This window comes from Pseudorasbora parva, chromosome 20 (genome assembly GCF_024679245.1).
Source record: "Pseudorasbora parva isolate DD20220531a chromosome 20, ASM2467924v1, whole genome shotgun sequence".
Classification (NCBI taxonomy): domain Eukaryota; kingdom Metazoa; phylum Chordata; class Actinopteri; order Cypriniformes; family Gobionidae; genus Pseudorasbora; species Pseudorasbora parva.
Genome location: NC_090191.1, coordinates 7,478,387 through 7,538,448, shown reverse-complemented (window position 1 = coordinate 7,538,448; position 60,062 = coordinate 7,478,387). Strand labels below are relative to the sequence as shown.

General features: G+C 39.8%; 1 protein-coding gene across 1 annotated transcript; it reads right to left on the bottom strand.

The window, feature by feature from the left end:
* Nucleotides 1-40,795: 40,795 nt before the first annotated feature.
* On the bottom strand, nt 40,796-51,908 carry LOC137049268 (zinc finger protein 569-like). Its single transcript, XM_067427766.1, has 3 exons — nt 51,849-51,908; nt 51,192-51,335; nt 40,796-42,446 (listed from the first exon to the last, which is right to left on the bottom strand). Exons 2-3 carry the CDS (start codon nt 51,274-51,276, stop codon nt 41,107-41,109), a joined length of 1,425 nt encoding a protein of 474 aa, XP_067283867.1. The 5' UTR covers nt 51,277-51,335; nt 51,849-51,908; the 3' UTR covers nt 40,796-41,106.
* Nucleotides 51,909-60,062: the final 8,154 nt, after the last annotated feature.

The following is a 60,062-nucleotide window of genomic DNA, read 5'->3' as shown; positions in this document are numbered from 1 at the left end:
CCAAAACTTTTCCTACACAACTTATTCTGTTCCCAACAATTCTTTAAAACCATTTTTGTAGGATGATCCTCTTTATGTCCTTTAAGGTTAGCCCAGTAATTGATAATTAATTGTTTCCTTCTCATTTCCAAAGGAATCTCTCCTGTCAGTACTTTTAAAGAAGGAATGGGTCGTTTTTTACCGCTCCACAACATAGTCTCATAGCTTGGGACTGTATTTTATCCAGATTTTCCAACAGGGATTTTGAAGCCGAACAATATACCATACTGCCATAATCAAACACAGATCTAATCATTGCTACATAAATAGTTTTTAATGATGAAAAACTTGCTCCCCATGACACTCCACTTACACATGTCATGATGTTTAATACCTCTTCTGACATTTTTCAATAACTTTGTTTATATGATCCACCCATGTAACTTTTGTATCAAAATATATACCTAAAAATGTAAAAACACTAACTCTCTCTAAGGACCTCCCGTACATCTTCAAGTTTATTTCTGGTATAATTCTTTTCCTAGAGAAATTTATAATCTTTTCTACTGAAAATTTAAATCCCCAATATGCCCATTCTTCTACCATTCTAATTTCATCTTGAATCATCCATTAATATAAAAAATGTTTCTTCCCCTTTTCCATTGAGCTCCATCATCAGCAAAAAGAGATTGACCTACACTTGCTGAACCTTATTAAAAACATCATTAATCATTATGGAAAAAAATCAATGGACTTATGACACTCCCTTGTGGAATTCCATTTTCTATCTCATATCTGTTTGAAAATTCATTGCCAATTCTCACCTGTATACTTCGGTGCACCAAAAAAATCTTTAATCCATCTGTATATTCTTCCACCTATATTCATCAGTCTCAGTTTTATCAAAAGTCCCTCCCTCCACATCATATCATATGCTTTCTCAACATCGAAAAATACTGCAATTGCTGATTCCTTATTTGCCTGAGCTTTTCTAATTTCATTTTCCAAACACACAACTGGGTCCATTGTTCCTCTTCCTTTTCTAAAACCACTTTGATATTTAGTTAATATTCCTCTTTTTTCCAATAAATATGTCAATCGGTCTTTTACCATCCTTTCCATTAATTTACATACATTGAAAGTAAGAGCTATAGGCCTGTAATTATCTGGTTTAGAAGGATCTTTGCCATGCTTTCTTATTGGAATTATTATAGCCTCTTTCCAAGCATTTGGTAACCTTCCTTCCAAAGTATTTTTTTTTTAATTACTAATGGCTCTTTTCAGTTCATCTAAAGTAAAATGAAGGTTAACTGACTGCATTTCTATTTCCCCATTTCTTTCTATTTCTTCTAGATGTTGTCTCTTTTTAATTTCCCTCCTCCTCCCTTCCTCACTTAAGTTTCCTGACCCATGTATCTTTACAAATGATTATTTAGAGAGAGAGAGAGAGAGAGAGAGAGAGAGAGAGAGAGAGAGAGAGAGAGAGAGAGAGAGGAGAATGTCCCCACATTTCACAAAAACAAACGTGTGTCTTTGTCATAATTCACATTTTGACAGTTGGAGAGGCTCCATTAGCTGCCATTCTATGAACTATTTCTAAACGACGGAAAATCACTCATCTTCCATTCTATCGAATATCTCTAATCAATCTGTCAATCAATCACTCTGAGTGAGTTTGGGTTTGAGTGTGTGTGCTTGTTTTTGGGAAATATCAGGACACAAATGAGAGGGTGAAATATGAGGGGGACAAAATGTCCCCAGTTTTCACAAAAACAAATGTGAACACATTTTTTGTTGCATTTACACTGTTCTGACCAGCAGGGGTCTCTGTGGAGACAGGTGTTGAATATTTTTCACTTTTTCAAAGCTTCGACACAATGCGGCACATTTGCTTCAACTCTTTCAGTATACTCTTTCACAAAGCTTCTGTCGAAGTCCGTTAGTGCCTCAATGACAACTTCACTCACAGAAGTCGATCTCAGCTGTCAATCATGGCGTCACACACCCCGTTTTTATCATCAAATAACTAAAACTAAACTCATTTTAAAAACGAACACTTGAAATGAAATCATCGTGATGATAACTGCCTTCAGTGACATAAACTAACTTTGGGGCGAAAATATTTGAAGTGTAATTTTATTGTTTAGTTTGCCTCGCGTCCATTAGAAAACACAGAGGGGCAACTATACTGGAACCGGTCACCGGGGGGCGATCAAGGCGTGAAAGCTTCAGTTTCTGAGAGGCATACTGCAGGCTTGGCCCATCACTGGTAGTCAAGAGCATAGATATCCATAATAAAGGCTAGATGTCTTACGGCGGAGTCACCATCGTCATCACCGGCGGCCATCTTGTCACAGGCAAGCTTTCTGGCGGGCTCTGTGGTACCTTATGCAAGGTGAGTGATCTGCACGAACAAAAATACACTTATCACACTGAAATCTTGATGGATTTACAAATGGTTTGGTTTCTCACAAACATTATTAACGTGGCTACAATTCTGGATGCTTGAACACGTTGAAACGGGAGCTTTTCTTTTCGAAAAACTACTTAATCGTGCAGCATAGTTGTGTATCACGGCTACGTGCACAAGTTATCAAGGCTGAGACCACAATCGAGCTGTTCAATTATAGGTTTTATTGACACCAATAACGATTTTATGACAACTAAACAAACTGTAGCTAGGGTACCGACAGTACCGATTCACATTAAACCGATCACATTACCGATCCACTGGTACTACATTGACACGTTTATGTCGATGGTTCCTGTGCTGCTTGAAGGACAGCGATATGTCCTGACCTACAGATTCAGCCAGGACCACTTAGAGCTTCTCTTCAACTCCATCAGAGCATCCGGTAGGGTTCATCATAATAATAATAATAATAACTTTAATTTATTTAGCGCCTTTCACAAAACCCAAGGACGCTTAACAAACAGCAAGGGAAGGGAAGGGGGGGAGGGAGAGAAAACCGAGCAGTTATGGACCATAGGCCTCAGTGAAGAGATGTGTTTTAAGTTGTTTTTTAAAGGTTGCTAGAGATGATGCAGAGCGGATGGAACGAGGAAGCTTGTTCCAGAGTGAAGGAGCACCAACACAGAAGGCTCTATCACCAAACGTCCGTAGCCTGGACTTTGGGACAGCAAGCAGGTCCTTGTCTGCGGACCGCAGGGACCGGGCTTGGTTGTAAGGATGGAGTAGATCAGTCAGATACTGTGGTGCAAGTCCATTTAGAGATTTGTACGTCAGGAGGACAAATTTATATTTGATCCTTGATTTAACTGGCAGCCAATGAAGTTTTTTGAGGATTGGAGTAATATGAGATCCAAGTTTTGTGTGAGTAAGCATCCTAGCCGCAGAGTTCTGTACATACTGGAGTCTGTCAGTAGCTTTGCTAGGCAGACCAAACAGGACACCATTACAGTAATCAAGTCGGGACGTGATGAAGGAGTGGATTAGGGTCTCGGCTACAGAGTCAGAGAGGCAGTGCCGGAGTCTAGAGATGTTCTTGAGATGGTAAAATGCTGTTTTAGTAGTGTGCTTAATGTGTTGCTGGAAAGACAAAGTGGAATCATGATGCACGATGATGACGCCTAGGTTGCGTACTTGAGGAGATGCTGATATTGAACAGCCATCCACATCAAGTCTGAAGTCATCAACTTTCTTAAGAAGTGACTGTGCAGCAAACACTAAGAGTTCTATTTTGTCTTTATTGAGTTTAAGAAGGTTACTGTCCAGCCAGAGTTTTATGTCCCTCAGGCAGTTGATGAGTGTCAGTGGAGGAAGAGGAGTGGAAGGCTTAGTACTGATGTAGAGCTGGGTATCATCAGCATAGCAATGGAAATGTAAACCATGTTTACGGATGATCATCCCAAGAGGCAACAAATAGATATTAAACAGTAGAGGGCCAAGTACCGATCCTTGAGGCACACCATGTAAGACTGGTGCCAATCCAGAGCAAATATCCTTAAGGGTGATGTATTGTTGCCTGTTGGTAAGATAGGATTTAAACCAGGAGTACACAGTGCCAGTGAGGCCAATGAGATTTGAGAGGCGATTGAGAAGAATGATGTGTGAAACCGTATCAAAGGCAGCAGAGAGGTCAGGAAGTATTAAGATGCTGACATGCCCAGAATCAGCTGCCATGAGAAGATCATTTATTCATTACATCATTTATTTATATTTACCTGCCACTACACTATGTGACACAAAGCGTCAGCAAATGCTTGTATTGTTTTCAGTTTGTCGGTCCATATGTTTTTATATTTAGTAAAACATGTTAAACAGTAAACAGTACCTGGAAGTGTCACAAACCATTTTGATTATTTAGAAAAATGCCTGTGTTTGACTATCTATTTGCATAATTTATCACCACTGATACAGTCTGAATTGTATGAGAATGTCATTCAATTTAATTGAATTTGTGGAAAGATCATTCAGGGGTGGCTAGTTATAATTTGTCTCTCATTTATTTTTATTTATTTTATTTAAGCGTAAAACGTTTTAAGGCTTGTATTGAATATCTGTGTACTATACTCGTATATCTTGTTTTTTTGTTTTTTTTTAAGGTGGCTGGAATAACAACCCTAATGCCAGTCAGTTCAAGTACATCTTTAGGAAGCTGATGGCCCGGTGTGGGGTTGTTAAACCATTCAGAGGCAATGTGAAGGCACAGGATGACACAGAGTCCCTACCAGCTGTCATCGACACGTAGATATGTCCTCTGTAGCAGGAGGAGAAGATCTTCCATCCCCGTTTGCTGACATTCCTGCCCTAGTACATGACCACAGCTACCTTCCCGTCTGCTTTGATGGTCTTGTGGACAATGCTCTCGTGTACATTGCAGGTAATGGCTGACTGAAATCGATTTAGCCCATAACCGATAGTGCCAATAGTCAAATTCTGGGGGGAAACAATTTCACAGTCCAAAAAAATAAATGTTCCCTTCATTTTCCCCATGCTTATTAAAGATCGTTATTATGTTATGTTATTATACTAACTAAACTTTCAGGATTTGTTGTGCGACGGGCTCTGAAGAAGCTGTCCTGTGATGTTTGCCGTGCCAGTCTGGTGACAGATGCTGCATCTGCCATCAAGGACCAGAGCTACCACCTGCTGACTTTAAAAAATAATGGAGGTCTAGTGATCCCATCATGAGGCACAGTGAGGGTCGTCAAGGCAGCAGAGTGGGTCATTCGTCGGGTACCAGCAAGTACCAGAAGATCACAGCCCATCAAACTTCCAGAGGTTGTGTACATTGTAAGGAAGAGGATAGGGTCAGAAGATGTGTTTGTGCTCGGGGAGCACATCGGTGAAACACAGTATGGCATAGACAGCCACCACCATACTCTGTTAGCATTAGTGGTGTCCCTGTTTTTTAAGCTAAGGCTGCACCACATTGCTAAAATGACCAACCTTAGCTTACAGAGCAACAACATGCGATATCTCTCTCCTTCACAGTGCAGTTCTCTACAACATGCAACATGGATTTCAACATGCAGTATATCTCTAGTATATTTCTAAAGGGGAATCTTTTACCTATTTTTTTTATTCCAAGTAAATGTCACTTTTATAATATTTAAAAATAGACTTTTGTGTACTTGTTCCATATTTTGTGTAGTCACTCTTTAACAGAACCCCTGACATACAATCCAAATAGTCTACAAGAAACTTCAAATTGTTACATTTCATTTGAAACCATGATTATGCTTCTACATCAAGAGGTTGCCACACAGCCTTTTATTGTCAGTATGCATTTTGGGTAAACAAAAGTCCTATGGGGACTTTACGGGGAGGGGGTAGGGTGTCAGGCAACCCTGAAGAAGTTGAAATAAACTTTGTTTTTTGTTTATTCTTATTATAAAAGTATGTGTGTGTATATATTATATAGTGTGTATGTGTACATTATTTATTATATATGTGTGTGTGTGTGTGTGTATTGCCATTCGGCCAATTTTACTTTCATATGGAAATCCATGGCTATAATTATTCATAAGTATGTAGTGTCATAACTACATCTCTGACGTTTATAACAAACCAAAATGTTTGAAAATCGGTTGAAAACTGAGCACGTTATAGTTATTTAAAAAGTACATGCACCATTAAAACACTGTTACAAGTGAGCGAGCTGCCTGTGACAAGATGGCCGCCAGTTGCGGATGGCGACCTCCATTGGCCAACAGCGCGCACGAGACATCTAGCCTTTATTATGTATATCTATGGTCAAGAGTACAGGCATCTACTTTCTAAGGTGAGAAGCTTTTTACTTATGAATTTTGAGGTTAAGGTTATTTCGAATAATTTTCATGATTTTTATAATCCGGTGATGATGTGATGATGTTATAAACTATTTTCTGATAAGATTTGGTCTCAGAGAATGACAAGAAAAAATATTGACAAGAATATTTGCCGGTGATGATGTGATAGTGTTATTTTCTGACAGAATTTGGTCTCAGAGAATGGGTTCTGACAGGAAAAAATATTTTCTGGTGTACTTTTTCAAGTTATTTCGGATAATTTTCATGATTTTTATAAGCCGGTTACGATGTGATAGTGTTATAAACTATTTTCTGACAGGATTTGGTCTCAGAGAATGGGTTCTGACAGGAAAAAATATTTTCTGATGTACTTTTTCAAGTTATTTAGGATAATTTTCATGATTTTATAAGCCAGTGAGGATGTGATAGTGTTATAAACTATTTTCTGACAGGATTTGGTTTCAGAGAATGGGTTCTGACAAGAACAAATATTTTCTGATGTACTTTTTCAAGTTATTTTTAAATAATTTTCATGATTTTTATGAGCCGGTGACGATGTGATAGTGTTATAAACTATTTTCTAACAGAATTTGTGACCCCGTCTGTGAAACCCCGGCTAAAGTCGCAAAATTTAATTATGAGATTTTGATCGTCAAAGTGCCATAGCCATAAAAATGACGAAAATAGGTAATTTGTGTTTATTGCTGTAAATGATAAATTATACCAAAGGGTTTGAGATACAATACTCAATTTTTAATTCATAACATTTTAAATACTGAAATTAGTGATTTTATTGACACTACACGTTATACTTTTGCACACAAAAAATATTGGATGCAGGCTCCCTAAACATCGATTTTAATCGAATTTAATAGTTTTTTACCATTAGGAAGAGAAAGACATTAATATCAATCGGCACGAGCGACAATCAGGTCATTGCGACTTAAGCCGGGTTCAGATATGTCTCTGGAGATATTTTCGTGTCATCGCCAATATTTTAATATTTTCTTCTTTGTTTTGTAGCTCAACATTGTGCCAGTAATAACCATCTTAATTTAAAGTCATATTAGGCCTGCTATGTGTCTATTTAAAACATGTTGTGGATGGTGGTGCGTCAGATTAATGCAGTTTCCCATCCGGGGAGCGCGGGGTGCCGCGTAAAAGGTTTCAGCACGGACTTTGCACCGCGGTTCATCTCACATCTGATGACGCATCTTTAATATAGGTTGTAACTTGAAAATAATACTTTATGTATGTTTCTGTCGATGGATACACGTGCTGGCTCCTCAGTTATACATTACAACAACAGCAATAATAAAAGAGAAACGTGGGCAAACGGTGTCTCTTAGTAAACTTTGTTCAATGCAAGTGAGTGCTGCCATATCTCCGAATATGAATACGGGTGTAGAGCCAGAAGACGCGATTGAGAACTCACGTGCGATGTGAGAAGATTTGTCTCTGTGCGGTCATCCGAAAGCGCGCACATGCATGTCTCATAGAGCATATCTATTGAGTTTTCTTTCAAGTATTGCGCGTGAACGGACAAACTCACACAAGAAGTACCCTTTGTCAACATGTCCATCTTGATGAGTATCCAAGCAGACATAGTCTGAATATGCCTTAAGTGAACATACAGTCGAGAAAGCGATACCCCTGGGTCTTAAAGGGGCAGTAGTCTTTACTGCTGTCTGTTTAATGTCAAAGAAGATGAGGAATCACTCACTGCTCTTGATTGAATAGCTTTTGTAAGTTTAATAAGGATTAATATTTAATTTAAACTGTTAAATATGCAGTAATTTGACTTTATTTAATTTATTTACCTAAAACCAATGTTAGACCTACCTGAAAAGAAAAAAAAGCATTATTTTATTATCTTTGCTCAATAGTAATTATTTGTGCTGCTGCTTGTATTTAAGTTATTTGTTATTTTCTTTATTTTTATTTGACAGTAGTCCTTTTTTCCATGAACATAGCAAATACCGAACCATACAGAAACCGTGAACCTGAAACTGTGAACCTAAAACCTTGATACAAACCGAATCGTGAGTAATCTGTACCGTTACACCCCTAGTGTATCCTATGCGAGGGGGTTCCACAAAATTTAGAACATTTTTAAAGGGCGCCATGACTGAAAAAAAAGGTTGGGAAACACTGGATTCATGAATTAAGTTATCTAGGCTATTTGACATGGCAGCACTTAAACGCGAGCAGGAACAGAAAATAGCTGATTGCTTGAACAGCTTTTCCAATATTAATCTCGGTGGAATTACCCCGAATAATGATATAACCGGGTTTATTGAAGAAAGTGCAGGTTTGGAACAACATGAGGGTAAATAAATGATGACAGAATTTTCATTTTTGGGTGAAATATGTAGTAGACACTGAAATATGTAGTAGAAAACCCATGAAAGATCTACGTTATTTAAAAAAATCGATTTTATATTTGGACCATGGGCGGCGCCATCTTGTTCCCTTTCGAGAGAGGTTCCTCGTATTACGTATGGGAAAAACTCCTTTTCTCGAGAATATGAAGCAAAACTTTAATAAAGGTATCCATGTAAAGCGCAGTGCCGCTGAACGGCCATAGCTCAGTGCGAGGAGCGCTCTGATTGGCCGGGCCACGGCAACTGCAGGAACCTATGGTGAGGCGGCTGAGAGGAACGAGCCAATGGGGGGCGTTCCAGAAGCCCACCGAAAAAAGGTGCTTATATTTGCATACAGGAGGCTATATAAAGCCCTAATTTCGCCATAGGTGTCAGATTTGATCTCCTTCAGCGATACCTTCGCTGACCTCCGGAAGAAGCAACCGCCGTCGAAAAGGCACCAGCGGAACCTGCAGCTGAGGACGACGGACTCCCTCTCCGCCTTCTATGCCGTTCCAGCTACGCCATCCGGCGATCGTATCCTTTTTACTCTCTTCTCCTAAAAGAGCGCGGGGCGTTGTTTCAAATGCCTCGCATTTCCTGCGGCTCTTGCAGAGCTCCTCTCCTTGGCGGCGACCGTCACGTCATCTGTGTGGCATGCCTTGGACGGGACCACGCGCAGCTCGCACTCTCTCAGGGCGGCTGCCCCGAGTGCGATGAGATGGCGCTGCAGACCCTTCGGGCTCGCCTCGCCACCTTTGACCAGGTCCCTCCTCCTGCCGCTGGGCCGCGCCGCACGAAACGGCGCGACCAGAGACTGCCGGAACGGTCTGGCGACTGCACGCCGGATGACTCCCCGCGTGCCTCGCCATCGCCGGTCACCTTCACTCAGGAGGAACAGCGTCCCTCTCATGCAGCGGCCTGTTCGGTTTCCTTCGGTGGCCCGTCGCCAGAGGATGATGAGGACAGCCTCTCCACAGCCGCTTCTGGTAGCGAGTGGTCAGCTTCTGTCTCGGAGCCCCCCGCTTCGACGCAGACCGCCACGAGCGCCAAATCTAACGTCGACGCGGAACTCATCCGCGTGCTCTCCAGGGCCGTGGAAGACCTCGGGCTCGAGTGGTCCCAGCCCGATGAGCCGACGCGCAGCAGATTGGACGAGTGGTTCCTGGAAAGCCGCCGCCTCTCTTCTCCTCAGAAGCCCGCGCCTTTCTTCCCTGAGGTACACGACGAGCTTACGAAGTCGTGGAAGTCGCCCTACTCTGCTCGCGCTAGATCCGCCTTTTCCCCAGCGCTCTCCGTTGTCGACGGCGCTAAGGAAAAAGGCTATGAGTCTCTTCCTCCCCTCGAGGAGGCTGTCGCCGCGCACCTCTGCCCGCCCTCCTCCTCCAGAGGATGGCAGTCCAGGGCTCAGCACCCGTCCAAGCCCTGCCGCACCACTTCTGCTCTCGCAGGCCGGGCATATGCCTCCGCTGGCCAGGCTTCCGCGGCCCTTCACACCATGGCTGTCCTTCAGGTGTTCCAGGCCAGACTTCTCCGCTCCTTGGATGAGTCTGTCCCCGACTCCGAGGTTTTGAAGGACCTCCGCAGCGCGACGGACTTGGCCCTTCGCGCCACTAAAGCCACTGCACAAGCCATCGGGAAAAATATGGCTAACCTGACGGTCTTAGAGAGGCACCTTTGGCTGAATTTGACCGAGATGAAGGACGCGGATAAAGCCTTCTTCTTGGACGCCCCCATCTCCACTACCGGTCTCTTCGGCCCGTCAGTCGTGGGTTTCGCGGAGCGTTTCACTGAAGCGCAAAAGGCTTCGCAGGCTATGAGGCATTTCCTGCCTAAGCGCTCCAGCTCGTCTTCAGGCCAGGGACGCTCTCGAGGTAGACCCCCGCCTTCTCAACCCGCTAAGCCGGCAGAGCCACCTTCCCAGCCTCGCTCCTCTTCTGGACCGCGCCAACGTTCCCGCTCCGCGAACTGCAGCAGTCGGCCTGAACGCCGGGGACCTCGACCCAGGCGTGTGTTGAACCCCGAGCCTCCGAAGCCGTCCTAGCCGCAGGGATAAAAAGGAGATGGTCAGGTCTCGCCTCGGCCGGACCCCCATCTCTCCCTCCCGGTCTCCCAGTTCCCTGCACCCAGGTGACTGCCGACCTCAGTTTAGCAGCCAACGAGCCCGATGTCAAACGCACTCGCCTGCACACAAACGCCGTTATCACGGCGACCCAAATAAATCTCAAAAAGAGCTTTTTCTCTGTAGTAAATGTGCCCACACATCAGTCTGCACTCCTACACTCATTCACCCCTCCCACCCATGCTATAAATGTCCCGGCGCCCACTCCACAGTGCACGCCGCCACACATAAGCACTACCCCCTCTATGTCTCAAGCACAAAATGGCAGCGCTACCGAGTTCCCTCTAGTAGGCGACCCTTATCCGCGCCGGCTCCAGCCGCTATCGTGTCGGGCTCAGGCCTGGCAAGCCATGCCCGGGGTATCAAATTGGGTTATGAACATAGTAAAAAGGGGCTACTCGCTACAGTTCGTTCGCAGGCCCCCGCGCTTTCGCGCCGTGGTCGAGACCTCGGTGAGAAGCAGCGTCAGTCACGTGCTTCGCACCGAGATTTTGAAACTGGTAGAGAAGGGAGCGGTGGAGCCCATCCCCCCTTCCAAAAGCGAGTCGGGCTTCTACAGCCGATACTTTCTCGTTCCGAAGAAGGACGGAGAGCTCAGGCCCATCCTAGATCTAAGGCATTTGAACAAAGCTCTAATGACTCGCTCTTTCAAAATGCTAACGGTGAAACAGATCCTCGCGCACATTTGCCCTGGGGACTGGTTTTTCACGATAGATCTGAAAGATGCGTACTTTCACGTGCAGGTAGCCCCCCACCACAGGCCATTCTTGAGATTCGCCTTCGAGGGGCAGGCTTATCAGTACACGGTCCTGCCATTCGGCTTATCCCTGGCACCCCGCACGTTTACGAAATGTATGGACGCGGCATTAGCCCCGCTCAGGCTGAAAGGGATGCGGGTGCTCAACTACCTCGACGACTGGCTAGTGATAGCCCAGTCTCGAGCAGAACTACTAACACACAGATCCTGGCTCCTCAACCATTTAGACTGTTTGGGTCTCAGGATCAATATTGCCAAGAGCTCGATGTCACCCACTCAAAAGATATCTTTTCTGGGCATTGTTCTAGACTCGAGACTCATGAACGCGCGGCTAACGACACAGCGCGCGCTATCCGTCCAGAACATGGCGACTTCATTCAAAGCCGGAACTCGCGTTCCCCTGAAACACTTTCAGAGAATGCTCGGCCTTATGGCCTCGGCATCGTCAGTGCTCAGGCTGGGACTGCTACACATGCGCCCCCTCCAGCGTTGGCTACGCGCCTGTGTCCCTCCTTATGCATGGAAATGGGGCCGTTTTCCCGTCGAGCCACAGCGTTGTCAAAACTTTGGCTCCTTGGACGAGGACAGAGTGGTATCGGAGGGGCGTGCTTATGGGCACGGTTACGAAGTTTAAAGTGGTCTCGACAGATGCCTCCACTCGGGGGTGGGGAGCCCTGCACGAGGGCAAGCCGATCTCTGGCCTGTGGGCAGAAACAGAAAAGCGGCTGCACATAAACTGTCTAGAGATGAAAGCGGTCGCCTTATCGCTGAGAGCTTTCCTTCCACATATAAAGAACCACCACGTCTTGGTTCGTTCAGACAACATGTCGGTGGTAGCGTACATAAATCGCCAGGGCGGCCTGAGATCATATTCCCTTCACCGCATGGCGAAGCATCTCCTTTTATGGGCAGAGCACAACCTGAGCTCCCTGAGGGCGGCTCACGTGCCAGGTATTCTGAATGTGGGTCCGGATATGTTATCCAGGGGACCCATTCCCCCAGGGGAATGGTCTCTTCACCCGCAAACGGTTCTCTTAATTTGGAACACCTTCGGCAGAGCGAAAGTGGATCTCTTCGCCTCAGAAGACAACACTCACTGCCCAATATTTTTCTCCAAACGCAGGGATGCCCTGGCCCATGTCTGGCCCAGCCTCCCGCTGTATGCTTTCCCCCCGATCGCGATGCTACCACAAACCATCAAGAAAATCAGGAAGACAGCATCCACGGTGCTTTTAATAGCCCCGCTCTGGAGGAACCGAACGTGGTTCTCCGATCTGATCCAGCTGTCAGACACAGCCCCATGGCCCATTCCTCTGAGGAAAGACCTCCTCACGCAGGCGAAGGGGGGGATCTGGCATCCCAGTCCCGAACTATGGGCCCTCCACGTATGGCCCATCAACTGGTATCGGGAAACCTCTCTGACAGAGTTATGAACACTATAGCGGAAGCTAGAGCCCCCTCGACGAGGCGGCTCTATACTCTGAAGTGGTCAGTGTTTTCTAACTGGTGTGCCGTCCGAAATATCGACGCACGCTCATGCGAAACAACAGAAGTGCTCGCTTTTCTCCAAGAGCTACTGGACGCGGGTCGTTCCCCCTCCACGCTCAAAGTTTATGTCGCCGCCATAGCAGCTAACCACGCTCAGGTCGCAGGACATTCACTAGGGAAAAGTGAGCTCATTGTACGTTTTCTTAAAGGGGCCAGGAGATTGAACCCCCCTCGCCCCCCATCGGTCCCTATTTGGGACCTCGCGGTGGTTCTAGACGCTATGAAGGGTCCCCCCTTCGAGCCTCTCCAGACCGCGACCATAAAGCTTTTATCACTCAAAACTGCGTTTCTGCTGGCTCTGGCCTCGGTTAAACGTGTGAGTGACTTACACGCACTCTCACTGAGTCCGTCCTGTCTCGAGTTCGGGCCCAACAACTCCAAAGTTGTTCTTAAACCGAGACATGGTTTTATACCCAAAGTGCTTTCTACCTCTTTTAGAGCACAGGTTATTACTCTGCTTCCTTTACCCGCATCTCAGGGTGAACAGGACGCGAATCTACTCTGCCCAGTCAGAGCTTTGAGACTGTATCTGGAGCGCTCCTCCCCCTTCAGGCAGTCGGACCAGCTGTTTGTCTGCTTCGGCGGCCGCACTAAAGGTTGTGCTGTCACGAAGCAAAGACTCTCACACTGGATAGTGGACGCGATCTCGCTGGCATATGAGTCTAAAAACCTGACTTGCCCTATAGGCGTTAAAGCCCACTCCACTAGAGGCATGGCCTCATCTTGGGCTTGGTCGTGTGGCATTTCTTTGGAAGATATCTGTGCGGCGGCAGGCTGGGCCTCTCCGTCCACTTTTATCAGATTCTATAAATTGGAGGTTCCAGCTCTACAAGCAGGGCTTCTCTCCATCTAGGCTCTATCTTGACCCTGGTAAACAGATTGCCTTTAATTTTGGCCTGTACACATCAGTCCTTAAGCACTTTTCATTTATCATAAGATCCGACTATGTCCGATCAGCCGTTCAAACGAACCGACTCTTCCGGTTCTTCATCCCCCTTATAGCCGCCTCTTCGGTGTCTCGGGGGTTATTTACATGTGCTTTGGGCATACTGGGTCAGTCAGCACTCACACGGCGCTTTACATTGTGTTCCCATACGTAATACGAGGAACCTCTCTCGAAAGGGAACGTACTCGGTTACTTTCGTAACCTCGGTTCCCTGAGAGAGAGGAACGAGTATTACGTTCCGTGCCGTGTTTATGCTTCTCAGGTATCGCTTCAGTCGATCTAAAAACCTGACACCTATGGCGAAATTAGGGCTTTATATAGCCTCCTGTATGCAAATATAAGCACCTTTTTTCGGCGGGCTTCTGGAACGCACCCCATTGGCTCGTTCCTCTCAGCCGCCTCACCATAGGTTCCTGCAGTTGCCGTGGCCCGGCCAATCAGAGCGCTCCTCGCGCTGAGCTATGGCCGTTCAGCGGCACTGCGCTTTACATGGATACCTTTATTAAAGTTTTGCTTCATATTCTCGAGAAAAGGAGTTTTTCCCATACGTAATACTCGTTCCTCTCTCTCAGGGAACCGAGGTTACGAAAGTAACCGAGTACGTTTGCGTTCTAGGTTGATGACGTAGAATGGTTGCACTCCTCAATCAGCTGGCGTTACCCGTAGCTATTTTAACAACAACGCAACTTGAAAATTGTTTCAGAGTTAAACAAAACCAGTTAATTGCTTTGTAATTGTACTTAAAACACACTCAAACATACATGTGCACACAAACTCACCTACACAAGTCAAACAGATCGGCGGGCACACACACACACCTGACAGACTGCTCTGTCTCAATCGAGATGTTGGGCTGCTCAGTCTCCACGACAGGGGCTGAATCTGAAATCGACCCCTATACCCTGAAATAGGGCATTATTTGAAGGGACGGCCATTTGTAGTGTTTTCCGACACCATAGTGGACATGTTCGAGTGCAGTCATTCAGTCTCACGTTGCACCGCAATAACGAGTGTACAGCCGATTTACAAACAGCTGTCCGACTTCACGTGTCATCATCAGTATTAAAACAATAAAAGACCTGAAATATTTCAGTTGGTATGCAATGAATCTAAAATATATGAAAGTTTAATTCTTATCATTACATTATGGAAAATAATGAACTTTATCACAATATGCACATTTTTTGAGAAGGACCTGTATATCACTGAAAATGGGAGAATCTCAGCTTTAATGTGGTATATGGCTCATATTCAGGATAATTATGCATCAAATGTGTTGTAGTTTTAAAAATAAGCTAGTGTTTACATTGGAATTTCTCAAAAACATGATTTTCTGAGCCCGAAATTCAGCAAATCTTTAACATAGCCATACTCAGTTAATATTAGAGATATCAAGGTTAAATTTTAACAGAATGTTCTTTACATTAATGTTGGATGATTTTATGTAGAAAACAGTGAATCACAGAAAAATGACTTTAGGAGGGTTTTCACAGACAGGGTCACATTTGGTCTCAGAGAACGGGTTCTGACAGGAAAAAAATATTTTCTGATATACTTTTTCCAAGTTATTTAGGATAATTTTCATGGTTTTATAAGCCAGTGAGGATGTGATAGTGTTATAAACTATTTTCTGACAGGATTTGGTCTCAGAAAATGGGTTCTGACAAGAAAAAATATTTTCTGATGTACCTTTTCAAGTTATTTCGAATAATTTACATGATTTTTATAAGACGGTGATGATGTGAGTGTTATAAACTATATTCTGACAGGATTTGGTCTCAGAGAATGGGTTCTGACAGGAAAAAATAACATTTATGTAAAATATGGGTCATGGGTCCTTTACCTTTTGACTAAGCAATCATTACCTTTTACAATGAAAATAAAACATTTAGGGAAAAAGATGAAATGTTTGAAGTAATTTAATTAAAAATAAATAATCATAACATCATTAATCAAAATAAACAAAATGTAAATTTATAACATTCAATGTTTGACTCATATTTAATATTTTTTTGTCTTTTCTTTCCTTTGTCAACAGCAGCTTACAACCCCAAAACTGACATAGCAAGTGAGTATATTTTTGATTCACCTTTAGACATCACCACATTACTATTTATTATTCATTATTATAATAATAGTATTTATTATTACTAAGATTTTTTCTTCTTTTCCTCAGAATGGCACATCCATACACAAGGCCTGACAAACTTGTGCTGAAATGTGTGCAAACACAGATGCAAAGAAAGGCTGCTATATTTATCAGGCGTGACAGAAATATTGAAATTGGTACATTTAATAAGTACTCTGTATGCACCCTCACAGATGGGAGTATTTCCATTTCACTCCTGAATTGGAGGAGGGGGCATCGTACATTGTAAAAAATTAAACCATGTCCAATAGGCCTGGGCAGGTTTATATCTTGCTCGGGCAAACATCACTTAAATTCCGAACAGCTCCTCTGGTTGTGTCAAAGGAGGCAGAGAGATCCGCCCTAGATGCCCTCTGCCCACCATCACATCCTGCCACTGGCGAGGAGGAGGACCTGTTTGTTAGGAGTGGCTATCTCTGTATTAAAGGCAAGGTGGAAAAAGTGAGATCTATCTATCTATATCTATCTATCTATCTATCTATCTATCTATCTATCTATGACAAGTAAGAAATGAATTGGGATGCACATTGTTATGCATTATATATTTTGTTGCTTTTAAATTTACTTAAACTGGGTGTGTAAAATGTTACAATACATTACAATTAGAAATGGCAAACTCAAATTAAGATTATACTATACTTAAGAAATACTATACTATACCTGGTATTGTACTGAGCCACTGCGCTTTACTTTTGAAGTTGCAGAAACCAAGGATGACCCGGACAGAGGTTCCAATCTTGGACATCAAGATGAGGTTTGGGGAAAATCTCCTTGAGGTCTCTCTATGAAGGGACCAAGCGTTGATTGACCTGCACGAAGGTGACATCCTACATCTGGCCACCTTCGTGCAACAGCAAACTGCAGTCATCAAACTATACAACAGTCAAGGTACTCTATCTATCTATCTATCTATCTATCTATCTATCTATCTATCTATCTATCTATCTATCTAGTTAATTTCAAAATCCGCACAAGCGCACAATAACGTCTGTAATTTGTTAATTTAGCTCCCAAACACACACACACACACACACACACACACACACACACACACACACACACACACACACACACACACACACAATAATGTAATAATTATTGTTACTTTTGTTTAATCCAGACTGAGGAGGTTGAACCTGTAGAGTTGGAAATCGAAGTCATTGGGGTCACAGAAATTGAAGACGCCTGTCACATGTTAAGCAGCTGTGACACAATATTTAAGGTCCCACCACACTTTTACTTTTACTTTTGATCAAATAATCAAGGAGCTGCCCATGAAAATGGTCATAAAACATATCAATAAAAGAGTGGTAAATGTCATCACACTGGTTACACACACTGATTAGTAATAATAAATAAATGTATATAGTTATGTTTGTTTGTTTTTGTGCTGAATGTCTTCATCTAGTTTTAAATGTACAGCTCCATTGGTAAATATGTTTATTTTTAGAGGCAAATCTTACCCTTTATATTGTAATTTACTCATTAACTAAATATGTATCATCATATATTCTGCATAATTGGACGTTTTTAATATAAAGACACACGCAAACATATATAAACATTGATATAAGTGATCACCCGGTTTTAGATCTGCATCTCAACATCTATATGGATCACTAGATCTTTGGTAAGGTAAGTGGTGTAAATATATTTAAACTTATCATTATAATATTTCAATCCTATCCAGATCGTTTAAAAGTTATTTCAAACTGAATCATGCATTTTGCATACGCAATCATGATATTTCCCGAGACTCAGGGCATTTGGTAATGGTGTAAATATGACATGATTGTTTCGGGAAAATATTCGCAGCATCAGGAGTGTCGAAAATTTATAGCAGCCATGATCCAAAATCTGCAGTTTTCTGATAATATAATTTGAAAAGTGTGTAGCAATAAATTCAGAGTGATAATAATTATAAAAGTAAATGGTGGTGGATAAGACATTTGAATCAATCAGCTGAATCTCAATGACTCGCTCAACAAAACTGACTTGTTGTTTGTTACCACCTAGTGGCGGTTTTCATTTCACTTTTCAATTTCAATTTCAGATCCCCCTATTTTAGATGCTATAAATGCTGGTTTTGTATTTCCTAGAGAAATCTAAAGCAGCATCTAAAATAGCATTGTTTAGGGGGGGGGGGGGGTGAAACACTCAGTTTCAGTCAATCTCATGTCAATCTTGAGTACCTATAGAGTAGTGATTTCAAGATGAATTAGATCTCCATTATATTTTTTTTAAACATTTTTAAAAACCTTATTTGTCAATGACACCTATGTGAATGTTAAAATCCCCAGCAATAGCAAAACAGTCTAACTCTGAGGAAATTGTTGATAACAGTTCTGTAAAGTCCTCAATAAAGGCTGGAGTATTCCGGAGGCCTTTAAATAATGATATGCAGAATGTGTGAAGCACCTTTTAACACAATACCCAGATATTTGAGAGACAAATACTCACCAAATGGTACTTGCTTACATTAATAGACATCTTTAAAAAGAGCAGCAACACCTCCACCTCTCCTAACCGCTCTGCAGATGCTCATAAAAGAAAAGTTAGGAGGGGCTTTCATTGAGGACTGTTGCACTGCAGTTTTATTCAAGCCACGTTTTATTTAGAAGCAAAAAATCTAGGTTGTTTGTGGTTAGGTCGTTGACTAGAAATGATGAACAGATGCTTAAAAGTGCTAACTTAACAGTATTATTTTTTCCCCCAAATGAATCTTAGTTTGACAAATAACAGGCAGCAGATTAGATGGGTTTGCTATATGGCCTAACAATGCCTTAGACCAGGGTTCTCAACCTTTTGCCTACTGCGAGCCACTTTTTTCTGTATGCTAGTCATATGACCCACTAAGGCTGTAAATAAATAATTAAATTTTATACCTAGGCTAGTTTATAAAAATACAGCTGTTCATGGTTAGTTCACAGTGCATTAACTAATATTAACAAGATTTTAATAATGTATTATTAAATTTTTAAAGTGCAGTTCATTATTAGTTTATGTTAACTAATGAACCATATTGTACCGTTTTACCATTAATTTCACAAAAACACACTTTTTTTAATAATTAGGCAGACTATGATTAGGTAAACTGATTTATTTATTAATTAGGTAAACTGACTTATTTATTTTTACTTACATTAATGTGACATTTGAGACTGCCACTCTGAAACAATGGTATTCAGACGCGGTGGAACTGGGGAAAGGGCCACTCGTAGTGTTGCACTCAAACTAGCTATTGTCAGTCTATTCCTGCTTTTTATTTTCGTTTCAGTCACTTTTGAAAATCCTGACTCCAAAAGATAGGTGGTGCTGAATGGCAAGAGAAACTTAGTTTCACGATCTGCGAGTTCTGGATATTCGTCTCTGGTTTGGATCCAGAAGGAATTCAGATCTGTTTTGCGTAAAGTAGTGCTGCAACGACGCGTCGACGTCATCGATGACGTCGACTACGGAAATACGTCGACGTTCGTGAAATGCGTCGACGCGTCGTGTCAGACGTTCATCTCGCGTAATGTTGGCTTCTGCTCCTGGTTCTATCACTAAAACCTAGACCGCGAATATCAAAAGTATGGGAATACTTTAAACAGAGGCCAAACAGTGTTTCCCACACATAGACTAATTTGTGGCGGACTGCCACATAATCAATAACGGCCACCACATTCGTCATTCATTCATTTTTACGCTATTTAAAAGACGCACGCATATTCGTTTAGCTGCATTTCCTTAAGTTCTCTCTCCGCCCTTTTGCGCGTCTCTTACTCACACACGCGTTGCATTCGACCGTAAAACAAGCTTTATTGCATTTTGGCGCATTTAGTATGACATCGCTTTTAAAACCAGAGCAGTTGAATAGAGTTGCGACGCCTTCATCACGCGGCAGCGCGCGGTCACGGCGCTCATATAATTCTAAACAAACCAGCGCGGTGTCAATCAATACAGACCAGTGTTTCCCAACCGGGATCCCGAGCAAAAGATGCCGGGACGCACTTACACTTCGGTTCATCTCGCATCTGATGACGCATCTTTAATATGGGTTGTAACTTGAAAATAATGCTGTAAGTATGTTTCTGTCGATGAATACACATGGTGACTCCTCAGGTATGCACTACAACAACAGCGATAATAAAAGAAAAACGTGGGCAAAACGGTCTCTCTTTGTAAACTTTATAAAACGCATGCGAGTGCTGCCGTACATCCGAATATGAGCAGTCATTTTCACAGTCATCACCACCGTGTAGCCAGGAGACTCGAATGAGAAGATCTGTCTTTGTGCACTCGTCCCAAAGCGCGCAAATATTGAGTTCTTTCAAATCCTGTGCTTAAACGGACAAACTCACAAAAAGTATGTCAAAATGTCATAGCCTACTCAATGCCTTAAGTGAACTTTATACAGAAAATACGACGACTATCCGTGGGTCTTAAAGCGGCAGTAGCCTTCACTGCTGTCTGTTTAATGTCAAACAAAAGATAAAGACATCACTCACTGCTCCTGACTGAATAGCTTTTGTAAGTTTAATAAGGATTATTTTTTTAAAAATTTAAACAGTTAAATGTGTGGTTATTTTACTTTTGATTACTTCAGTCCATTTCTCTACCTAAAAACTAATGTTGGACCTACCTGAAAAGCATTGTTTATTTTATTCTCTTCTTTGCTCAATAGTATTTATTTGTGCTGCTGCTTCTATTTAAGTTATCTGTTCGTATTTTCTTTATTTTCATTTGACAGTAGTCCTTTTTTTCCCCCTGAACATAGTAAATACCGAACTGTACTGAAACGTGAACCTAAAACCGTGATACAAAGCGAACTGTGAGCAGTCTGTACTGTTACCCCTCTAGCGTAACTTATGCAAGGGGTGCCACAGAATTGTGAAAAATTTCAAAGGGTAAAAAAATAAATTGTTAGATTAGTCGACTAATCGAAAAAATAATCGTTAGATTAGTCGACAGAAAAAATAATCGTTAGTTGCAGCTCTAGCGTAAAGCAAGCTGCAGGCTGCCGTCAGATGCAAGATCCACTAACTGTGTTTGCAAATGAATGGGGAGTACAACATCCACATCACTTGGGTCGCGAATCCACGCATTCCCAACTCTTTGGGAAAGTGTGGCGAGGTAAACAAACGAGAGACATGGGAGGAGCGATTGAGACCGGGGACGTGATTGCGAAAGTGCGTCAACTGCAAGTCACACTGGTCTCGAGTCCTCTTGTGAGGGAGCTCGGAGGCATTTAAGTATGAGCGACACCAGTCAAGGACGAGAGAGGACCAGGTCTGGACTTTACGTTGAGTTTTGTGTGTGTGGCCAGTCGTCCGTGAGGGGCTGCCCGCGGTTTACTTTCGTTTTGTTTATTTAATAAAAGTTGTTGAATGTTCACCGGTTCTCCTCCTTCCTTCCCATTTCTATGAACGTTATCACAGAAAGTAATCTGAGAATTTTTGTGTTAATCTGGTCAGGTGGTCTCAGACAATTCTCTGTATGTCGGTGCTGATGTGAGGGAATTCCTGCAGAACATCAGTAAGGATAGGAAACGTCAAAAATGTTCTCCTGCACTCTCTTCTCCCACAATACCAACTTCCGTTTGAATACTTTAATTCTGTCAGCCATCAAGAAAACACTTTTGTTCCTCCCCTGAAAGGATAGGTTTAGCTGGTCAAAGATATCTGACATGTATGCCAGTTTCATAAGAAATTCAGCATCCGTGTAATGCTTTGCCAGGGGAGACTGTTTCTCCGCCAGAAATGTGTGCACTTGCTTGCGCATTTCAAAAAGACAATTAAGAACTTTCCCCTGTGACAGCCACCTAATTTTACTATGATATAACAACTGGCGCTGGTCTGATTCCAGCTGGTCGCACAAAATTGAAAACAAGCGGGAACTGAGAGCACTGTTTAATTGATTGATTAACTGTTTTGACAGCAATGTCCACCACCTTATTTAAGGGCACTGACATTTCTTTGGCTGCAAGACTTTCACGGTGCAAAAAGCAGTGAACCCACGTCGCCTCAGGTGTTCTGTCCAAAATTTTCCTGACAACCCCACAGAGTTTGCCTGTCATTGCGGCTGGGCCATCTTTGCAAATGCCTACGCAATTCTTCCAGCCCATTCTGTGCGAAATTGCCATCGAGGCAACGGAAACATTCATCCGCTGTCGTCCGTGTTGGGAGCTCATTGCACATCAGCAGATCCTCGTGTGTTGCACCTTCCCAGTTGTATCGTACAAATGCAAGCAATAATGCCATCTTTGAAACATCAGTTGATTCGTCTATTTGAATGGCAAACAAAGGGCTCGCTCGCACTCGATCCAAAAGTTGCTTTTCAATATCATCAAACATGTCTATAATCCGCCTGGATACAGTGTCGTTGGAGAACGGGATTTCTTTCATTTTGTTTGCAGCACTTTCCCCTAGTACCTCACGGCACATGTCGACTGCACATGGGATAACTAGCTCTTCACCAATATTATACGATTTCTTAGCGCGAGCAATGTGGCCAGCTGCCAGATAACTTGCCTTCAGGGTGCTTGAAGCTGTCGTGAGAGACACAATACTACTTTGCTGTGAAGTAGATCTTGCTTTCGAACAAAGTAATCCACAGGTTTACCCACAGATGTTGGATGTTTAGTATGTAGGTGACGTTCAAGTTTTGATGGCTTCATAGACTCCTTTGCCAAGACCTCACCACACTCAACGCACTGTGGTTTTTCGTCCGAGGCAGTAAATCCATATTTAATATAGTCTGGGTTGTACTTGCATTGTTTGCATTTAGTTGTTTTTGAAGTGGAAAGACTTTGCAACTCTTCAGCTTGTTTTCTTTTAAAAAACGGATGCATTTTCTCAAGCTAACAGGCCGTGGCTGCGTACAGTATAAAAGGTCTAGCATCGCGAGCGTGCTGTTGTTACCAAGCAACGGGGTAAACCGCTTACGTAAAGAGTAGGACCTTGTCCTACTTTAGTAATTTCTCTCTAGTAATTTGGCACATAGTCTGAGAGCTAAACCTTGACTCACTGGGGCCCAGGTCAGGAAGAAGACAAACTGGCTAAACCAACCGTCTGCTAGCTGTCTCATGTCACCAGAGTCAGCTAAATCCCAGCACATAGAGACTCTTTCACCTAGGAATCATCACATAGACTGTGTCTGATCCCCGAATTAGTAAATACAAAAGGCCATCAAAACCATTCAACAGTAAAAATGTAATTGATGTCCAACAAATAAACAACAGATATAATACAGATGAATTGAAACAATTGATAAAGCTCGGGTTGCTGAATATTCGATCCCTTTCAGCAAAAGCACTTATTGTAAATTATATGACTATAGATCATAACCTAGAAGTGCTGTTTGACAGAAACCTGGCTAAAACCTGATGACATTACTTTAAATGAGTGCACCCCCCGAGATTATTGTTATAAACATAAGCCACCTCTGAAAGGTAAAGGGGGAGGTGTTGCTGTAATTTATAATAATATTTTTAGTATTACTCAGAAGTCTAGTTTCAAATATGATTCCTTTGAAGTTTTGGTGCTTTATGTAATGTTGTGTAGTGTAAATGATAAATCGCGTTAGACATTTGTGTTGACTACTGTATACAGGCCACAATACAGACTTTATCAAAGAATTTGCTGGTTTTCTATCAGAGTTAGTATTAGCTGTAGATAAAGTACTAATTGTTGGGGATTTTAATATCCATTTAGACAATGAAAATGTCACATTGGGATTGGCATTTAGTGACATTCTAAACTCTATTGGAGTTACACAACACGTATCAGGACCCACTCATCGCCATAATCATACTTTAGATCTAATAATGTCACGTGGAATAAATGTTGATACCGTTGAAATTCTGCAGCAGAGCGATGATATCTCAGATCATTACCTAGTATTATACTTAATTTAGCTAAGGCAGCTAAGCCACCCCCTCGAATAACTATTTAACCCGATTCTCTGTTTGTGAGTTTAAGCATTAAACTCTGGGAAAGTGTTCAGTGATCCAGTAATCTAATTCATCCAAACAGTGCTAATGTAAGGCCAGCCTGATACACTAGAGAGAATAGAGACTCAAAGGGCGGTTTAGTGTTTGTTCATTACAGTGTTTGCTTTGCTTTAAAACACAAGCTCTGTCGTATTCTGCGATTGTTTCTGAAGAGCGCAATTATGGTGTCGTACTGTAATCGCGTGAGAATCTGTTGATGCACAGAGAATGTGTGCGCGCAATCTCACGCAGCATTCAATCAGTATATTCGCGTTGTTTTCCACACACACTCAGCAAGGATGTTTGATTTGTCATGTGTGAACATTAGTGATGACCAGTTCGTGAATGAATTGTTCGTTTAAACCGGTTCTTTTTAGTGAATCAGTTCACCAAATCAGACTGGAACGTTCCAAACAGTTTGTGACTCTAGTAAGCACTTATCCACACATTTCTTAAGTTTTTCACCTTTTGACGTGTCTCTCTCTCTCTCACTCTCTCTGTGACTCGAAATAAACCAATATCCCAAAGTTATTCAGTTAACAGTACACTGACTTAACCTACTGTTAAAAGACAACTGATGATGATAATCAGAGATACTGAGCATGCGTGCAGCGGAGGGAGCCACGTTGTTGTGTTTAGTAATGGTAGTTTTTGCAGTTAAAGCGGTTGATTTAAAGAGTTTTTTGGCGTCTCCGTGTGGTTCTGCTCAGTATCGCATCTTGAAAGGTCTACATTTAAATGTCCATTTTACATGACAAGTTTAAAATGAAAACAATCTCAGTGTTGTTGCTCTCTACACATACTATACACTATGATGAATTCTGTAAAGTAATGTTAGTAATGTTTTTTTTCATGGGTGCTTAGGTGCGTACAAATTTGAATTTATTATATTATAGAATTATATGGACTCCTTATATTTGGTTATTTGGTTTCCTTTTGGAGTCTCCAATTATCCTTGAAGCTTGCAGAAAATACAGTTTTGTGTAATGGTTACTTTAGTTATAGCAAATTATGACAAAATTAATGTGTTTAAAAAGATAAATGGCGATTTCTTAATTTCATAATTAGCATGTGATTAATCGCACAAAACAGGTGCTATTAATCGCGAATAAAAAAATGTAATCTATTGACAGCCCTACTTTGTACATAATCTTCCTCATCAGTTCCATCTCCTTAGCATTACAGATAGCCTAGAGGAAATTGATGTTGAAACAGAAACTATTGACTCTCTCCTTACTAGTCCTTTAGACATAGCTTAAAGAAGATTAAAGAAAATTATCCAATGCCGTGGTACAACGAGCACACTCGGGCCCTTAAAACAGCAGCCAGAAAAATGGAGCGCAGCTGGAAGAAAACAAAACAATTTGTGGAAAGAGAGCATGATTGCATAAAGAAAGGCCATAAAAATTGCTAGATCTGCTTATTTCTCAACTCTTTTAGAAGAAAACAAAGACAATCCTAGGTCTTTATTCGATACAGTGGCTAAATTAACAAAAAATAAAGCTTCCACCTCTGACAGTAATGTCAGTTACTGTAATAGCAGTAATGATTTTATGAACTTCTTTACTAGTAAGATTGATAATATTAGGAATAAAATTATAACCATGCAGCCGTCTACCACAGTATCACTTCAGACAGAGCATTGTAGTGTCACTAAGGAAAAAGTACACTCATTCACTGCTATAGGAGGAGAAGAATTGGCTAAACTGGTTAAATCATCCAAATTAACCACATGTATGCTTGACCGTATACTGACTAGGCTATTAAAAGAGATTCTTCCAGAGGTCATAGATCCTCTTCTTAATATTATTAATTCTTCCTGACATTAGTATTTGTACCGAAAACTTTTAAGTTGGCTATAATTAAACCACTTATTAAAAAAACGCAACTTGATCCTAAAGAATTAGTCAATGACAGGCCAATCTCAAACCTACCGTTTCTATCAAAAATACTAGAAAAGACTGTGTCTTCAAAATTATGTTCCTTTTTAGAAAGAAATTGTAAGGATTTAGACCGTATCATAGTACTGAGACTGCTCTCATCAGAGTTATAAATGATTTACTCTTATCATCTGATTGTGGCTGTATCTCTCTATTAGTCTTACTCGATCTTAGCGCTTCATTTGATACACAATATTCTTTTGAATAGACTCGAAAATGATGTTGGTATTACTGGAATTGCATTGGCATGGTTTAAATCGTACTTATCTGACCATTATCAGTTTGTAGCAGTAAATGAAGAGATGTCACACTGATCACAAGTTGAGTATGGAGTGCCTCAAGGCTCAGTGTTAGGACCGTTGCTTTTCACCTTGTGTATGCTGCCACTGGGAGATTACATTAGGAAGCATGTCGTTAGTTTTCATTGTTATGCTGACGATACTCAGCTCTATATTTCTTCATGCCCTGACGAAACTTACTAATTCACAAGATTAAAGGAATGCATAGCTGATATAAAAAATTGGATGAATAGTAATTTCCTGCGACTTAATTCAGATAAAACTGAATTTTTAATTATTGGACAGAAAAGCTCCACAAGTATTAACCAAGAATACTGTCCAAAACTTGATGACTGCTCTGTCAAGCCCTCGTCGTCAGTGAGGAACCTGGGTGTGCTCTTTGATACCAATCTTTCATTTAAAAGCCACGTATCTAGCATCTGTAAAACCGCGTTCTATCATCTTAAAAATATATCTAAATTACGGCACATGCTTTCAATGCAAAATGCTGAACAGTTAGTAAATGCGTTCATGAGCTCAAGGCTAAATTATTGTAATGCTCTAATGTCTGGTTGCCCTGCTCGCTTAAAAAACAAACTCCAAATAGTCCAAAACGCAGCAGCTTGAGTTCTTTCTAGAACCAGGAAGTATGGCCATCTTAGCCCAGTTCTGTCAAAACTGCACTGGCTCCCTATTAAACATCGCATACATTTTAAAATCCTGCTTATTACTTATGTAGTGGGGAAGCCTTCCCAAATAATTAGATATGGGTCGTAAGCCAATTATCTGTCACTATGGTGATATAAAAGGCGTTAGATATGTGCCTTAGAATTACGTCACTGTCAACGTCACTAAGGCGTTGCGAACGCTGTGTTGCTGCTGCTTCCGGCATCAGATGTGGACACTACACTAGAGAAAGGTAGGCGCTTCTGGAGAGGGTTATAGATAATTCGTTCTAAATGTAGTAACTAAATGCCGCTGGTTGCATCTTTCTGCTTAATAGTGAGCTCCGACTGCTTGACTGCCCTTCCTCGCTGGTTGCATCTTTCTGCTTAATAGTGAGCCCCGACTGCTTGACTGCCCTTCCTCGCTGGTTGCATCTTTCTGCTTAATAGTGAGCTCCGACTGCTTCATTGCCCTTCCTGCATGACTTGAGTTTTCCAGTCACTCGTGGGTCGCATACTACTCTTGTGGCTGCCGTTGTTGTGTGTATGCCCTCGATTATGTGCGCATCATTTCATCATTGGTATGTCTAAATGGGTATTCATGAAGTTTAGGCAGAGGGCTAATGTATAGCATTCACATATAATTGTAACACTCTTTGTGTTTCAGGTGTTCTCCCCCAAAACACCGGGAGTATTGACCGCTAGTTTGGGCGTGTCTCACGTCCTGTCCACGGATAGCATTGCTGTTTTGTTTGTGCGGATTTTCCCCTTTTATATTCTTTTTTTGTTTAATTTAATTATTAGGTTGTTTCTTTTGCTTTGCTGAACTTATTTCATTTATATTTGGCTTGGAGTGGTATTTTGTTTTGTTTGAATTTGTATTTTCAACTATTCAGTTGATTTCTATTTTGTTTTGTTTACATTTGGCCAGGTGTACTATCCCTGGTTTCTTTTTTTGGTTTTCTATTTTATATAACTTTTTGTATTTTGTTTTGTTGATTTCAATTTGTCAACCTTTTTGTGTTGGATTTGTTTCTGTTTTTGCCATTTGTTTTCATTTTGATTTAGTTGCTATTGAAAGATTATAGTGGTAATATTGTTTTTCTTACATCATTCTTTTCTCTCTATTTTCATTTAACTTGATTTTTTTTGTCAATCCAGCAATACAGTCTCTTCTCTCTAATATTTCTATGTATACTTGTGACATTTTTATCCAGTTTGTTTTGTGTTACAGGGTCTGGGTGCCAAAGGCAGGGAGGCCGGCTCTTTCTTTCTAACGGTGGTGGTGCTTTATTCACTGTGTGCTGTGTCTATCAGTAGAGAGTGGTGTGGAGTGTCTGTGACTGTGTGCACTGGTGAAAGAAATGTTTCTGCTGTAGGCAGATTCAATTCCCGTTAGCCTGACCCTGCTGGTAAGCCCCCAAATTATTGACCCATGTGTGATTGACTTCAAGAGCCAACCCTTATGTCTGGCTGTGTTTTTAGAATGACTGTTTTTATATGATTATGATTGAATAAACTGAATTATTTTGTACTATTACCCATGTTTCGGAGCGTCTGATTGGGGGAATGAACTTGTGTCCTTTGACATTATTTTCCTTGGGAGAAATTCCCAGGGTGGCGTAGTGCGTGTAAATTTATTTAAAAATCCACCTGAGAGTTGCTACACTTACAAAGCACTAAACGATTGAGCTCCCCAGTACTTAAGCAAACACATTATACTCCATCAAGTCTACTGCAGTCTCAAAACTCTGGCCAGTTGATATACCTAGAATATCTAAATCAACCGCAGGCGGTCGATCCTTTACCTATTTAGCTCCTAAACTGTGGAATAGTCTTCCTAGCATTGTTCGGGAAGCAGACACACTCTGTCAGTTTAAATCTAGACTAAAAACACATCTCTTTACTATGGCATACACACAGAACATTTTAATTTTTTTATTTTTCAGATCAATTGACTGATTGTTAGGCTGCATTAACTAGGTCAGCCGGAAATGGGAACACTTCCCATTTTTCATTTTTGGAAATTCGGTTTGACATTTTTATCAAGTTATGTTTAACTGCATCCAACGTGTTAACCAACACACATTTTGATCATATTTAATCGATTAATTACCTCAGAAATATTCAATTACCCACCTGAAACAAACGATGGCGGACCGGAAGAATGGTAGCTCATTAATTATGCCGAATTCTAACTTCTCATTGGCCAGCAGATATATATATATATATTTTTGTTGATACCCCATAATAAAATAATTAATAACAAGGAGTAAATAATCAAGTAATTTATTCACCAGAAGAAAATAAAAAAACAAAAACGAAATTTAATATGAAACATTTCATAAGTATGACAGCACAATTTCATAAGTCAATATTAAAAGTTTAAGAAATACATTATAATACAATTAATTATAAGTTAAAAAGTTAAAAAAATCACCATATCATAAGCACAAATAAAATAAAATTAATAAAAAATAATTATCAGTTAAAAACAATCATCATAACCCGGGCGCTGCAAGAGTCTTTAAAAGACCGCGCACAGCCAGTCCACGTCAGTGCGCAGCAATCTTCCATCTCTCCCAGACGACCAGAGAAGGTGCTATTGTTCCCCTGCTGTATTTTAAAGGTGAGAAAAGATGTGAATGTATTATTGATGTGTTTTAAACATTGTGTATTTAGAAACGTTCTACATTACATTAAATTTATTTTTAAATATTAAGACATTCCAAAAAAAAAAAAAAGTCAGAGGTTGCCATTTTCCACTTCCTGACAGGAAAGTTCATTTTTGAGGTAAAATTTTAATTCACAAGCAATATATTTAATGTAATTGATTTATAAATTGAAAGCTGTTGATTAAAATATACTTTGCAGTAAAGATTTACCTAAAAAAAACAAAAAAAACAAAAAAATCTGTCAGGATTGGAAAAGTTACACTCACTGACAGAATATTTTTTCTGACAGCGTAAAGTGGTTTTATGAGACACTTTAGTTCATCTTAGAAGGAATCATATCAGTGATTTTGAAAAGGTTTACATCAAATTTTATGGTGGTCATTCATGTAATTTCTTGTGGAGTTGAAAAGTGCCTCAAAGCAGTTCTATCCTGTCATGGAGTAACTTAAACTGTCAACTGTTATTACTGCCATGCCATCTTCATAACCTTTTAACAGTTATTATTAGTACAATTTGATGTTTTTTTGAAGTCACTGATGTATATAAATCAGTGTCCATTTATAAACTCCCATTATGTGGAAACACAATGTAGTCACAAGTCATTAACAAAAGCACTATCCTGTCAGAAATTGTCATGCCAATTAGTATACATTAGCTTTTCAGAATTATTCTTATTAAGGCAATAAGAGGAACAAGCAATTTGGCTTTTCTGACAAGGAACTTCCAGTGCAGAAGAAAAGTACAGACAGAAAGTGCAGGCATACTTAGAAATGACAAATAACAACACTATAAAGAAAACAAAAACAATATAATACAGTAACAGAAATATATAATATGAAATGTATTAATAGTCATGGTGTTTAGACAAATTAATACTTTCAATGACTAATTGGACAGTCTCTGGCAGACCAAATTATTTAAGTGATTGAGCACATTTTGTATGAATAATGAAACTTGTAAGCTTTTTAAAAACAATTTTAAACACTAACCTTTGTCTTTTTTTTGTATTTCTCTTAGGATGGCAACCCCGTACAATAATCAGGCACCCCTCAAAATCAAGTGCGTTGCCACCAGGAAAACCCAAAAAGCACTGACTTTTGTGGCGGTTGATGGCAAAATAGACGTGGGCACATATAAAGTCACATCTATGTGTGCCTTAACAGACGGTATAACCGTATACTTATCTATTAAAAATGGGAGTGATCCGGAATTCGAAGAGGGTGGGTCCTATGTGATCAAAAATATCACCCTATCCAAAAAGTACGGGCGGCCATGCATTTTTGTTACTTAGGCAACCCGGAAATTTCACTCAACCTTATTGGTTGTTGCTGAGGAGGCTGAAAGAGCTGCTAAGGAGGCCCTCTTTCCTCCTTCACAAAATATTGCTGATGAGGAGGACCTCCACACACGCACAGGGCACCTCAGTCTGAAGGGAAAGGTTGAGAAAGTGAGTAAATCGGGATATTCATTTATGCTTTTAAATTCACTTACAATTGTAAGCTATTGTACCTGTGTTTCTCAATCATGGTCCTAGAGTTCCCTAATAATTTAGGCGAGTCTTACGGAGCCCCGCACATGACATGCAAGAAAAAAAAAAGTAAATCACGCGCACGTTTTACTATTGCATTCCCTCGATTTATAAATCATGCGCGCAATTCACTATTGCGTTTCCTCGATATATAACTTATATAATCTATCTAACTATCTATATATATATATATATAAATAACTTATATAATATATATAATCGTGTGCGTGATTTAGTAAGTCAAGGGAATGCAATAGTAAATCATGCTCATGATTTATAAATCAAGGGAACCCAATAGTAATTTGTGCGCATTATTTATAAATCGAGGTAATGAATTAGAATTTATTTATATGAATTTATCAATCATGCGCACAATGTACTAATGCGTTCCCTTGAATTATAAATTGTGTGCATGGTTCATAAATTGTGTATGTTTTACTAATTCATTCCCTTGATTTGTAAATAGTGCGCATGCTTTAACTAATCAAGGGAATTAATTAGTAAAACGTATACAATTTATGAATCATGAGCACAATTTATAAATCAAGGGAACACATTAGTACATTGTGAGCATGATTTAGCCTACTAGTTTTTTACTGCATGCCATGTGCGGGGCTCCATAGAATCTTGAATGGGAATTCAAATTTATCTTCCAGGTCCAAGTGGCCAGGATGACTCGGGCCCAGGTCCCCATCCTGGACCTCAGACGGAGGTGTGGGTCCAAGCTCCTAGATGTGTCATTATGGAGAGATGAGGCCCTGGTCGAACTTTACATCGGAGACCAGGTGGAGCTCTCTCACCTAAGAGCCAATATCACACCAAATGGAAAAACTAAGTTTGACTCTTCCAATTATACAACTGTGAAGGTAAACAATATCTTTAAGTTTGTCAACATAATAAATGTCTGTGTACTGTATATAATTCAGAACAATATCTTACCAGAAGATTATGAGAACTGTTAGGTCATATTTAAGTGTCAAATTTGGCAGGTGTTCTAGAAAGGCTAACTTCACTTACAGCACTTTTAATAAACAGTTTTTACTGTTTATAAGAATTTACCTGTAAATTTAACACTAACCTTTACCCTTAATGTGCTTTTTTTCTTTCTTCCCAGATTGTGGAGCGGCAGATCTATGAGGCGGTGTTGAATATTGTTGGAGTCTCAGAACATGATGGTGTGCTTATCCTTTTGGATAATAATTTCGAAGAATACACTGTACCAAGTAATTTTTACTTAGGAAATATTAATGACTTGTTACAGCAGCTTCCAATCACAATAAAAGTCAAGCATATAAACCATCATGTTCTGAGACTCGAGCAAGTTCCGACCACGGATCTTGTTGAGGCCGAGGAATCCGTGGATCTCGTTGAGGCCGAGGATTTCGTTGAGGCCGAGGAATCCGTGGATCTCGTTGAGGCATCCGTGGATCTCGTTGAGGCCGAGGATCTCGTTGAGGCATCCATGGATCTCGTTGAGGCCGAGGATCTCGTTGAGGCCGAGGAATCCCTTGGACAATGGAAAAAAAATAAGCCTTTTTTGTTAAAAAGTTGTTTCTGTTTTTTTTTTTTTTACAAATCAGTTATTATATTTTCTTATATTTTTTACAAATCAGTTGTTAATGATGTAGTGTTTTTTTTATCATATTAAACTTGATTCTTTATAATTAAAGCTATCTTGTGTTGTTTAAGGGACTCAAACTCGCAGTGTTTTCACAGATGGAGCCGTGTTTAATGAAAAGAACAGAACGCAGCAAATCTTGATTTTGATTTAATTTTGATTAATTGTGCAGCCCTATTAAATACATGTATAAAAACAATGAGGCAACAATAATAGTTTCAAAAAAGTATCAAACGCCACTTTACACTTTTTTCTTGAACAAGAACACGTAGACATCACATGCAAACCTAGAGAAAGCTATTTTGAAATCGCGATGAACCTTTACCTTATTTTGAAATCGCGATGAACAACAATTTGCATATTTACAAACATATTGATGTATTCTCCTGCGTACACATAGGTTTATATATTGTAGCGCTGTAGCCTACTATATTATGAAAGCAAACCATGCACTTAATCATATCGTTTCCGCGACTCCGCATTACATAAAAACCCCGCTCGCCCCTCTGGTTCCCTCGAGATTTTTCAACTTATGAGTAAATTTATTTATATTACGAAATGCGTAAATTACTCAAACATACCAAAACCACGGATTATGAAAACGTATGAGCTGTTATCTGTTTGTTTCGGGAAAAGACCATCAGAAATGTTGAAAACAGTGCCATCTTCTGGCATTTGACTGCTATACAAAATGTATAGCAGTCAAAAACCCACGTGTTCAGCTTCATTTTTTGATAATACATTTAAAATCATATGTTAAAGAGTTCCAGTAAATTCATTGTTAAAACAAAAGTAAATGGTGGCCTAATAATTTTATTTTATATTTTTATTTTAGAATCGTTGACTAATATCACATGAAGAGTGCTCCAATTTCCTCCAAAAACCATGATTACACATATGATAATACAACAGTTCAATAAACAATTTTATATTAAGTAACTTAACGTACATCGTAGACACAATATTTTGTCACCGAAAATAGTTACAAACAAAGCCATATGGGACTGTTACTTCTCTGACAAGAACTGTTTATGGATTAGTTAATTGCTTTTTCGCATTAGAAAAATAAAAAGATTGTTATTTTAGTAGCATGAAAAATTAACGGATTATAAATTAATATCTTACTTACATTGTATCTGCACTTTTCCAGTAGAGAATTGAAAGAATTCAGTCAGTGTGTGTCTGACGCGCAATGACTCTCACTGACAGACCGATTTTACATGGCGGTAAAAACTCCTGCGGAACCGCAATTGTTTAATTCACCTGTATCTAATCTAAACTAATCTGATTGGTTATTGCATCATGAGCACAACAGGGATGTGTGCGATTGGTTGTAATGCTCACTGCTGAAAAATAGGTATAAAAAAGTAATAGCCACGTGAGCATCTATGACTGTAATGCCCCAACACTCAATTTCATTTCACTTCAATAGATGTATATTGATTGTGTAGTTAGAATTTTTTTTAACCCTGGTCGAATTGTCCATTTTGAAAGCAGCTGGGCAGTTGTGTGCGTCTCATAATGTAGAAATTTGATTTCCTCATTACCTTCACCTGGTTACTGTGACAAGTGACAACACTTGTCCATCACCACATTAGCTGTTCTTAATTGTCATATTATTGCAAGTTGTTGCTTTAACCTAAATGTTATGATGGAGATTTTAAAATATACTGATAATCAGTAAGGCTGTAAGTGTAGCAAATACTAATAAACAGTAGCTCACCATTTGGAATTGTAGCAATAGACATCTATCCATCTATGGTAAATCATACTAGAAAGTATGTAAATCTAGTACGTACTTTAGTAACCTAACCTGCCTGTCTGTCAGTCAGTCATCTCACTTCAAAACTGACAAAAACTGTCAAACTTTAATTGTTAATCTACTTTAAACTTAAAACTTTTAAATGTAGAAGACTTTTTTGGCACGGCTTTCTCAAGCATAGACAGATAAGTTGAAGCTGTTAAGAGAGCAAACGTCATGCTTTGTAACTGAAAAACATAATTAGGCCTATTGTCAATTATTTTGCGTGCTATACTGTAATAATGATTAATGTCGATTAAAATAACACACCACCACATTTTTTGTGTGGTGTTATTCTTGGCTATACTGCACAGATCGTTTATAAATTAGAAAATCAAAACATTGTTATTTTAGCAGAATTAAAGACAAAAGCATTATATATCAATACCTTACTTACATTGTATCTGCACTTTTCCAGAAGATAACTGGAATTCAGTCAGAGCGTGGCGCAACGAATCTCTCTCACTGACAGACTGATTGAACAGAGCACATGGGATGGCGGTAAAAAACTCCCGCGAAACTGCAGTTGTCAAAACTTATCTGATTGGTTATTAATTCATGAGCTCACCAGAGATATATGTGATTGGTTGTAATGCTCAAAGCTGAAAAAAAGTATTTAAAAGTACTGCCACGTGAGCATCTATAACTAATGTTGCAACACTTTTAATTTATTTTCACATTTCACAAAAAAAAAGTGTGTAGTAGGATTTTTTTTTTAATCCTTGTTGAAAATGCATTTTTTCGATTTTGAAGGGAGCAGAGCAGTTTGTGCATGTCTCAATCTGCTCCCTTCAGTAGTCACTGATCAGTGCCCTGCGACTAGCTGATTGAGACAACCTGTGTCTCCTAATGTAGCAATTTGATTTCCTCATTGCCTTCACCTGGTTAAGGCGGCGTACACTGTGCAAATTCGGACACTCGGAAGGTCGTGAGATATCGCAGACGCTACGAGTCGAATTTGATCATCGCATCAAATCAGCTGGTACACGGCACGACTGTTTGCACCGCGAGCCGGCCGCGATCACACGAGTTTTCATGTAACACAGACACCGGAGCTTTCAGTGTTGCTGCTATAGCTTCAGATACAAAAAATAAAGAAAAAAGGTGTGAAAATGATTTGTTGAAAAGCCATTCCTTTTAACCGAAACAACCAGAGGGAGAGAGAAGAGTGCACGTGAGAGAGAGAAAGTGTGTGTGTGTGTGTGTGTGTGTGTGAACGCAGTATGTGGCAGCCACTGAGCTAATAATAGTCATAGATTGAGCGTATGTGATGTGCTTGTGCATGATTTGGCAATAGGGGACAGTCATATGCTGGTAAAAATCGGGCCGACTCCCCGAACTTTTTAAACATGTTAACGTGCTCTTAACGTGCTCGGCTCGTCTCGTATTTCCTCTCACACGGTGCGAGCCGCGACCATACGAGCATCCACGATGTCCACGCGATTTCTCCCGAGAAAAAAAAATCGGCTGCGCGTACGACAGCAAAAATCGCACCGTGTACACCCGCCTTTACTGTGACAACACTTGTCCATCACATTAGCTGTTCTTACAATACAATTGTCTGTCTGTCTATCTATCTATCTATCAGGGGCGTAACTATAGACAGTGCAGTCGCACTGGGGCCCGTGCGGCAGGGGGGCCCGCAGCGCACACGGGCCCATGCCCACATTGCAAACGTGCCCCTGGCAACAAAGTGACTCCGTAGAATATTGTGACACTCACATTTCAAATGAAAAGCACTGGTTTCAGATTTCACACGGCTGTCGCGCTCTACCGTCACGCTTAGGATAGGCTACTGAGTCTGACCACCTTTTTCAGCATGTGAGCGAAGAACACAGTTGCGTGACGCTCCGCTAGATATTCCGCTCTATCAGTGAGCTCCACAATTCACTATAAAATATGAATTATTTGATTTAAATCTAGCGATTTCAAGCTTTCTTTAGACATATGTTTCATGTTTATGTCATGCATTCACCGAGTTTCAGATTCTCGCAGATAGAAAGCGCACGTTTTTTATTTATTTTATTAAAGCACAAAGTTTTGTTGTTATGTGAGTGTACACAAATAAAAGTGGACAATTAATAGTTTATAATTAGGTCTCACATTTATCTGTATGGCCAAAAATTACGGAGTATTGCGAGTTATAGGCTATCCCCCGTCATGACTCGTGAGGGGGAAAAACAGCCGGTGCGTTCTTCAGCTAGAGGGTTAAAGAAACCGTAGCCTATTTAGTTTCATATTTATGTTTAAATAATTGCCCATAATATAATTTATTATTATTATTATTATTATTAATTATTTTAGGGATGCATCAAATATTCGGCCGAAAATGGACCATGTGCATTCTCGGTGCATTCTTGGCCGAAAGACTTTCATCACCGAAACAATACGTCCGAAATGTGATGACGGAAACAGAAACTGCGACCTGCGTGCTGGTCTAAAGATGTGGTTCATCTCACATCTGATGACACATCTATGGGTTGTAACTTGAAAATAATACTTTGTTTATGTTTCTCTTGATTGATACACGCAAGGGCTCCTCAGTGGTACACTAACACCAGCGATTATAAAAGAAAAATGTGGGCAAAACGGTCTCTCTTTATAAACTTTGTTCAATGCATGCGAGTGCTGCCTTAGGTTGGAATATGGACAGTCATTTTCACCATCATCACCCGCGTGTAGTGCCAGAAGACGCGAATGAGAACATCTGTCTCTGTGCACTCATCTGAAAGCGCGCAGTCTCACATCGCGCACATATAGAGTTCTCTTACAAGTCTTGCGTTTGAACGGACAAACTCACAAAAAAGTAGCCTATGTCAACATGTCCATCTTGATGAGTCTCTAGTAATATTGTTATCTACTTTTTTTGGCCTTCAGAACATCTTAAAATGCACATATGTAGATCCTAGAAAGCTAAATTTTCTCGGGGGAGCATGCCCCCCAACCCCCCTAAATAACTCACATTTGGAACCTTCGTGATTATAAAACAGTGTCTTTTTTACGATTAAGGGATGTAGGCCCAACATTACGGTGACACAGAATAAGCCATTAATATTTGATTTGTAAATAATAATAAACAACCGATATCCTGATATAGAAATGAAACCTAAACCTAAAGTGTTACATGCTAGGTTAGGGGGGGCCTACTGCATAGCCTGCACTGGGGCCCATCATTAGTAAGTTACGCCACTGCTATCTACCTATCTATCTATCTATCTATCTATCTATCTATCTATCTATCTATCTATCTATCTATCTATCTATCTATCTATCAAAACATAAACTATTTAAAACTTTAAACTTATCTATTTCAAACTTGAAATTTAATCTATTTCAAACTTTTTCAATCTTTCTGATCAACTCTCTCCCAAGCCAACTTAAAGTTTGCCATCAAACTTTTTAATCTAGTTTTTCATTACATCATAAAAAGTGTGGCATTCACACTTAGTCTCTCTGTTTATGTTTTCTATTTATCTGTTAGGTTTACTGCAGTCGGCCGGATCGGATGGTGGACCTGCATCTGGACATGACCAACAAATCCTGGAGTGTCTGCTGAGCCGTGTCAATTGGTGTATCTTCTGAATTTGCCTCACAGGCACGTCATCCTCAATAAACCAGTCTCCAGTGCAATAACGCTGATCTTTCGTGTATTCATACTCAAAAGTGTAATTGACGCGCCATCCAAAAAAACCTGTCTCTTCCGTGATACCCAGAAATTTTGAATAATCCGATCTAATATGATTTCTGACCTGTAAGGTTGCCAGAATAATAATCATACACTCTTTGTTAATAGGCCAGAGGACAACTGGCACCCCGACTGAGTCTGGTTTCTCCCAAGGTTTATTTTTCTCCACCATGCCCCGATGGAGTTTTGGCTCCTTGCCACTGTCGCCTTTGGCTTGGCTTGCTCAGTTGGGGACACTCAAATTATGATCCAAATTATTCAAGTAAATATACAAATAAAATGAATTAGGTCTTATTTAATTCTATAAACTATAACACTGATCTGCCAACATTTTCACTCTATGATAAATTAAAATAAGCTGATATCACTGTTTTCGCTAGAACGACTGTACAGCCAAATCAAATTGTGTTGCAATATTGTCCTGTTTAACACTGTGAAGCTGCTTTGAAACAATCGTCATTGTAAAAGCGCTATATAAATAAAGTTGATTGATTGATTGATCCAATAAGAGCAGTGATACATTATTGTGATAGGAGAGTTTAGAATCAGCGTTAGAAAATTATGGCAATAATGATTCAACATACAAAATTATTGAGAACGCAGAGAAATTCTCGCAACCCCCTATAGAATGATCAACGACCCACTAATAGTGGGTCGCGGCGACCCATCACGTAACAGAACAGAAATAGAGCAAGAGATCAAATAAATGCATTGTTTAGCAGAGTGTTTTTTTGTGTGTGTGTGAAAACATTAGAAAATCTAAAACTTTTGAACAGTGGTGTCTTTGGTTACACATGAAAACAACAAGAGACATTCAGGGCAAACAGGGACAGCCCAACTAATTAGTCGTCTCTCTATTTGAGCATGTGTCGACATTTAAAATAATGAATTTGAGCACAAAAGATGCAACATATGTGAACGAGACATCAGTGTAGCAGTCAATAAATGGGACATCTCAGATAATTTGGGACAATTGGCAACCCTACTTTTATATCATGCTGTGTTTAATATTATAGAGCCTAAAAATATCCCTATGGCGTACATTTATCTTTATTTAGCATTGAAAGGTTAAAGGTTGTGGACACATTACAGATAATGATTTTTATTTTGAGTGTACATAAATAAAAGTAGACACTTTAAGCTTTGTAAAGACATATCATTCATGTCTGTCTTACATTTTTACATGTAAGATACTGTCTTTTTACACTGTCATGAGGAAAATTGACATTTCAATTTTGTCAATTTTCCTCATGACAGTGTAATGAGGAAACGCTGTTTCATCATTCTACATGTTAGTTGAGTGTTTTAATGTTTCGATTGAACTTATTGATTGAATATATGTTAGCCCATATCAACAGGTGCAAATTGAAGTACATTTGGTAGTTTAAAAGGGTTTAATCTATAAACGGCAACATTCTCCCGCAATTGAAGGCTATGTATTTTCTATGACGTGTTGATGAAGGTTAATGTTTGAATATGTTTCTTAAACGAATTAATAGTACTTTGCGATGCTTGTAAAAGATCTTTAAAGGGATGAAACGTACAGAAACATTGTTTGAACATGATGTTGTGAGTTGATTTGAATTGTGAAAACAACAGTAATGTAGCATTGAATACTATGTTTAAAGGGGTACTTCAGCGCTGGGAAGATAAATCTGTATTTAAACTGGGTCATCAATGTAGTAGAAATGTGAAATTATTTTTGAATTTGGTGCCTTCTAGACTGAGAAAACACAGAAAATGTATTTTTGTCTCATGGGGATGAAAGACTACAATTCCCAGAATGTTTCGCTGCCCTGTGAGGCCATTCCCAAAGCCACCTACTGGATTACTGTGACTGAGTTGGAGAAGACACTACAATTAAAAACTGAACGTGTCTGTTCAATATAATGAGTGAGTCACGCGGCAGTATCACAGCACTGAGCACTAACTGCAGGAGTGAGATAAATGAGGTCTCGTCTCGTGATGAGAGCTGAGGTAATTGCGACTACACTCGCGGCATACATTCACAACGCGAGTCTGGCACGTTTCAGTTCATGCCTTTCCAAGCTTAACTTTCATAGAAATTAATTTGAGAAGTTAAAAGACTTACATTGCTCACCATAGCTCCGTTTAAATGAGTGCCTGTAGCTGGGACCTGAGCTCTCCCTGCCAGCTGAGTGTAATCTCCCCTCCCCCATGCGTGGGTTTAAAACATGCGGAAATAGCTCCCTCTGCTGGCTGTAGCCTTTAGCCTTTGAGCAAACATTCCTCCTATGATGCAAATATCGTCAATTTGCATCATAGGAGGAATTTTTCCAGAAATAAAATGCATACATCTCTTGTCTCAGGGGGATATGAGGGGGGAAAGCACAATCATTTGAATATACTCCAGGGTTTCTACTGATACAAAGCTATATGCTAATCGCTGAAGTAACCCTTTAAAGATGTAAATGAGTAATACAATGATTGATTGATTAATGAACAGATTTTCATGAATGCTTTATGTAAAAGCAATGAGACTGAACCAATGAAGATTTGAATATAGGAAGTGGTTTATTTAGGCAATGTTTTTGAACAATTGTATTTGTACTACTGTGAATATTTTTGAGAAAATATAAAACACAGCAAGACCAGAGCTGATCACACGCAACTCTTTGTCTGTCTTTCATCATTGTACAGTTTCCGGGTGCTGAACATGAACATTTGAACTCCTAGCTGATGCAGAGGTCCCGTACCTGCTACATATACAGCTAAACATGTCTCCATGTGGACAGGGCCTAAAACTAAATCAATACTTCCTTTTTAGTGAAATTAACTCCACACTGTTGGCAGGTGTAAGGCTTTTATCTAGTGTGAATTCTCATGTGCCTGGTAAAGCCTCCTTTACGTTTGAAACTTTGTCCACACTGTTGGCAGGTGTAAGGCTTCTCTCCAGTGTGAATTCCCATGTGGTAATTAAGATGTACTTTACTGCTGAAACTTTTTCCACATTGTTGGCAGGTGAATAGATTCCCTCCAGTGTGAACTCTCATGTGGACTCTAAGGTTTCCATGTTGACTGAAACTCTTTCCACATTGTTGGCAGGTGAAAGGTTTTTCTCCAGTGTGAATTCTAATGTGCCTGTCAAGACTTACTTTATGAGTGAAACTTTTTCCACACTGCTGGCAGTTGTAAGGGCTTTCCCCTGTGTGAACTCTTATGTGGCCTTTAAGGACTCCATGTTGATTGAAACTCTTTCCACACTGAGGGCAGGTGAAAGGCTTTTCTCCAGTGTGAATTCTCATGTGCCTGTTAAGGCTTCCTTTACAAGTGAAGCTTGTTTCACACTGTTGGCAGGTGTAAGGCTTCTCTCCAGTGTGAGTTCTCATGTGGTAATAAAGATGCACTTTTCTGTTGAAACTCCTTTTGCACTCTTGACAGGTAAAGAGACTCCCTCCAGTGTGAACTCTCATGTGGTCTGTAAGGTTTCCATGTTGATCGAAACTTTGTCCACACTGTTGGCAGGTGTAAGGCTTCTCCCTATTGTGAACTCTCATGTGGTCCTTAAGATGTTCTTTTCTGTTGAAACTCTTTCCACACTGTTGGCAGGTGAAAGGCTTTTCTCCAGTGTGAACTTTCATGTGGACTGTAAGGTTTCCATGTTGACTGAAAGTCTTTCCACATTGTTGGCAGGTGAAGAGACTCCGTCCAGTGTGAACTCTCATGTGGACTCTAAGGTTTCCATGTTGACTGAAACTCTTTCCACACTGTTGGCAGGTGTAAGGTTTTTCTCCAGTGTGAATTCGAATGTGCCTGTCAAGACTTACTTTATGAGTGAAACTTTTTCCACACTGTTGGCAGTTGTAAGGGCTCTCCCCTGTGTGAACTCTCATGTGGCATTTCAGGACTCCATGTTGAGTGAAACTCTTTCCACACCTAGGGCAGGTGAAAGGCTTTTCTCCAGTATGAATTCTCATGTGCCTGTTAAGGCTTCCTTTACAAGTGAAACGTGTTCCACACTGTTGGCAGATGTAAGGCTTCTCTACAGAAATCTCTTGTTGAGCTTTTATTTGAGTGAAAGTTTTTTCAGTCTGTGAACAACTTAAATATTTTTCTCCAGCTCTGAAATCATGAAGATTCTTATATTGTTCTTTCTCTTCATTTTCATTAAGTACTTTTGTCTCCTCTTTGAGTGCCGTTAAGTCTATGGTGAAAAAACAAACAAATAAAAGTTAGCCCCATTTTAATTGCACAATACAATAGACATCAAAACCAACATGTATGCTAGAGCCTATAGCAGGAGTGTCCAAACCTGCTCTAGAGGGTCCTGATCTGTGTCCTATTTGCACCAATACACCCACTGGAAGTTCTCAACTCTAGCCCTTGACACCTATTGATTTCCCATATTTCACAACTGGCCGCTATCATTTATCCATTTATTTACCATTTATTTTTCTTGTTAACTATTTAATCACATCTGTCTTTACTGCTGAAATTAATCCTACATAGAAAGTACAATTTATTTTTGTCTAATTATTATTGATTATATGATGCCATAAAGGCTGTATGTGCAATTATAGAGGAATTAGCTAAATGCTGTTTAAAATTACTTTTCCTTGTTCTCTGGTATAACATTTCATACATCTAATCCCACCTCATCACAATGTAATAAAGTAAGGCTTTGTTGTCATTTTACATGTCTATTTATAAACCTTTCAGGTGAATCTGACAGACCCAACTCTACCCAAGCACAGACCATACAGCCCAGAACGGTCTGCAAGAAGAGAACGGCCAAGGTGGACCTAGCAAGCATAATGGAATCCTATGTAGATCTACAGAAAAAACAATATGACGACTTCATGCAGACTGAGCAAGTTCGGCAGCAACATGAGAAAGGAAAACACTGGACAACTTGATGAAAGTGCAAATCGACATGGATGAGCGCCTCTACCAAGCACAAAGAGAGGAACGGCAGGAAAATAATAGAATGTTCATGACAGTGCTTAACAGAATGTTTGACATTTTTGCACCTTCTGCACACCAGCACCCACCCCCACATTTACATCCTAATTCTTTACATCATGTTTACTCAGCTTGTGACTACATAACATACACAAACCTGCATCTTCATGCTCAACAGCAACACTCACTCTTTTTCCGAAGTGCCCTACACTGAGACAAGCCCAATTCCGTCCTATAAGGAGTTATAGGTTTCAGAACAGGTTAGTCTGGAATGCAGTTGAATTAATGTTTTCAAAAGAGAAGATGTTTAAGGTGATTTCACAAAAGCAGAGTATGCAGAAAAATATGTATGATTTCTTCTAGTGTTGTTGTTTTGTTTTCTTCATGAAAAGCTAGGAGAATCTGGAGCACTTTTTGTTCCTCTGACATTGTTGTTAAAATATTACTATAATTTATTTATTAAGTTAGAGGCCGGGTTGAAATGGTTTGGACATGTTGAAAGGAAGGGAGAGTGAATATATTGGTAAAAGGATGCTGAGGTTAGAGCTTTCAGGCAGGAGATCAAGAGGAAGACCAAAGAGGAGGTTTCTAGATCTATTGAAGGAGGAACATGAAGGTCTGAGAGAAGAGGATACAGATGATAGGACTAGATGGAGGCAAATGATTCGCTGTGGCGACCCCTGAAGGAAACAGCCGAAAGAAGATTTTTAGACTTTTTGCTTTTCATATGGAACACTGCTTTTCCCAGAACTTGTTTAGAAATGTTCTGATAATTGGCTCACGTAAATGAGCCTTTATTTTGAGTTGAAGTTTATTCTTGATTCAAATAGGTCACCAGGACTGCTTATTGTACTTTCAATAAAAGAAAAGTTTTATGCACCCGGCCAACCACATGATGTAAAAGAAAATATTATTCATCAGACCAGGACACTCTTTTATTACTCCGTGGTCCAGTTCTGGTGCTCATGTGCCCGCTGTTAACACTTTCAGCAGTGGACCTATTCAACCCGATCACTGAGCAAGACCTTCTGTGTCTGTCATTATACCAGCTATATGCCATCTGTTTAGATGGAGTAAGTATGCATCATGATTCATCATTATTTGCATTGAAAATATTTTCTCAGAACATCTAAAAGTTCTGCAATTAAGAAGATAAAGTGTAATTATCATGCAACAAGCAATAGTCATACAGCATGCCATTGGAAAAGTGCTCAAAAGCAGCACATTTACAGCAAATACGTTAATATAAAATGTAAAATATAAAATGCATATAAATATAAAAGTTCTGGATAATGATTTTCATGAATTTTCAGGGCTGAACTCCAATGATTTGACTTAAATAAAATTATTATTAAATGTATATCAGATGTAAAAAAAATTTACATGTTTGTTTATTTTGAGACTTTTAGACTTGGAGGCTGAAACCTGTGACTACATGCAAAAGAAAATGGTCTGCAACCATCCTGTGGAAAGCTACTGATAATGATAATGATATTCCAACTGTTCATTCAAATCAAGAATGTTATGTGGCATTTAATGACATTTAATAATAATAATAATAATACCAAGATACATTATAAATTATGGGCGTCGGAAGCAAATAAAAAAATGGGTGGGTCCTCTCTCAGATTTTTTTTTTACTAGAGTAACGTTAGATGCCATTTACATTAAATACAAACATACAGCTGTTTACTAACCGATTGATTGGGCCAGACAAAAACGTGGAAATCACAATTTTTTTTACCGTGGCTATAGTGTAGGCGCATCTCACGCAAATCGATCAAGGTTCAAATCCGCCTTTTGCCACACTCGCTCTACTCCCTTTTCCCATTACATAGCACATTGGAAAGGCATTTATTTCCATTAAAAGTGGACAAAATATTAGAAAAGTGGAAATAAAGCACCTGATGTGTTTAATACAACATGCAGAATTAGAGACGATAAAAGTGAGTGGGTCCAATATTATTGGTCATAAAAAGTGGGTGTCCCACACTCAATGGTTCCGACACCCATGTTATAAATACAAATATATAATATACCAGTGTTCAAAAGTTTGGGGTCAGTAAGATTTTATAAAAAGTACTTTCTGCTCACAATGGCCGCGTATTTTAGATCAAAAGTGCAGGAATATTGTGAAATATTATTACAGTTAAAAATAGATGGGACTTCCAGTAAGATTGTGGAGTGAGAAATCGCAAAGTTTCTGCTCTGAGCATTACTTTTCATATTCATAATTTCTACTTATTTGCACATCACAGTATACCTAATATCTTAGCACGAACTTAATCATATTTGAATTCAGTCCTTCAGTAACCTATTATGGCTAGAGGTAATATGAAAAAGACTGCAGATTTCGCTAAGGAAAACATGCAAGCAGCGGACATGGCCGCTTTGGCGCAGGTGGATGATATCCGTGATATCTTTGGGGGTATCAGATCAGAGGTTGCGGCGCTTAGAACAGAGATTCTCTCTGAGTTGAAATCTTCCATTTCGGCTGTGAAAACATCATTGCAGGTGCAGGAGTAAAAGCTGAAGGATGTTGAAGAATCACTCGCAGATGTGGATGGTCGGGTCGCTTCATTGGAAACCATGTGCGCAGTTTTGTCGAAAGACAATGAACGGATGAAGGCAAAAATCAACAACTTAGAAAACCGTTCTAGGAGGAATAATGTGAGAATAAAGCTTGGAAAATGCTCTGCAAGAACAAAGAAATTTGTTTGTTTTCTCGAGGTGGCAAGAACAAAGTTCGTTCTGGCCAGAACATTCCATACTTCACGAGAAAAGCAGGTGCAGATCATCTGCATTTCTCTGCATTAACCACGCCCACTTTAAATGTATGACCAATCACATAATAGTTCTTGGACACCCACAAGAAAAAAAATCTGCTCAGGCGATGTGTCGAGAACAAGCTGCGAGAACTCCCAAACCAGGGCTGCGAGAACAAAATGATGTGTTTTTGTTCTCGCAGCCCTGGTAGCGAGAACTTTCTCTGTTCTTGCGGAGTATGTTAAAGCCTTAAATCGGCATTCCTTAGCACTCTGAGGTCGCACGCCCAGCCAGTTTTATGGAGAAACTCCTATTTGATGTCTTTGGAAGGGAGAGTTTTACTAAAGATAGTGGACAGGTGGTGGACAGAGGGCATCGCTTCCTGGCACCGCCGCCGAAACCAAACCAGGCCCAGAGACCCTTTATCGTCCGACTCAATCACTTTCAGACGAGGGAATTTATTCTTCAACTTGTGCGGCGGGAAAAGGGACAGCTTCTGTATAACAGCTAAAGGATTCATTTCTACAGGAGTGGAAAACTGGTAAGTGATGGCACACTGTAAACCATTGTATGTTGTTCACAGCGTTCGTGGCTCGACTTGTCGAAACTGTTTCCCAAGATGGCTACCGTATGTATGCGCGTAATGTACAATCTTTATAAAGTATCTTCTTATTAAACTGTTTGTACACTTACAAAGCTTACAAAGTTTATTATGCTACCGTGTTAGTGTGAGGCTATTTTGAGCCTTGTTGTTAGTATTAACTAGCAATTTAATTTCACTTATTCTATGCCCCATACACTCACGTTATAAGCTAATCTGTCTATAGAGATAAAACTCTTTACAATCGATTTTCATGGAAGCGCATCACAGAGAACAATCTACTCGGTAACCATGTGTTAATTACCCCTAGGTTCATTTTTCACTGGAGTTGTCCATTAATTTGATAAAAAATTATGGTTTTGCCACACTTTTTATACTTATTCTTAACTATTCCTATATTCATAAGAAAATGTTTTTTGCCAACCTAGGTAAGTTAATAGGTTCCTGTTTGGGTGCGGGGGGAGGAAGCGTACCAAATTTGCTGTCAAGTCCTTGGTTTGTGCACCTCTTCCCGATATCAGAAAAGAGTTTCATTACATCACTCAATCCAGTAATTGCGCACACGTAAAAGATTTGGTTGCAGTTTAGGAAGCATTTTGTTTTACAAGCTGCCTCAGTTGTGGGTCATAGAATCATAGAATCACTGGCAAACATAGCAGCACAACACGAAAGCATATTGTTTATAATCACATTCACAATAAAAGCATAATGTAGACAATAAAGACTGCTTGAAGACTAAAATGGCAATAGTTTTCAGCCATACATGATCCTACTGTATAGCTACTTTTACCACACTATCTAGATACTCAGCTTGCTCACTCTGGAATGATGGTCAACTAGATGTGATTTTCGATGTGTTTAAAATACACATTATGCTTCAAATGATTATTAATTTATGGAAATATAGTACTACTTTAACGACAAGACAAGACAATGAAATTGGTGTGGGAAAAAAACGAATAAACACCTGCCACAGCAGAATTTCATCTCCCATCTGCTATTTTTAACGGTTATGCCACGCCCATCTCGGGAACTTGGGCATCAAAATTGTTTCCGAACTTCCCAGTGGTACACACGACATCAGAAGGCATTCATGTGCAATTTTTACCTCGAAAACTCGTATTTGCGATAATTCCGAAAGCACGTGAAGGCAGCATGGAATTAAAACCTTAAAAGATTTATTTTTTTAATAATATTTTCTGTTCCTTTGGGGAGCTTGTACACAACTTTTCCTCATCCAAAACGAATTTCTTCAGATATGCAGATAAGTAGTTTCATTAAATCGATATTTAAATATGTTTTAAATTACCTGCGCTTTCAGTCATTGATGCACTGCTGGATTTAAAACCAGAGTGCAGAGGATTGATTTCTGGCGTATATTCTCTCATAAACTCCATTAATCCTTGACGCTCAGACTATGTTAAAAACTCCTCGCAGCTTGACCTGGGTAGAGACTTTACTGATATGGAATGGGGTCATATTTTAGATAAAGTAAATTCTTTATTCATCAAATTCGTCAGCCCTGTGCCAGACATGCCTAGCCTAGAAATCTAGACCCACCCTAGTGGCAGCAAATCTAATTTGCCCGCGAGAGTCGTCTAGCAACTCTCAATACCCTTCTGAGCTGTAATCACCTAACTCTTGCCGGGACAATCACATCGTGTATAGAGTCGGTGGGCGGGGCCATAATGACGACGGCCGGGTTGCGTGCTTCTAGTAAACACAGAAACTGGCGAACGGCGGTCTTTCGAATCAGCTTTGACCGCAACTCGGGAATACTTGGAGTTGAGCTTCTCTCTGAGAAAAGAACGGCACTGAAGTCATTCTTAAAAAGGGAAGATGTGTTCGGAGTTTTGCTGACCAGATACGGCGAATGTTTAATCATTCAACAAGTTCCGTTTCAACTTCGTTGCTCTGGTTGGTTGTAGCGCTATCCTATCGCTGTGCAGGGGGAGTTTGAAAGACACCGTTTATCCCGCCCCTCGGATTGAGCCGTCAATGGTGAGTTTCCAGACCAAACATCTTGATGTGGGTCTGGCTTGTCAGGCTAAGACATGCCCTTAGTCAATTTAAAATACTTCATAGGCTACATTTAACCAATTCAAAATTAGCTAGGATCTATCCATCTATCCAGTCCTGCATGCAACGATGTGTACAGACACTAATCATAACAGCCCATATGTTTTAGTCATGCCCGAAACTGGAGAGGTTTTGGAAAGATATCTTAAAATTTTTCAGTGACATGTACGGTGTCTCTATTGACCCTGACCCACTTTTAGCCGTCTTCGGTACTAGAACAGAAAAGGATGCATTTAAGGAAGGAATGTATCAGATAATTGCCTTTACCACTGTGTTTTTAAGACATTTAATTTTCCTCCAAAGGAAAAAAGCTGAGCCCCCAACACATAGTAGTTAAAGAAGCAAAAAGTTAAAGATGTATTACATCCAGCTTGAAAAAAATCACATTTAATGTCAGAGGTTCAAAAAGCAAAATTTTTTGAAACATAGTCATTCTTTCTAGTGTATTTTGATGACTTGTAATTATCAGAGGGAGGGGCCACATAAACAGAAGCTGACCTACATACTTTGTTAAAGGTGCACTATGCAACTTTCCGTCCACTAGAGATGGCCTGTTCAAAACAAAGGCATAGATTGATGACGCCAAGTTTGAGCGCAGCATCTTGGGACTTGTTTTTCTGCTCACAGCCGATGTAAAATAGGACTCTGGCAGAAATCACGTTCATGAATGCGGTTATTAACGTTACTGTAGTGTGAAGCAGAGCAGGACAGAGTGTTGTGGAGCTGAGCACGGCTTCTGGAGCAATTGTTATACAAACACCCACCTTGTTACACAAACACTAGCAATTTTCTCACATTTGGGATATTGTAAGTACTCAACTGAACGAAATATATAACACTGGCCTGGTGTCTTTTGGATATTTTTTCTGTAAAAATACTACATAATACACCTTTAATCTTTCGTTATATTCTTTCATGAGGGGATTCCCTACTTTATTTTTTATCTTTCTCTTCTACTTTCTAGACGATCTGTTAATTGCTTGTTTCATGCTAGGGCTGGGCGAAAAAACGATAACGATAATTATCACGATATAATTGTAACGATAAAACGATAACAACAGTTCGATTAATTCTCGATAATGCTTACGCGCTATGCGTAATGCTGCGCATGCGTATTGCAGACCGGGCTTCTGTATGCTGCACGTGCTGTTGTTTACAGTCAGTGACTGACAGTCTGGGAGGATCGGAGTGAAGTGGAGCAATAAAAATGAGCAAAAGTGAAGAAAACTCAGCGCTCACGACCACCTCAGAGGACACAGATATCATTGACAAGTTCGCTCAACTTCAGTGGTTTGGAGATATTTTGGCGATCCCATCCCACATAAAACAGAGCGACATGCGCGGGCTGCTGGTTCATTTGAGAATGAACCACACGTAATTTAATTATTAAATTATCGTGCTTTTTCGAAATTCTTCCATTTAACATTGAGCCCAACACAGCGGTAAATGTACATTAATTACATTAACGCAATAATCACTAAAACTTCGGACTTGTACATCGCTATCATAATTGTTTGTCTTTGTTTGTCAAATGGATTAATGACTCGGCATCGCATGTATCAAAAGAGAAATAATTTCATCCGATGTTTAAAATGAATAAAATACACTAGACAGCCCTTACTGGAGATCCACAAATACTGAAGTTTGCTCTCTCCCGACCAGCCCACTGTTGGTGAGGTGTGTGTGAGAGAGAGAGAGAGAGAGAAAGAGAGAGAGAGAGAAACACAATGAAGGATAGTTTAAAACCACAGGTAACTGTCTGTTTTCTAAATCTTTAGCAAAAATATGCCTTTAAACTTCAAAGAAATAAAGATTTTACATTTATCATGATATTTATCGATATCGACTGATATGGAAAATTTTATCGTGATAATTTTTTGGGCCATTTCGCCCAGCCCTATTTCATGCCCATCCACGTGATTTACAATTCTGGTAAACTGGACAAAGCTGAGACAGATATAAGGTGATTTATTACTTTCTTCATTTACTAATCGATTTGTTTGCTTATTTTTCTGTTTTTTTTTTTACTATTACTTATTTTTGTTGTTGTTGTACCTACATATGTGCACTTTATACCTTGCATAAGCACACTACTGCAATGCATCTGTTTGTGGTTTTGAGGATAATATCTGATGTCTTTGAACTGAAAGCTATGCCTTTGTCTTAAGTTGCACAAGGGAAATGAGAGGGTTTTTTTGTTATGTCTCTTCTGTTGCAATTGTATTTTTGTGTGTGCATGTTTTGTTAAAAAATGGCTATAAAGTACTCACAAAAATAAATAAATAGATGTCTTCTATTTGAATTTAAAAATATTTCCTGTGACAGCAAATCTCCACTACTCCAGTCTTCAGTGTCACAAGATCCAAGGACAAAAATCATTCTAATATGCTGATTTGGACATGTAACAGTTTTATTTATGAACAGAAAGATTTAAATAGACATTTTAATTGCTTTTAAATATTTCTGAAATGTTTTATTAACAAAAATATAACTCATTTCTGTAGAGCTGGACAGGATTAAATGACTGAGTTTGAGAACTACCTGTTTGTTCCTCAGTTTCTTCATGTTTCACTCTAAATGTTTCTTCTATCTTCAATTCTTCACTCTCTTCTTTAATAAACTCCATTTTTATAATAGTGCATCACGTGGATTTCAGTCACTTCACCAGGAGTTTTTATGTCTTTCCTGTTTAGGATAAGAATAACAGTAAGAAAAATAAATCCAAACTAAATCTCTGAGAATCTCAATCAGTGGCCCATTGCACAAAATTAGGATAAGGGATTAAGCCGGGATATCTTTGTGATGTTGTCATCTGTATGCAAAATTTAGTACACCGCTGTTGTGTACCCTGAAGGCACACTCACACCAAGAACTATAACGAAAGATAACTGTACAGCAGATAAATTGAGCCGACATCATCTAGATATCTCGGCTTAAACCCTTGTCCGGGTTTTGTGCAATAGGCCAGCTCTAGTTCAGTCATTTGTTGTGAATCAATCTGCTCATTTGACTCGGAGAGTGGAAAGCTCCGGTTCTCTCGTCACTCAGAGACTGCATTCATGTTTGAACTGATTCACGATAAAGAGCATGAAACACTCCGTCAATCACACAACGTTGATTAAAGTTAGATAAAGCAATGCAGTTAATTTCAATAATACAGTATTCATTCTGCGTCGCTTTAAACGCTTAAAAACAAACCTTTCTCCAGCCGAATCCCAACAGTTGCAGAAGCGCAGCGGCCTTGTGACATCACACTTGAATACCAAAATAAAAGTCCCGTTCACTGCTGTGTCTAAAATCCAGTACATAAGTACATAGAAATGTACGTAGAAAATATCATTTTAAAAAGATGACAAAATTCAGAGTTTAATGTATTATTGAAATGCCGTTCATTAATACAATGGTAAGTTAATAATACAGTTAACATTTTTTTTTTTTTTTAAAGCAATATCACAATGCAGTCCCTTAATAATTGTGTGCCTGAATAAATTATTTCTTACTTATTTTTTTATGTAGACTCACATCTACAGTCACACTATTTATGTTCATCATCCCATCATCCAGACGGTTCATCCACTGGCCTTTCCCTGAGATTGATCCACTCCAATGTCTCTCCGGTTCATCCACTGCCCCAGAGTCATCCATTAGTTCTGCTGTTTTTTCAATCTGCCATAGATCTGCATTACATGGATAGTTCAACAACAAATGAACAACCTCTCATCATTTACTCTCACCCTCATGACACACACACTGTTAAAAATAAGAGTACAATTACTGTTAAAACTGTCCAATAACAAAGGTAACAGACTATAATAATCCAAAATAGTACCACTTTAGTACATATTAAATTTTTATAAATCAAAACACAGTACACAACTTAACTGGTTTCATAAACATTAAAAATAAAATGAGGAGAGACCATAACGTCACAAGCAAATAACAGGGATTATGGTGTCCTTAATTTTGTTTTGCACAAATTTATGACTTTTTTTGACACTCTAGATTGGCATTTGGAACAGTTCTGAGCTGCTGTTAGTCACTGCAAAGATTTTACATACGGATAGTTGAGAAGCAATGTAGACCAATCAGCGCATCACACTTCTTCTCCTAGTTGGTCATGGATTATTTTAACTTCAACTCTAAGTGTTTACTCCTTTTCCCGTGTGAAAGTACAGCCCCAACCTCTTTGTAAAAAGCAAGGGTCAGAAGAAACGCATCAGTGTCAGGACTTCTGATGACTATATGTCTGCTATATTTAGCAGCATGTGCACAGTGTAGCAGAAGTCGGGTGTCTGCCTCTTCCTGTACTGTGAGCAGATCTGGCATTGGTAAGACTTGCAGATCAGCTGTATTGTGTCTTTTTCTTAGAGCATGGCACTCTCCTCCATGTCCAACGATTAAAGTGAGGTCATCCATCAGATAATTTCCGGATTTGCTCCATTCCTGTGTATACATGTATTTCTCTTGTCCCAGTTTAACTTTTGATCCAAAAGGTTTTGGACCTGTCCTCTTTCTTCTAATGTAGGTGTCAATATGGGCATGAGTGGTTGAAGAGACCATTTCCTTGTTCTCTGACACACCACAGGTAATTGGCCTCTGAATTACAATACCATTTGTGTTATGCGTTGTTCCCTTTCCAGATAGTATTTCTTCACCAAAGTCATTGTTGTCCCATACAAGAGTTGCTTGAACTTGAACTGTAATGTTTGGTGGGATGTATGTATCACCTCTTTGTAATTGCAGCTCTGCTAGAGCTGTGTCATGTTCCAGTATTTGTGAGTTGGAGGAACAGTGCCCTAGACCATTCAGTATTCCTATCATCTGAGCTGATCCTGTCGTATGTCGTACAGCCATGGCTAAGGAGGAATGCTTTGGCATTAGTCAGTGTCCTTTCATCGCAAGATTCATGATATCCTGACACAATCTTCTGGTTATTCTCAACACTAACATTGGTACACAAACCATCAGTTCTAAATTTTGTAGTCATACTTGTTGACCAAGCCAGGACATTGTATAATTCATTTGGTACCAGACTTGAGGCAAGGTCTTGTGCTTTGGGTGGCCATGGCAGTTTAGGAGTAGTTTTGCACTTGGCATCTATAATCCCCTTTAGTGACATGGCTGCATGATACAGAAGTCTTGAGTCTTTTGTTCCTTGCCCTGCTCCAACATGACTTGCTTCTGCGTCATCTTCACTATAGTCTGATGATAATGACTGTGATGGTTCATCATGGATTACTTCATCAGCAGTTAAGTTATCAACATATACTAAATAATTTCTCGAGGAATTTAGAATTCTCAAAATGGATGTGACTTTTGAAGTCTGGCTTTTAAAGAAAAAGCTTTGTAAGATGAAATGTCAACACCTTCTTGTTCCTTAATTATGTTTTTAAAAAAAGGCCATTTAACCAGGACAGCCTTAATACCTCACGGTTTCTCAGCAACCTCTCTTCCACCAATGACTCACAGATATGGGTGTAGCCTGCCTGATATGGATTGCTTTCTGGATTTCCGTCACAAGGAATTTTAGGCAGATGTCTTGTATAACGTCTGTAGCAGCTCAAATGATACATGGCCTCTGATGCTACAAGATCCCTCCCACGTATGTGCAGTAGTAGACTTTCATCCCTCTGCAGCAATAATTAGTTTACCTGCAGTTATTGTTTCACTCTAAGCAAGCTTTTCTTTTGAACTTTTTCTGCTGTGACTATCAGTTGTGTATTGGTTCTTTCTGCATATCAGGCATCCAACAGGCAGGAGATGGAAAGCCTTTTTGTGAGGCTTGGGCCATCTGATGCATCTGAAAGCAAAACCTGAACCTTGGATGCAGTGTCATCACTGACTTCCTCTGGCAGCAAGTGGCCTTTATCTATATGATTACAAAGGGGAGAAAAATGTGTTTATCTAGTAATACAATGTCTTTTTTTCTAATAAAACTAATAAAAATCCTAGTTTTTAACTAACTAGAAAATACAAATACATGATGCACCAATACACAATTATTTTAAAGGTGGGGTAAGTGTTATCTGGTAACCGTTGTTGGTATTTCAAATCACCAAAACAAACACGCCCCTACCCCCAAAAGGGTCTCGCCCCTATTTTGATAGCGCCGCCCCACACATACGTAAACCCAGAGCAGAGGTATCAACGGCTATGGCAGAATCTCTGTGTATCTAATCCAGGTCGAATATTCAATGAAAAAGTCATCCCTTCTATCACAAAAACAAACCGTTCTTGTGAACAACTCAATAGTACACAAGCACACAGTCCAGCTAACGACATATTACAATTATGACAAGATTAGAGATAGTGATCAAACTGTTCTCATGAACAACTCTAAAGAACACAAGCATGACAGTAGCCTAGAAATCTAGACGCACCCTAGCGGCAGCAAATTTAATCTGCCCGCGAGTGTCGTCTAGCAACTCTCAATACCCTTCTGAGCTGTATTCCCCTAACTCTTGCCGGGCCAATCACATCGTGTATAGAGTCGGTGGGCAGGGACCTTAATGACGACGGCCGAGTTGCGTTTGCGTGCTTCTAGTAAATACAGAAACTGGCAAACGGCGGTCTTGCAAATCAGCTCTAACCGCGACTCTGGAAGACTTGGAGTTAAGCTTTTCTCTGAGAAAAGAACAAAGAACGGCACTGAAGTGATTCTTAAAAAGGGAAGATGTGCTCAGAGTTTTGACGACCGGATACGGCGAATGTTTAATCTATCAACAAGCTCTGTTTCACCTTCGTTGCTCTGGTTAGTTGTAGCGCTATCCTATCGCGTGCAGAGGGAGTTTAAAGACAACCGTTTATCCCGCCCCTCGGATTGAGCCCTGTCTATGGTGAGTTTCCAGACCAAACATCTTGATGTGGGTCTGGCTTGTCAGGCTAGCATGACAGTCTAGCTAACAACATATTAAAATTATGACTGGATAAGGGTTATAAAGATTATGAAAAGAGTAAACAAACATATTAGGAGGAGTATAGTATCTTACTTGTCGGAGACATTGTGTGAGCTGATGCTTGAGGAGATTTAGATGCTCCATACGATGTGGAAATGAACAGGTCTTTATCATCGCTGAAGTGAGCCACAATACAATCGCAAATGGACTAACAAGCGAACATGACACACGAGCATAGTCAAGCTGCATATATTAGGCTATTTGTCGGCTAATGTCCGTCATGTGTGACTCGTGTGTTTTGAATAATGACGTGCACAGAGCTAGAGCGAGCGCTCTTCTCACCATCACGCCCCTTACCTGCTGATTGGCTACAAGTTTGTTATTCCACTCGGCCCGTGTCCTTTTTCTAAAACGGTTTTTACTTACCCCACCTTTAATAGACAATTGGTAGAATTGATGGATTTGATACCTTCAGTATTCAGATTTTTTACCTTCAGTATCTTTGGCTACATTTTCTCTCCTCCTACATGCTCTTGCAATGTGATCTTTATTGGTGAAAAGCATGTAGCATTCCTAATGGAAGTTTCTGTTAAGTTAAATGTTGCTATGGCTTTTTCAGCAACTAAACTCTCAGCAGTGTTGAGGTTAACCCATTTCTGGGCACACTGAACAAATTATGTCCAACTTGTTTGAGAAAATAAGGTTATTGGGCTTTTTGCCTTAAAAGCAACATATAGGCTATACAGCACTTCATATTGTTGCACACCGGCTTTTAATTGCGACCCTCTATGTTATGCGGTCTATGTAAATAAATTAGGTGACAAGCCCACAACAACGTTAGAAGTCTTTTGATGGTAAGTGCACAATGTATAATATAATTTGTATAGATAAGAAGTATATAAAGCCTATTTTAATGGAGGGATTCGTTATCAAAGATACATTTTACAGTATCAACAATGTTGGTTGTCAAGGAGATGGGTTTATTTGTTTACCTTTTCTGATGTTACGGTTTAGTTGTCCTACAAATTTGCCAGTTAAAAAATTTAAGAGTTCAAATGTGCACGAATCACCGTTGGAAACAATTCTTACACCACTTATGATATTTTTTACATGCCATCTGTAAACAAATGACTTAGTTCCTTGGCAGGGATCTGTGAAATTCACAATATCAGGGTCCGGTCCACGGCCTATTTATTTAAAGTGACAGCTAAATACAAGCAAAACTTGAGGGGCCAAACTGTAAGTAATTAAAATATGGCTCTCTTATTCCTCATCCTTCTTGTTGTCCGCTCACAAATTTGCTGGCGTCTGTGGCACATCCCCTTATAAATTAACACATAAATGCTAAATTCAGTGGCCTCTCAATTTACTTTAGTATGCCCATGTGGCATCTTTATTATTGTTCTTTTTTGCATGCCGGTCAGTTCAGGACCGTGACCAATTCACACTGGCATCTAGATTTTTTTTATTTATTTTTTTGTGGAGTTTATTTTTTGTGGAGAGGAACACCTTTTAATTAAAAATTTTGAATGGATTTGGGCAATACATTCTAACTGACCACTTGGCTTGCTGTGTGGACATAGCCTGTATTTTTGCCAGATGCCTTTATGTCTAAAATGGTTTTGCCCAATCCCTTTACATCTTTTACGGTTTCGTTCAATGCTCATATGCAGTTTCACCTGATACCATTATGCCTGAGATGGTTTCGCCTTTTCTGTGAAACTGGGGTTTAATGTCTCCGAAAGGATAGTGTCACATTTCATGTATATGTGGCAGTGTATGGGTGCTTCCCAATTCTTATTTGTGCATCCTCGCTTCCTTTCCTAGCTTCCTTTCCTCGCGCCTTAGCTCCACCCCTTCAGGATGCGAGAGAAGGATGCAAGGAGAAGACGCAAGGACGGATGAATTGAATCAAGAGAAATGATATATCCTCGCTCCCTTTAACGTCTCTTCAAAGCGGCGTCAATTAATGATGACTGCACCGCTGGATTTATTTGTGATTCTTGGATATTAGAGATAACTTTTTATATTGTAAGCTTCAGCCTCCACAAAATACCACATTTGTCCATATTTTAATCAATATTACCAGTTATTATTAACAACGAATTCCAGTTATTAACTGCTTTTTATTCATTGTATAGTAGCCTATTATTTTTTATTTGTTTCTCTATTTGTTTCTTTCATTTTCTTTTGCTTTGATATAATTCTGCAACTCTCAGGTGTTGTTATTCGACAAATATTTGTGTTGTAGCCTACATGGAAACATAACAATGAATAAACTGTGGCCCGATATGAAGGGGGAGGAGAATTAATGCTTGCGTCACGTTTAGTCGATATAACACTTCCGCAAAGGATACTCCTGTGTATCCTTACTCATGACTCCTCAGGAAGCCTCCTCACTCCTCCATCCTCGCGGTGCAATTAGAGAATTGAGATCTACAAGATGGCTGAGCTCCATCGGTTTACGGCTCATAGGATGGAGGACGGTTGAGCGAGGAAACAAGGAGGGATATTGAGAAGGACCCTATTGTTTACTCTGAGTCTTCTATCCCCCTCTGCTGGTTAAGTATGAAAAGGAAACTCATTAATGAGCTGAATTATGTTGACCGGGTTAATTAGTGATCACAGGTGTTGGTCATTATTAGAAGCTTATATAAACCCTCAGTTCATAACGTTTAAGAAAGAAGAGGGAACGTTTAGTTGTAGTGGGTTTTTGTGTGAAAGTGGATGTTAAAAGAAGTGTGTGTATGAGAATGTTATAAAAAAAAAATGAAAGAAAAAAAAGTATTTAGTAAAAGGTCTTGATAAGTGAGAAAAGCTATAGAAATTTTTTAGAGGACAGTGTACTTTGTCTTTTAGACAAAAGGTTTGTTGATGGAAGATTTTTGGGAAGACCTCTAATCAGATTTTGATACCAGATACGTTTTTTTTTTTTTTGGTTTGGTTTTTTAATCTTACAAACCCATTGGGCTGATTTTGGGGGCGAGAGTTAGCCAATCTCTTGTGAAGTTGAGTTGAGATTTGGCACTCTTAAGTCCTGTCTTGAAGAGTCTTGTAAAGTTTTTTTTTTTTTTTAAACCCTCCCAAAATCAATCTTTCAGTACAAATCCCTCTTTGCACAGACACACATTCACTGTTTAGGGAAGTTTTTTTTGCCACATTACTTGTCACAACCCTTCATCAATTAGTTTTTTGACAGAGCTCATTAAAAGGATGGAGAATTTAGAATAGTCATATCACCAAATGTTAATTTTTTTAAATATGTCAATAAAAGGTTGACTAAAAGTGTGTCTATGGTGTTTTTGACTTAAGTGGACCTGAACTTCTATTAAATACAAGTTAAACAAGTTTTGTTGCTTTCAGTTGTGTCTAAATCTTGCCTGAACCATCTCCTTAGTAGATTCAGTACGAGGGCACAAATGCAGCAGCTTTAATTGGATGCCCTCTTCTACAAGTGGTTTTGAGAGCAGAACATCCATTTCAAAGAACTTCTCAGATCCTAAATTAAGCAATTGGTGCAGCGCAAAGTCAATCACTAACTTTGCCTGTAGTATCTTCAACAGTCACCTTTTGAATGCAAAATTGCTAAAGCAGTTTTGAAATATGCTCCACACTGTTGGCCTCTTGTGATTTGCTTTTGAAAGGTTCACATTAGGCATAACATGTTGCTTTGGACACTTACTATACTCCACTGTTAACTCAGGATGCTTCCATCACTTTCGAGCCTTCGACAACTCCAGGCACCTCAATATTAACGTATTAACGGGGGGGTGAAACACTCAGTTTCAGTCAATCTCATGTCAATCTTGAGTACCTATAGAGTAGTATTGCATCCTTCATATCTCTGAAAAGTCTTTAGTTTTATTATATTTATAAAAGAAATATGGGCTGTATCAAGTCTTTCCGGAAAAAAACGAGCCCCTGGAGGCGTATCGTGTGGGCGGAGCTAAAGAATGACGAGTGGGCAAAGCGGTGACGTTAGCGCATTTGAATGATGAAGCACGCTTTGTGAGAACCCCTAGGTTTGTTTGGGTGGTTTTATAATAAACAAACAGACACATATTGGTCAGCTAAACAAATGTATTTAAACACACACCATAGATTGCATGCTCCATTGATAAATTAACTAACGTTATACACGATTGTGTTGTTTACTGATGTTTACTTGCACGACGATAGCCAACAACATAGACATTTGAAGCAGTTTTACTCACCGCCTGTTTCCAAAGCACGACCGTGAACCTTTATCGTTGGGACCGCTCCGTCGAAAACACACTTCTTTGGTGACTGTAACATCACCCATAGGAATAAAGTGGAGCGCGGTGCGACAGAAGTGTTGCACGGAAGAGTGGATCTGCACCTGAGAGAGTGTCTATGGGCATGCATTTCCTCTCTCGCTCTAGTTACGCGCGCGTGCAGCCTCCGGGAGAAGAGCCCGTTCGGCCATTCCGCTCTATCGACGTCAAGCAGACCCATACTCGAAAAAAACTCTATGAAACTTGTGAGAAACCGGAAG

Bases quoted from the DNA above. Each gene is read 5' to 3' on its own strand.
- LOC137049268 (XM_067427766.1), bottom strand. From the start codon at position 51,276: ATGGAGTTTATTAAAGAAGAGAGTGAAGAATTGAAGATAGAAGAAACA. The intron at 42,447-51,191 runs GTAGTTCTCAAA...TTTTCACCATAG, and splicing joins AGAAACTGAGGAACAAACAG to ACTTAACGGCACTCAAAGAG.